This window comes from Vidua chalybeata, chromosome 16 (genome assembly GCF_026979565.1).
Source record: "Vidua chalybeata isolate OUT-0048 chromosome 16, bVidCha1 merged haplotype, whole genome shotgun sequence".
NCBI lineage: Eukaryota > Metazoa > Chordata > Aves > Passeriformes > Viduidae > Vidua > Vidua chalybeata.
In genome coordinates, this window is record NC_071545.1 from 15,149,107 (window position 1) to 15,210,054 (window position 60,948).

The following is a 60,948-nucleotide window of genomic DNA, read 5'->3' on the forward strand; positions in this document are numbered from 1 at the left end:
GTTGTTGTTTCATGCTCTCTGCACAGGTCTCAGATCTCCTCAAATGTTCCATGGAAAGTCTGGACAGGATTTATTTTACAGTGAAGTGTCCAAGGTTTTCCTGGCTGTCAGCACCACGAGCCACACGTGTGCAGCCACAGGAGCTTGCCCTGGCCTCAGCCAAGCAACCTAAATTTCTACAGGTGCCTCTCTCTTGCTATCTTTCAACTGGCTCCAAGGGAGCTGAGGCAAGGAGCTTTTCTGTTGATTCAGACCAAAACCAATCTTATTCTGCTTTGCTAAACCTGTGTCTATTATGTAAAAACATCCTGTTCTCAATTGTCAAACACAACTACTGGGAGCAAACACACACATGTAGCTATAGATATATTACCCATCTATCTATAATACAACATAACAGCTGTGTGGTGGGTTGTTGTTGTTTTTTAGGTGGTCCTTGGTGTCAGAGAAGAGTTTTGAAGTGCTTGTTTGGGATTTAAAAGGTCAGCAAGGAAAGTCAGAGTGAGACAAGGGCTTGGAAGAACAGACTGACAGTGCAATACTGCCAGGATCCTTCAAAACATGAAGCATCCCTCATCAATTCCACTTCACAGAATCCTGGACTGGTTTGGCTTGGAGGGACCTTAAAGCCCATCCAGTGCCACCCCCTGCCATGGGCAGGGACACCTTCCACTATCCCAGGGGGCTCCAAGCCCTGTCCAGCCTGGCCTGGGACCCTCCCAGGGATGTGGCAGCCACAGCTCCTTCACAGAGCCCTTCTGGCAGTCCTGAGTGTCCCATTCCAGCAGAATTCCAGAGCCAGCTGGGAAGGGCAGGACTACATTTCAATAACCCAGCCAGGATTCATTTTGTCCAAGCGTGACCTGCTTGACTTCACTGCAACGACATTGACACGTGCTAAAAAATCAGCTCTCCGATTTCCTTGGGAGCACTAGAGGGAGCACGGGAACTGCCTTATCCTGCACGGATGGACACACTCAGGAAGAGGCCACATGTGTACAGCACTTCCACACTGAATGCTTTATGTCCACTGCATGCAGTGGGTCTGATTAGGATTTTTTTATTTGTTTTGTTTTGTTTCTTAATTTAAAAAAAATCTATTAAATCAGAGGGCAACATTCCCTGTGTCTCACCACCAAATGTCAAAAGAACTGACATTTAGGACGAGTGCCTGCAGAAATTAGGCTGATTGTGCCTAATTTCTGGTGTAAATATCCAATTTCACAAAGAAATCTGCCCTGGTCCTGCTGTAAATGTGTTCACCTCTGTGTCTCCAACACTGAGCTTACACGGGGAGCTGGCAGAAGGAATTGATCTGGCTGGAAATTGTTTTGGACTGAGGAAGGGAGAAAAACTTCCAGAGATCATTTCCTTGATCAGCTCATTGTGCAACTGCCCAAGCACTCGTTTCCCCAAAAGAGGAGGGGAACACCCCCCCACGGTGCCTGTTTTGGCAGAGCACTGCTTGAGGCTGCTCAACCAACTCGTGAACACGCTGCAAGTGTTTACACTTGAATCTCTTTCACTTTTTAAAATAAACAGCAAACTCATAAACCGTGCCATTTTGATACGTGTTCAGCTGCTTTAACGTCCTAACACAACACACACTGATCATTCTATCATTAATTATTATTTTATAAAAATACTTTCATTGCCGTGTGCTGCTAACTGCAATACTCAAGTTTTATTTGTAAAATAAAAGCTTTTACCTGGGTTAGTGGATCAATATTTGGGAGGAACTGTGAATGACAGGTTAGATTAGCATTGCTGAAGATCAGTTTGGATCAGTATGGCTCTAAGGGGATAGAAAACTTCTCTTACATCATCCCTTTTCTGTGATTCCTCTTTCATTTGTTAAAAGTAAATGAGAAAATAAATTGTGCCATCCCCAATAAAAAGCGGTGGGAATGGGAAAACTCCATGTTTTCACTCTTTTCAGGAACACCAGGACTTCCCTGGGGCAGGGGAGGGGGGATTCTGCCTCTGCTCAGGTGAGACCCCACCTGCAGAGCTGCCTCCAGCCCTGGGGTCCCAGCACAGGGAGGACGTGGAGCTGTTGGGGTGAGTCCAGAAGAGGCTCCAGGATGATTGGAAAGGCTGAAAGAATTGGGATTGCTCAGCCTGGAAAAGAGAAGCTTTGGGGTCACCTAATTGTGGCCTTCCAGGGGCTGAAGGAGCTGACAAGAAACATGGAGAGAGACTTTACAAGGGACGGAGTGACAGGACAAGGGACAATGAGAGAGAGTGGGCTTAGGATATTGGGGAGAAATCCTTTTCTGGCAGGGTGGGCAGGCCCTGGCACAGATTCCCAGAGCAGCTGTGGCTGCCCCTGGATCCCTGGCAGTGTCCAAAGCCAGGCTGGACAGGGCTTGGAGCACCCTGGGATGGTGGAAGGTGTCCCTGCCCATGGCAGGGGTGGCACTGGATGGGCTTTAAGCTCCTTTCCAACACAAACCAATCTGTGATCCTATGCAGACCCGTTTTTCATCCCAAAGAAACAGAACCAACCCTGCCATGGAACTGTGAGATTTTCACCCTGCCTCCCTAGCGTGCCGTGAGAGACTGCTGAGGTCACAGATGACTGTGGCTGCATAATGCTGACTCTGTAATGTCTTGAATAATGTCTTCACTAATTCAGCATCCATTTAAAGTGCTACAAAGGGGCCTCTGATACATGGAATTGTCCAGTCAATATCTGTGCCTGTGGTACCCACAGGCTGCGGACAACAACAGCATCAATTTTCATTTTGCTGCTTTGCACACAAAGAAGGGAAGGTCCTTTCTACCCAACAATTGCACTAATGCTATCAGTGCCTAAATACACATCAATTACATAATTTTGCAGTAACATAAGACAGTCAGATACAATTTCATCTGGGAACAAAAGGACCATGACTGTGAGACTTACAGGACGAGCGAGGTTTGGATGCAGATCTGAAAGTGCAACGAAGTCCCGTGCTGAACGAGAATGAGCCATTCTTTATCTGAAACTGGAGGAAACTGACTTAGATTTTGTAAAAATCCAAACAAATCACTTAAGACCATTCACAGTGAGAATAACAAGTTATTTTTTAACATAAATGTTTTGACCTAATAGCATCTGTTTTCAATAAGAAGCATTTCAAGCCATCTGAAGTAGACAATTCTTTATTGTTTGGATTTGGCGATGGAAGTTATGAATTTTACTGTGACAGCTCTACCTAAGCATCTCAAATAAAGGCCTGTAATTTTTATTTATTATTCATCATTAAATGACTCCATTAGCACCAGGCTCTGAAAAATATTTACTCTCCTTCTCTCTGGGAAGTCCAACTGAATTTAATGAGGCAGCTCATATTTAAAAGGCAATTTATATGTGAGGAAAGAGAAGTGTTGGGTTCCAAAGCACCTTTAATTGAGGTTTTGGACTAAAGATTAAACTACTTTAAAATGTGAGTTTATTCCTTCTTCAAAATAGAAAAGTTGGGAATTTATTAAAATAAAATTTGTGAAAACCAGTTCTTTTCAGGCTGCCAACATGGCATTTACTGCCCAGCCCTGAGAGCACCCAGGTTCTCTCTAGAGATGCTGAAGGGGGGCCATGGGTGCTTTTTTAGACCTTCTGAATGCCTTTTGTTATCTCATGGGTTCCTCAGAGAGATTTAGATACTTAATAAATGGTTGTCAGATTCTATTTTCTGTTGTAAAAGGAACCATGGCATTGTCCAAATCTTAATAACCTTTAATAGGAGACATTTTTCAGAGGATGCCTGTTCAATCTTTAGAACAAAATCCTGAATGGCTTTCACAGTCTTTATACCTGGAACCTCGTGTGAGAACTGTTAACCATTTCATCAGATATTAGGATAAAGATCTGTTGAACTAGAGAACAAATAATCCTACATTTTAAAGAAAAATAAGCAGTTCTCTGAGAACCAAGTGATTTCTCTAAAAGAGCATTTCAAATTACACTCTCACACAGAGACAGCCCAAATTTGCCTTACAGAAACCAATGAACAATGGGGCCCTCAAACCTGTTCCCATCCCATTAGATGGAAGAATTTATGTTTCCTCCTGTAGGAAAATTACCTCAGCATCCCTCCAAGACAGGGTAATATTCTCACCTCAGAAGCTGTTAAATATTGTTACCTGCTGTACCTCACACCAGCTGGGCCGTGTCAAAGGAGCCAGCACCAGAGCACCTGTATCAGAGCAAGATTAAAATGGTCATTTAGGATTTTAAATGCTCTGGGTTCTGAGAGCTGGAGCAGAGCTGCCCCACTCAGGGACCCCTCAACCTCCTCAGGTGCTCCTCAACCCATCGTGGACCCCTCAGCCTTCCTCACACACCCACCATTTCCCTCAAGTGCCCCTCACTGACACTTCAACCTCCTCCTGGACCCTTCAGCCCCTCACTGACCCTTTAGCCCCCTCAGGTGCCCCTCACTGACCCTTCAACCTCCTCCTGGACCTTTCAGCCCCTCAGGTGCCCCTCACTGACCCTTCAGCCCCCTCAGGTGCCTTTCACTGACCCTTCACCTCCTCGTGGACCCTTCAGCCCCTCAGGTTCCCCTCATGGACCCTTCAGCCCCTCAGGTGCCTTTCACTGACACTTCACCTCCTCCTGGACTCTTCAGTCCCTCAGGTGCCCCTCACTGACCCTTCAACTTCCTCCTGGACCTTTCAGCCCCTCAGGTGCCCCTCACTGACCCTTCAGCCCCTCAGGTTCCCCTCATGGACCCTTCAGCCCCTCACTGACCCTTCAGCCCCTCAGGTTCCCCTCATGGACTCTTCAGCCCCTCACTGACCCTTCAGCCCCTCAGGTTCCCCTCATGGACTCTTCAGCCCCTCACTGACCCTTCAGCCCCTCAGGTTCCCCTCATGGACCCTTCAACCCCTCACTGACCCTTTAGTCCCCTCAGGTGCCTTTCACTGACCCTTCACCTCCTCCTGGACTCTTCAGCCCCTCAGGTTCCCTTCATGGACCCTTCAGCCCCTCACTGACCCTTCAGCCCCTCAGGTGCCCCTCACAGACCCTCAGTTCATGAAGGAGACAAGATGGCGCCGGCGCAGTGGCGGGAAAAGGCCCCGCGCCCCCTCCTCCCTCAGGGCTGAGGGGGAACGTTCTCCCATCCCAGCTCGTTCAGCGGGATCTCCTGCAGGCCTGGAATCCCCGGTTCGAGGAGCTGACAACAGGGTTAGATGGGATTTTGGGCTGGAATTGCTCCCTGGCAGGGTGGGCAGGCCCTGGCACAGGCGCCCAGAGCAGCTGTGGCTGCCCCCGGATCCCTGCAGTGCCCAAGGCCAGGCTGGAGCAGCCTGGGCTAATGGAAGGGTCCCTGCCCATGGAACTCGATGGTTTTTAAGGTCCCTCCCAACCCAAAGAATCCTGTGATTCTGTGACTTACCAGCTCAGGAATTTAAAGTCAGGTTCATTCGACAAATACAAACACACCAGCAAGACAAAGCAAGTCACAGAAATCTCTGGAGAAACCATTCCCTCCTTCCTTTTTTTTTTTTTTTTCTTTTATGTTGGCTATGTTTTATTCCCTACTTCCGTTTTTTTTTTTTATGTTGGAAAAAAAGTTGCAGCCGGTATTTTATAAATTAATCAAAATTTCTGGTTTAAAGATATTATTTGTATTGATTCGCACCCAGTAGTCCTATACTTTCAGGCTCTGCAGAAAGCTGGCTTGAGCCGTTTTCTCCATTTATATTGAATATGAAATTATATTTTATAAAATCAATACCCTTCACTCCTGCATCATAAAAAACTTTACTCCTGATGAGTAATTTTATAACCCCAAGGTCTCGCCTATTGGAAGTTTTCAGCGTAGCCTGACAAATTCTGTGTGTTGACTCTGTATTACAGGATCTTTCATTTCTTCAATTAAACAGCTGAAAATGGATCCCACCTGTGCTCTCGTATTTATTGTGTCACAAAAATCCACAATAATTATCCCGTGCTGCTGACAAACAGGATGCCAGGGAACTGACAGCCTGGGTGGGTTTTTTTTTTTTTCTTTTTAGTTCACCTTTTATACAGTATGATCCATGGATGTAATTTTGTTTTGTAGGTTTGATGTCTCCACTGAACGTAACATGGCATTTTTTTCTGTCAGTTCTGTTGTTTTCATTATCTCAAGCTAATGAACAAGCAGAGGGTAATGAGCCTGGTGATGAGATCCTCATGGAACGGGAACGAGAACCTGGACACTGGCAAAGGTACAAGTCTCATTCTTACAGCCACGGCTGCAATGCAAAACAAGGAAAAAAAAAAACAACAATCCCTGAAATGAGACCTGGGGGGTGTCCACTGCTGCAGAAGGTGACAAATCAACAGCACAGCCCAGGGGCTCGCAGGAGCTGAGCTGGTCCAGTATCTCAGCAAGGTTTTGGTGGGACGCCTGCTGCAGTGGAGCCTTGCAGAAGCCACTGGCATCCTGAGCGTGGGTAGGTCCCCACTTGCAGCGGGTTTTGTCCAGGTGGAGCTGCTTTTCTGCCACAGGCACAAAGGGCAGGTGAAACCCGACCCTGCCATGTCCCCTCCAGGCCTTTGTTGCGTTTCAAAGCCACCAGAACAAGGGTGCTGTTGTGCCTCTCCTCGGCTCCCCGTAATCACCGGGAGGGTTTGCTTTGTGGGCTGCTTCCACTCCTATTTTCAATGTACATTTGGGAAAAAAAAAAAAAAAAAAAAAAAAAAAAAAAAAAAAAAAAAAAAAAAAAAAAAAGCTGCTTTTTACTTTCCCAGGATAGCTCCTGCTGGGAAGACGTTATCAGGGCCATCGTGACAGGATGCACAAAGGCAGGGGACAAAGTGAGGCCGGGTTCTTTCCCTCGGAGATGTCTGATTAGATGCTGAATTTCTGCCTTGCAGATACTGAGCCAAGGACTCGTTTGATGGGTGTACCTGTCTCAGGTGACACGGAGAATTCTGCCGTTCACACAGCACCTCAGGGACAGCCAGGGACTTCTGTGGTTACTGCAAACAAATAACACCTTTTTTTGGTGCTTATAACCAGCAAATGTCTAACCTGCCTTTATCCCGCTGATTTACAAAGCCAGCTGATTCTCCCAGCCAGGAATTTTCAATACAAACACTGAAGAGCATCTGCAAAAACAAATGTTATTCAACTTGTGTCCCGCTTTACTCAACCTTTCCTCCTCAGCTGACCTCAAAGTGGTCTCAAAAAGAAATCAGCATCGTTATCTTCCTTTGACAGCTGGGAAAACAGAGGCCAGAGAAAGGCCAGAGGAGGTTTCCTAAAATCCATGTGCCACACAGAACCAGCTCCCCTCTCCAGCACCAGCCCCCGAGGGAGAGCAACAGTGTTAATTCAGTGTTTTTCTGATCTAGTGCTTGATCCCTGAAAGCTCCAAGTGATTTTAACTCTCCAGCACTTCAGTGGCACTCAGCACTCTGCCGATCCCGCCTGTGACTGGCAGAGCCTTCCCGTCCTCGGCTGCAAATTGCCCAGTCCCTGCTAATTAGGCCTTCATGAATAGATTTATTTAAATTACACTCATTGGCATGGCCAAGGAGTGCAAATGCCATTTCATAATTCACTTCAGCAATTTGTTACGTGACCATCGGTACACTTTGCGTTCAGGGGAAGAAAGTCCAGCACTAGCAGGGACATTTCAGAAATCATTTCCAAAACCAGAGCAATATAAAAATATTTGCTCTGTGCATTTTCTGCTGCCCACAGCATTTACTGAGAGGGCTCGTTGAATATTTATACATCCTTAGGACCAAAAGAACTGGTAAAATGGAGAGGGGAGACATGTAATTTTATGTAATTGGCCTGACTGAATGCATTAAAAGCAGCAAATTATTAAAGGTGCTCAGTGGTTTTGGCTGATACCTGAACTGGCAGAGCCTCGGGAGTGCTGATGGAGTAATGATGGACATCTTCAGCAGCAGCAATGCAGGTGCTGATGCAGCCAACAGGTGCTCAGTGTGTGTTTAGGGATATTTAATCTAAATTTCTCCGAGTCTTTGTTGAGCTCTCACCCCAGCCTGGTTCTCCCCCATCCTGGTCCCCAGCGCTGGAACCATCCCAGTGCTGTTTCATTGGGAGCAGCAGCACCACCACCCGCAGCATGGAAAAACACAACAACCCAGAGCCTTGTTGTAAAATTTACACGACCCATGGCTGGTTCCCACCTCATCTGGGCTAATTCTGCCTTCCTGGGGCCAGGGAAGGTGCCAAGACCTGAGGCTGGTGCATGCACGTGGCAGCAGCAGGAGCCTGCAGGGAGCTCAGACCCCAATATAGGCATGAGCAAACAGAACCACATGCCAGGGGCTCTGCTGGGAATGCCAAGAAAAGCTCCATTTCTGGCAAAGTCAAAAAAAAAAACCAAAAAAAGCTTTTTTTTCAGGTGTAAATCTCTGTGGGCCATGTAGCTGCTGTGCCCGCGGGCAGGGAGGGAATGGCACTGTCAGGGCTGGAGCCTGGCATGGCATCGCTCCTGTCCCTCCCAGGCTCGTGATGTCTGCTCATCAGCGAGCCCAGCTCCTCATTATTCCATCACTAATTAATCCCTTCTGCGGCAGTGGTGGAGCAGGAATGTCACGGAAAGGATGTGGCACATCCCGGGGAGGAACAGCAGCCATCAGCACCAGGGCCTGCACCAAAATCATCTCCCCTCAGGTGCTGGGGCAGAGTGACAGCCCGATAGAAACACCACAGCTGACATCTGAGACCTTCTGGATCATCTCTAAGCCGTCAGCTTATTTTCAGTGTATAATTAGCAAATAAACTTATCCCAGAACTAACCTGTGTAGTTTCCCTACCAAAAAGGCAGAATAAGATGCCCATATAGGAACTCACTGCTTAAAAGCACTGACACAAAGCTTTTTTTCTTCAATTTTCTCCCTATTTTGAAGCTCAGGCTTTGATTGCCCAAGATTTAAAGCCCTCAGTCTGCTGTTGAACTTGACTGAGACTATAGAAATTCAAAATTCTTCTTTTAAGAGCCTTCAGGCTATTAGAGAATAACTTTTCCTGCACATAATTCCAAAATAATGTGAGCTCAGTGAAATGACTTGGATTTTCATCACTTTCCCCAAGACCAGAATTTCCTCCTCCCTCTCTGAGCAAACAAGTGATGAATATTTTCCAACAAAACATCATGAATTAAAACACACAACAATTAAAAATAGTTGTAGTGACAGCTCCCTGACACAGAGGAAGAATGCGTTGAGGGGGGAAGAAAAGAAGATTTTTAGCATTGTTGGCTGCTATTCAGACACTTCCAGCCATTCAAATCCATGAAATCAAACCCAAATTATATCTGGATTTCAGCTGGAGACACATGAGACTGAGCAGTACCAATTAGGACACACGGGATGAGCATCTCCCAGTGACAATACTGGGAAAAACCCTTCCAACCTCCAGTTGCTCCAGTTTCCAACCAAGCCTAAAACTTGATCCCTGCAGTTCACAAGGAGGAAACCTTAGGATATAATTCCCAAGGACATATGGGGGTGGCCGTAAAAGAAAACTGGGATCTTAGAATAAATCAAATTTTTCCCCTCACCACAGAATCCAGTGAAGGGAACACCAGAGAAATCCAAAGGGCCCATCCAAGCTAAACTTTCCAGCACAAATCCACCTTTGATCTCCTGGCTGAGCGTTTGGCCCCGGCCTGGTGGTGGCAGGGCTCCCACCGCCTCCGAGAGCCAGGACTGCATCCAGCCCTTCCGAGGGAATCGTGTGTCAACATTTCCACAGCCCTCCTGGCTGCCTGTCAGGCAGCTCATTAGAAAACTCCTGCAGACCCACACTGACATTTGGAGGGTTTATCCATTAGAAAAACAAAACCTCCCCTCAAAGCCTGTTCAAAGTGCAAAGGTACGAGTCTTGATCAAACCAGGACTGGATCACAGAGCTCTCCCTTAAGAAAATGAACACTAGAGGTCAATCTAACAACTTGTCCCGGAAATATATATCCCTGGAATAAAATATTACAGACTGCTGTGCTCTGTGCAGCTCTAACTACCTCCAGACCCACTGGCTCGGCCCTGATCTAACAAGGGTTTCCTCTGTTCTTTTGGATTTGCTCTTGTCTTGCTCTCAATTAGCGTTTCCTTTCTGGAGCTCTCCTCTATGGTCGCTGTCCTGGGTCAGGGGCTCCCTGATGCACTGAACTCCCTGTTTGTGGGAGGAAAGGGGGAACTGGCCTTGTGTGAGGAGGCTGGAGGCCAAATGTGTCCCTGATGGAGCTCCACTGCAGCTCGAGCTCGATTAGGGATCAGGGCAGGAGCAGAGGAGCAGCCAGTGCCATGCAGGTGAAAACCCTGAACAGGTCAGGATCCCATCTCATGGGTAAATCCTGGAATGGGTTGGGTTGGAAGGGATCTTAAAGCTCACAAAGTCCCAGCCCTCCTACCATGGGCAGGGTCACCTTCCACTATCCCAGGCTGCTCCAAGCCCTGTCCAGCCTGGCCTGGGACATTTCCAGGGATCCAGGGGCAGCCACAAACCCATGGTTTGAAAGAGGCAGCAGGGAAGGGCTGGGATGCAGGGGGTGGGTTTGGGACTTGCAGACTTCAGGTCTGATTGCCTTCCAATGCATCTCCCATCTCACAGCCCTGCACCACGTGCTTTCCTCATCTCATCTCCCATGCTCAGATTCTGTAGGACCTTGAGACTACAAACTCCCACAGACTTTTTCTGCTTAAAATCAGTTTTGGTTGGGCTTTTTTTACTTTACCATTCTGAAATGCCCAGTATTCCAATTCCAGTGAGTTACTTCCTCCCCCTTCCCTGCTCTTATCACCAGAAATAACACACAGCCCTGCCAGCCTGTTTCAGCCTCCCCATTGCCACCTTCCTCAGCAGATCCCAAATCCCCTCCACAAACCTCCTGCCTCAGACAGACTCGATGGAGCACAGGAGGCCGCCTCCACTGGGAAGGCCAAGGGTGATCCAAGGCACAAAAGCCAAGCCAGATGAAAGCTCACACCCAGCAGAGAGCGAGTTTCAGCACAAGATTTCTGCTGGGGAGTCACTCGAGCGCTGCTCCCCCAGCTCAGCCCTGCTGAAGCGGGGCCAAATCTCGGCTCTTTCTGCCTGCAGCGGGATCCTGCAACCCCGAGTAACACCGAGGAGTAACATTTATTCCCACCCAGGGCTCTGTGTGGCGGGGCTGCCAAGCCCTGGCTGAGCTTTCCGTGAGCGAGCAGCTCCATATGGCAGCGCCGGCTCCTCACTCAGCAGCTCTCCTGCTGCCAGCTCCTCTCGCTGCAAAGGGCCCAAGCGCAGCAGAAATGTTCCAGCTCCACCTTCGCATTGCCCTTACCTTTCCAAACCTGCCAGATGAATTCCTGAAAATTCCTGCCGGCAGTTTCTCACTGCCGGGATGAGCGCAGAGGTTCTGGCTGCAGGCAGCCACGCTCCCCCGGGGCAGCAGCTGGGTCATTCCCAGGTGGAAGTGCCTGCCAGGCCACATCCAGAGGGTGTCCAGCTCCTCAGAGCCCAGGCACACCCAGAGGCTGACACAGAGGTGATGAAAATGCCTCATTTTAAAGCAAGGTGGCCCTAACACAGAGCTGAAGTTTCTTCAGGGACACGTCTCTGAGCCCTTCCCAGATAACAGAGGCACAGGAGAGATTTGGGAGGGATATGAGGATGGCTGGCACAGCAATGGATGCCTTGTGCCACTGGTGTACATCAACACCTTCTCTTCAAGGCATAAAGACTGGGCAGAAGTGAACAGGAAGCCTCCATTTTTGGGGCACTCAATGCCTCACCTTGGCAGTTTTTCATCTATTAAAATGCACAAGATGCAATTCCTTGGCCACGGGAGCTGCCCTTCCCAGTACCCCCATTCATCCCCATGCCCTGGGACGTGGCTCCACCAAAGGCTGACTGCCAGAGGCCCTTCCCAAGGACCAAGAGCAGCACAGCCCTCAGTGCCACCCCGCGATGGCTCTGGGCACACGGCAAAGCCAGCAGTGACAGCAGAGGGGTGAAAGCCACAGCGGTGCCTCAAGTGGTGTGGCCTTAGCCCAGGCAGGCTCACACTCAACCCCAGGCTAGCAGGGAGCCCACTTTCAGTTTATGGATCCCTTCAGCCTCAGCCCTGCCATGGCACGTGCAGTTCCTGCCAAATCCATATCTGCGTTTTCCTGGTGAATAATTGTGTCAGTGGGACGTTAATGGAGCACAGTGCTCATGGTGTTGAGCTTTTTTAAATTTTTTTTTGTCAACGAAGCAAAGTCATTCGTTTGCCTCCCCCTTCCCCCCCTGCCAGCCTTCCCAAATGCACAAAATGGGCTCCAGACCCACCTCCTACAAGGAAATGAGAACCAGCCCTAGAGGATCACCCAGCAAGAAGCCTCTGTTCGGAGATCTGACGCCTCTTCAAAGCCAGGGGAGCAAATGTGCTCCTACCTCCGCTGATTTATGAGGAACGGCTGCGTCACCCATGCGGGGGAAACGCTTAAACGCTACCAGAGGGGAGGCAACAGAGCCCTGGCTGCCTGCTCCGAGTAACCCCGCTCTTCAGGAGGGTTTGTTTTCATCTAATTAGCTCTCTATTGCATTTTAAAGGAAAACAAACAACCTGGAGACTGCAGCACATGCTGCTGGATGTTCTCCTCCTCCTCGCTAGGAACACAAACACCGGGGTGGCACCGCGATGGCAGGCGGGATGTGCCAAGGGGGGCTCTCGAACGGCACGTGGCACCAGCCAGCCTGGGACCGTGTCCCCACACACGAGGGGATGTGGGCAAAGCAGGTGGCTTCCCAGAAACAGCCAAAATCCCCTCAGCTGGAGGCAGGAGCAAAGCCAGAGGCACAGGCACCCCAGGAAAGGCGGGAGCAAGGTTTAAGTGAGGGGCACAGCCCAGGGGTGTTTTTTTCCTTCCTTTCTGTGTTGAAAAATTCTGGGAGTAAATCCTTCTGTGTGTTTGGTTTTAATTTCTGCTGCTGCCCCACTGTTATTTATGCTCTTGAAATATAACAGCAGGCACATGGAGAGTGTGGTGTTCATGAAATACAGCCCAGTGCCCAGAGTGTTTATCGACCAATGCAGTAAATAATTCCAACAAGCACAACTCATCCAAGAGAGCAGGGCCATGGATGAAGGCTGCCCATCTGCCAGGGCCCTTCCAGCGCTGCCAGATCTGCCCCAGGAATGCTCTTTTCCATCTCAAATGAAGCCAAGAAAGCCAAGTGCAGCTCCCGGGTGGGTCCTGGTGGCAGCTGTGCCCTGGGCTGGCAGGATGGCCAGTGCTGCAGGGACATCCCTCAGGACACCTTTGCCCACCATGGCATGCTCCCAGTTCCTGCCAGGAGGATTTTAACAGAAAGCAACTGCTCACCTGCATCCAAGCTGGAGCAGAGGCACCCAAGGGACACAGCCACACCAGGAGCTGGACCTCCACAGCAGCCTCAGTGCTCCAGGACAGCCAGGAGGTCACTGCTTGAAATAAAGCTCTCTGCAAGGACCTGACTTGGGTTGATGCTTGGGGAGAAGGCAGCAGTAACATCTCTGTGTAAGCACTTGCTCATTTAGCATAGGTAATGCCTGTGGAATTTATTCAGCATCTGAATTCTGGCTTTTTTTCCAGGGGAAAGGCCAGAGGGGACTCTACATGCTGCTTCCATACAGAGCTCAGCCGTCCCAAGGATTTCCCTGGATGCTTTTCCCTGTCCTGGAAAGCCCAGCACAAGGCCAAACAGATTTAGTGCTGCTACACTGGGACTCATTTATCTTCCCTCCGAGGTGAACCCACACTGTCCTCATGGACAGGAGCTTAACAAGCACAGAGGAAGATCTGAACCAGATCTTGACCTGATCTCAATCACACAGCTGCTCTGAACTAAACTGATTTATGCCAACCTGTCCTGGCTCCAGCTCATTCCCATCTCCCTGTGCCCCCAGCAGTGCTGCAGCACCCCAGGCAGAGCTCATCCCACCAGCACCAGCTCTCCCAGCAGCCCAGTGCAGAGCCATGAAGGGACATCAACACTCGGATTCCATCCTGGGACACTCACACCAGGCATTGCACCACTGACATCGACAGCAAGAATACCCTCAGGGTAAAATAAAGCCCCTCAGACAGGGCTGTGCTGCAGCAAACCCTGCCCTGGGTGTCTCAGGGCTGCCCATCCCTGCAGGGCACCAGTGCCCGGGTTTAGGGGAGAGCTCAGCACCACAGGGTACCTGTGGGACTGACTGGAACTCGCAGCCAGCTCCTCTGGGCTTTGCTGCCAAAATATCACTGCCCAGAGGGCATCAAACTCATGTGTCAGCCACGAAGCCAGGCTGGGAGAAGGCTCCTGACCAGGGATCCTGACAGATGCTGCAGTAACACCCCCCCAGTGCTGCTGGGAGCTCTGGCCCTGCTGGTCCCAGTTCATCTCAGAGCAGCATTTCCCAGCAGGGTGGTGCCTAGCACGGCACAAAGGACACTTTCAGCACTTTTACCCGTGGGCAATCCTGATATCCCGAGGGCTTCTCAGCAGGGAACAGCTCCTTCAGTTTAGCTGAGAGTCTGAGACACCCTGGAAACCCAGAATCCCCAGGCTGGGATTCCCAAATCCGGGCAGCATGAGGTGCCAGAGGCTCTGCTCCAGCCAAGCCCCTCACTTTGCAGCACTGCCTGCACACACCAGGGCCTTTTACCTTCTCTTGCTCCACAGGGAGACAGCAGCAGACACCCACTGACCCCATGTCCAGCTCAGCACCTGCTCCAAAGGGTTCCAGTCCCTGCAGCACATCCCAGCTCAGCCCCGGGGCTGGGAGCACAAGTCACCCCACACAGCTGGAGCTGGCAGGATGGGGGAGCAGCACTGCAGCACTCCCCAGCCCCACGGATCCCAGCACAGCCACTCCACCTTGGCTCACTCCCCGCGCAGGAGCCGCTTGCCAAGTCCACATTTGGATCTAGCAACAGACTTTTGTGCTTTGGCTCATGGATCCTGCAAACAAGAGCTTTAATCACTGCTTGCTTTTATGCGCCGAGAGCCAAAATTGTCTTGTTAAGTACAGTAAGTGATCAGTACTCACAGCACAGAACGCTTCAATGGCTGCTTGTGTGGGTAATTATTCCAGGCTTGCCTCTCTTCCCCTCCTGAGAAAAATTACGGAATGTGGAAATTATTGCGAAGCCTCTCCGGACTTGGAATGTTTTCCACTGGTTACTTCAGCCTGTGCCTGGACTTTGCTGCCTGCTTGTGCCCCTTGCTGAGGGATGCCCATCCCTGGGCAGGCTGCTCCAGGATCTCACCTTCCACAGGCAGGTTCACAGCTGGGCTTCCCTCAGAATAACCCCAATACCTGTCCTAAAGGTAACAGGAGGCTCAGCCTTGGCTCCCCCTCCCTGTCCTCCCCTGCCTGAGCACAGCCAAGCCTAGCAAACATTGATTTAATTTGGTTTTCCCCCCATTTTCACCATGCATCCCTAAATGGAAGCGTGGATCCGTGCTTGGGACCCCAGCTGTGCCATGGCCCCAGGCAGGAGCCTTTCCCTCCCAGCCCTCTCTAATATTACACTATTAAAGTTGCCTTTTGGCTTTTATTAGGATTTTTTTTTTTCCAGAGATAAAAGCAGGCTGTGGGAGCAGAGGGAGCCCCAGCAATATCCGTGTCCTTGGAGCTGACAGAGTGGGGAACCTCAAGCTAGGAATGCTGTGGTGAGGCAGGGACACGCAGAGGATGAGGAGAGGAGGAGGAGGGTGCTCAGCTGTGCATCCCTCAGCCCCAGCTTGGATGAAGGGAGCAGGAGAGCAAACTGCAGGGAATGCTCCCTGCTCCAGTGGCCAGGGGATGCTTTTCTGGAAAAGGGGGAGCAAAACACTCTCCGCACACTTGCAGCTGGCTTTGCATCACCACCTGCTCTGCAAATGCAGCTGGAGGCTGGAACCTCAGCAGGAGTTTCAGGCACCCACAAACCTCCTGCTGAAACAGGGACAGGACCCCAGAGTCCCCAGCCCACTCTCACAGCCCATGGGCAGCTCTGCTCTTGCCCCCAAGAGGATTTTGTACAGGGCAGTTCCAGCGTGGGCTGCAGGAAGGAAAGGCTCTGGGAGGATTGGGATGAGCAGACAAAGCCCAAAGGGATGGAATAAATCCCCAGGAAGTTTCAGCAGGTTTATGTGCACGGCAAAGCCTGGCCCCAGCTGGCAGGAGGGCAGTGCTGTCACTCCAGAGCTCCTTTCTGCAGCTTCATTGCAGCAGGAGAAGCAGGACAGAGGCAGCAGCTCCAGGGAGGTCTGGGTGCCCCATGGCACCCCCAGCACCCCACAGGGCTCCTGCACTTCAGGTGGAGCTTTGCCCTCAGGGCTGGCTCCTGTCACCAGTGTCCACCCCAGGGCTGGCTCAGGCATTCCCAAACCAGCCTTTGGGTGCTGGGTGGCACACGCTGTGCCCCGTGCTGGGTGGCACACGCTGTGCCCCGTGCTGGGTGGCACACGCTGTGCCCTCCAGCCCCAGGTGGTGCCACTGGCACACACCCCCCTCCAGCTGCTGAGCTGCTTTAAAGACATTTGGGTGTAGCAAGCAGCAGAGAAAACAGAGCTTCTCCCTGGGAGGGTGGAGGGCTCTCCTTGTCCTCTCCAGCCAGGCATGGACTCATTTTTCTCTGTGCCATTTTTCCGGAGGGGTGAGGGACCAGGACTCCTCACACACACACAGGGCTGACAGGAAGGGAATCACTCCAAAGGAGCATTGCTTCTAAACCACTCCAGTATGGCAAGGCAATGTTAACCAGCTGGGAAAGCTCTTTAAAGACCCTTAATTAAAGGCTGACTGTTGCACAGGCCCCTTTCCCATCCCCACCAGGAGTGTTTCCCAGTTTCCCGGCCTCTCTCCCGCTGCCCTCCATCCCTCACACTTTCCTTCCCTCTGGCATCTGCCAGCAGCGTGCTGCAGCTGCCAGGGGGGGGTCTTCAGCAATCAGCCCTCAGATGGAAGTTTAAACTCAGAGTAAAAGGGGAAAAAAGGGGGAAATTCCCTCACTGTTGATTTCCAGGTGTGGCTGCCAGCCTGGATGGCAGTGCTGGCACAGAGCTGGCTGTGCCAGCCTGACCCTTCCCCTCACTAGCTTAGTGATCTGCACCAGCATTCCCAGCCACATAAACTGGGAAAAAAATGGGGCTGGATCAGCCCTTTCAGCTCTATTCTCTCCTGTGGCATCACCATGAGCCAGCCCCAAAGGCTCCAGCCGTGCCCCTCCTCCTGCCCATTCCATGTGTGCCCATTCCCTGGGAGAGGAGCAGTGGTGGCAGTGCCCCATCCACCCCACAGCCATGAGGGTTCACAGTTAGGGCCTGGGGGGAATCCTGCCAGAAAGGCATCAATTTGTTCTCTCGAGTGATAGAAATTCACTAAGCGAGGCAATGCCTTGCTCTCTCAAATCAGAGCAGAAATGTGGCATTTGCACGTGATGGCTGCACACAGCCACGCTGCTGCAGCCCCCAAAAGCAGCAGGAAGGATGCCCAACACCCCTGGCAGCACCCCCCATTTACCAGGCAGTGCCAGCTCCTGCTCCCTGAGCCAGGACAGCCTCTGCACCCTGCAGAGCCAGGAGAAATCCTGCAGGGAGGCCCCAGGGCCCCCTCACAGCTTTTATAGCCCACAGGTGCCTGGCAGCACCAGCCTCATCTGGGCAATGTGGTGTGGGAATGGGAATTGATGGGCATTTCCAGGGGAGAGCAGGAGTTTCCCTGTTACAAGATGAAATGTGGGCCTGAAAATCAGCCCTGCTGCTCTCCTCATCTCCAGACCCACGCAAAAGCAGGGAAGTTTTAACTTCTTGCTTTTGGAGCTTTTTTTTTTTTTTCTTTCTTTCTTCCCTATTTTTGTTCTTTCCCTTCTGTCCTCCTAAATCTGGTATAACAGAAAAAGGAGCAAATAAAAACTTTTGGAATGCTCTTCCAGCCCTGCTCTTCCTGGCTCATCGAGTGGAATGGAGAGGGAGGCCCAGAGCACAGGAACCACAAAACTTTGGATAGCTGGATTTTCAAAACAAAATTGGGTCTAGAAATGGAAACTTTGGTTTACTGAGACAGGGATGAAAACTTCATTTCATACTTGGCTGCAAAGCTGGATCTTCATCATCCTCTTGTTCTGGCACTTCCCCAATTAACCTGGTGCTCCAGAGACGTTTTTGCAGCTCCACGAGCACGGGGTTTTTGCCATCATCCCCTGAGCAAGCAGCTGCCCCAACTCCTTCTGTCCCAGAAAACACCAGCACAGCTCAGCATCTTCTCATTATAACTTTTATTCCCAGAGGTTTTGAGCAGGGAGATCCAGCAGTGACACCTGTCCCTGAGCCTCTGTGGGAGTTTCAGAGCAATTCCTCCCGGAGAAGCTGGGGCTGCCCCTGGATCCCTGCAATGTCCCAGGCCAGGTTGGACAAGGCTTGGAGCACCCTGGGACAGTGGAAGGTGTCCCTGCCATGGCAGGGGTGGCACAGGGTGGGCTTTAGGGTCCCTCCAACACAAACCATTCCAGGATTCCATGACCCTGGAGAATGAAACGTCCCAGTGGAGAAGTGCTCAGTGAGCACTCGGAATTCCAAGGAATCTCTGCTCAAGCCGAACCCTCCACGACAGCACAAGCGGGACAAGGCTGCTGCCACCGTCCCCAGTGAAACACTTTTTTTGGGAAGCACATCGCTCCACTGGAGCTCTTGAAAACACCACAAACTCCGCCGAGGTGGACTTAAGCCTGTGCTTGGCTCAGAGCAGGAGCCGGGAGATTTCATCCCCTTCCTACCAAAGCTGCTTTTATTGTCTTGATCTAATGAAGTGCAGACTTCACCTGGACAGAGCCGTAAGTGGCTCCTCTCGGAGGCAATGAATACAAATACTTGACCTCGTGAGCTGCGGGGCAGCAATTAGTTTAAGCAGGGGGTTTGTGTAACACTTCAAAAGTCTTAATCCGTGCGGTCAGCCCTGGCACGGTATTTGCCAGAGCGCATTGAGTAGTCTTAATGAGTCTGCAAAGCGAGCTTTCAATACATTTTGGGTCGCTTCAGATGCTTTAAATGGCATAGTCTATATGGTATTGTGCGGCTTTAGAAAGGGCCGGGCTTTAAAAAAGTATGGTTCCCTTTCACAGGGCAGACAGAAACCATCTTTAGAGCCGCGGCCCTTAACGTTTTGCATATCAATATGGCTGGGGCTGAATGCAGTCACTCAGCTGAGAAATAGGATCACTATCAGCGTTTCCAGGCTTTCACAGGCACTTGGGAAACTTTAAAGCCCTTCGCGGAGAATAATTTGGTCGAATGTCGTCGCTTGAAACAAAACCTAAACAAGCAGAGCGCAGTCCATCATGCGGAGCTGCCAGCGAGGCTGACAAGGGGCTCCAGCCGCTCCGACATCCCACCCCCGGCGGGGCGGCGGCCGGGGGTCACAGCCTGGGGGGGACACAGCCGGGGCAGGGGGTGCTGAGTCCATCCCACTGTTAAAAATAGGTTAGAAACTGTTGTAAAATAGTTGAGAGTTGTTAAGCGTGTGCTGTTAGTTTGGTTATGGCCAAAGGGGTTTAAAGGGGTGGCTGTCACAAATACGGTTCTCTACGTACTGGGGGGGCTGGTCGACAGCCGGCTGGACGTGAGCCAGCAGCGTGCCCTGGTGGCCAAAAAGGCCAACGGCTCCTGGCCTGGATGAGGAATGGTGTGGCCAGCAGGAGCAGGGAGGTCACTGTCCCCCTGTACTCAGCACTGCTGAGGGCACACCTCGAGTGCCGTGCCCAGCTCTGGCCCCTCAGGTTGGGAAGGACGTTGGGATGCTCGAGCGCATCCAGAGGAGGCAACGAGGCTGGAGAGGGGCTGGGAACACAATCCCTGTGAGGAACGTTTGAGGGAGCTGGGGTTGTTCAGCCTGGAGAAGAGGAGGCTCAGAGGTGACCTCATTGCTCTCCACAACTCCCTGAAGGGAGGTGCAGACAGGTGGGGTCGGTCTCTTCCACCGGGCAGCGCTGACAGAACAAGAGGACACAGCCTCAAGCTACGTCAGGGAAGGCACAGGATGGATATTAGGAAAAAATTCTTCACCAGAGGAATAATAAAGCACTGGAATTGTCTTCCCAGGGAGGTGGTGGAATCACCATCTCTGGATGTGTTTAAAAAAAGACTGGACGTGGCACTTGGTGCTATAGTCTAGTTGAGGTGTTAGGGCACAGGTTGGACTGGATGATCTTGGAGGTCTCTTCCATCCTCATTATTCTGTGATCCTGTGATTCTGTTTTACACCTAGGTAAAGTGCACCACCCCCCAGCAAAACGAGCCAGCCTGGACAGAACTGTCATGGGCCAATCAAGCACCTTAAACCTTCATGCAAATGAAGGATCCAAACAGAAACCGATCCAAAGGGACAAAAAACAGGATAAAAAGGGGCATGTGACCCACTGAACTTGTGCTGCTCCACCTGGAACGTCAGGGACATTGCTGGCACCGCAGCATCCTCGAGGGCAACGCTCCTGCTCAGCCCGTGGGCCCTTTGCTTTAGCCCTTTCTTTTTGTTATAATAAATGCTGAAATCACTTCTAGTGCCGGGAGTGATGTCCCGTTCCTGACACCACCTCTGCTGGGTGGTGGCCGGGGCTCACAGCCTGGGGGGACACAGCCGGGGCAGGGGGTGCTGAGTCCATCCCACCTCTCTTGGGTGATGGCCAGGGGTCACAGGCCTGGGGGGACACAGCCAGGGGACCCCGCACTGGGCATGGGGTGCTGAGCCCACCCCAGAACAGCTGCACCACCCTGAGGACTTTGGGATTTCAACCAGTCCTGGTTTCATCTCCTCTCCCTCTGCCTTGGCAATATCCCGATTTATGCCGGGCACAAAGCCCCTGGGGGCTGTCACCTCGATGGCCTCTCTCCACACAGAAACTGGCAGCTGCTTGCTTTTCCCTCCAGCGTCACCTTAAGCCTGTCCCTGCACGTGTCACTTGTCCTGGGAACGAAGAGGAACGTGCCCAACCTCACCTGCAGCCCGGAGCATGGGACAGGAGACGATCCTCACCTCCAGGGACACAAGGGAGGTGCCAGGACCCGGGACAGGGAGAGCTGTGCGGGATGAAACACCAGGGGTGGGTGTGAGACCACCCCGGAGCTGGGAGGAGAAGGGATGAGGCTCGTTGCACATCCCAGAAGTGGTACCTGCTTCCCTGATCGTGCCCAGGCAGCAGCAGCAGCGAGGAGAGGAGGCACCTGAGCAGCACGGGCAGCTCTGGGATGCAGGTTTGGGATGTGCTGCATGGTGGAAGAAACCACAGCCAAAGCAGATTTGCAAACAATGCAGGGCCTCAGGGCCCTCCAAAACTCATAATTAGCTCATTAAAGAGACAAATACAAGTCACTAATAAGATCTTAGAGGTTAATTAAATGTTTTCCCCATCTTTAATTAAGGGAAAACTAGTTAATAGAGATTAAAGTAATTTCTGCAGCCTCCTGTGATGACCCTCGATGGCTGCAGATTTGAAAAACTATTGAGATTATTGAACTGAAAGGGCAGAGATGGGTAAATTGTGGAGAAGCTGGAATTTTCCTGGGCCACTCAATGAACATGGGAAGGTGACCCACAGCTCACTCTCCCTAAGCCAGGACCTGGCATTTATTCAGGACTGCTGCTGTTCGTTGTTTTGCTCAGCTGGGAAATTCCTACGGACTCTTTTCCACCTCCAAAACATCTCCCAGGACTGGGGTTTGCTGCCCAGCCCTCCCCTGCCCGCCAGGGACTGTGTCACCCCCAGAATCTGGTCCAGCAAAACCCCTCTGCCTGCGTGGCCCAGAGGTTTCCAAAGGTCTCATTCAGGGTGGTGGATCCATGATCCCCGGGCACACAAACCCACCCTCCCGCCCAGAGCGCTCCCAGTTCATGGAGATCAGCAAGGTTTATATGGAAGAATATTTAATCTGCTCAGGGAGGGGAGAGGGCTCATCTGTGCTTTTATTAAATATTTCTCTCTACTCCAGAAAAGTCCGTTTCTTGCCAGAAAAGGTCCGATATAAATTAGAACAAAGGGAGGAGGGTGCTGGTGGGGTGGTCACAGGCATCCCTGGGCCACGATGACCATGGGCATCTCTGGACCACACTGACCATGAGGATCCCTTGACCACACTGACCACGGGCATCCCTTGACCATGATGACCATGAGGATCCCTTGACCACAATGACCATGGGCATCCTTGGACAATGATGACCACGGGCATCCCTTGACCACAATGACCATGAGGATCCCTTGACCACAGTGACCATGAGGATCCCTTGACCACAGTGACCATGAGGATCCCTTGACCACACTGACCACGGGCATCCCTTGACCATGATGACCATGAGGATCCCTTGACCACAATGACCATGGGCATCCTTGGACAATGATGACCACGGGCATCCCTTGACCACAATGACCATGAGGATCCCTTGACCACAGTGACCATGAGGATCCCTTGACCACAATGACCATGAGGATCCCTTGACCATGATGACCATGAGGATCCCTTGACCACACTGACCACGGGCATCCCTGGACAATGATGACCACGGGCATCCCAGGGCCTGGCAGCCCAGGTGCCAGCCCGGCAGCGTGCCCTGGGGATGGGCTCAGTCCCACCCAAAATCCTGCCCTGTCATCTGGTAAAACTTCATGTTGAAGGGTCTGTAGAACTCCCGCAGGCGCTGCACCACCTGCCCGTCGATTTTGGGGTGCGGCCGCCCCTTGGATTTCCCCAGGCAGCGGGGTTTGCTCCCCCCCTCCGGCTTCTTCAGGCAGGGAAAGCCCTTGGTCTCGTTAAAATAGAAATGTCTGTCTGTCACCACCCTCTGGAGCCCCAGGAAGTCCTGGACACGGCCCATCTCCCCGGCGGGGTCGCTGACCAGCCTCTCCCCGCTGACAAAGAGGAATTTGGAGAGGGGGAAGTACTGCAGCCAGTTGTCCAGGTGCTTGGCGTAGATGCCGATCCTGACCGCGCTCCAGCTCGTGTCGATCAGTCCCGTGCTGAGGTTTTTGAAGGCCAGGGCCTGGAAGCTGGGGATGGAGGGGTTTTTGGAGAGGGTCTGTGTGTAGTCCGAGATGGCGCGGGTGACGGGGTTGCGCACCACCACGATCAGCTTCGTGTCCCGGGACATGTTGTGGATGCGCCGCGGGGCCTCCTTGGTGACAAAGTAGCTGGGGGTCTTCTCCATGGTGATCTGTCCCTCCAGGGTCCGTGGCATCAGGCTCCTGAGGAGAGAGGGACACGGTCAGGGCTCAGCTGCTCCCACCTGGTGTCACAAGGGGTGGGAACAGGACCCAAAACCCATCCAGAAATGTTCAAGGGCTTCCCAGCCACAGCCACATCTCTCCTTTCCCTCCTGCCCCACCTTGTCACACGCCTCGGTCACCTCCTCATCTTCAAAGCCCTTCCCAGGAGCCCCCGAGCTCCAGGCTCTCTGCCCACCTCAGCATTCCCTTTGTCCCCTCCGGAGTCTGGGAAGGAGCTCCCTGTCACCCTGCCCCACCAGCAGCATCCACAGGGCTGCTGCTCCTCCTTGGAATTCCTTCCCAGCCCTGGAAATCCCCCCTGCCCCCAGCTGCAGTGGGTGATGGGCATCTCAACACAAACATTTTGGGACGGGGCTGGCGTTCATCCCTGCCTCCAGTCAGATTTCACATCCTAGAGGTTTCAGCTCGCCCCGTGGGATTGCAGAGGAAAATCCCATCATCACTGGGGGTGATGCCCAAGCACCAGCTGGGAATGGAGATGCCCACCAAGGCTCCCTCCTCCTCTGCCTCCAGACAGCGAGCAGTTAAAGCCAGAAAAAAGACTGTTTCCTTTTCAAAAGAAAGGCAGAAAAACCCTGAGGGCCCAGCCATTGTGCCGGGTAAAATTCGCTGCTCTGATTGTTCCCTCGTGCACTTTAATGAGGCATTAATTGCCGCAGAAATTACCCAGCCACGTCACCCCGTGTGACAGATCGGGTCCTGCCTGCCACCAGCACAGGCACCTGCCCCGCTGCCCTCCCCTTCCACCTCCGAGGAGAATCACAACACCCTGGAATGTTTGGGAAGGGACCTCACCGCTCACCCAGTGCCACCCCTGCCAGGGCAGGGACACCTTCCACTGTCCCAGGCTGCTCCAAGCCCGTCCTGGCCTGGGACAGTGCCAGGGGCAGCCGCGGATTCTCCGGGAATTGCATCCCGGAATTGCATCCCACTGCTCTGGCAGTGCCTGCCAGGTCCCCTCGGCGGCTGGGGACAGGGACAGGGCTGTGCTGGGCCACTCACGGCTCTGCCCAGCAGCATCTGCTCCTTATGTCACGGGAAAAGCTTGAGGTTTCTGGGATTTTTCCCCCGGCCTCAGGAAAGAACACTTTATTAAAAGCATTTGCGAGCGACGCTGGGCCCCCACAGCTCCCTCCCCCATACAAGAGGCAGAAGCCGTTTGTGGCTTTCACCCCCCCGCTTTTATTTTAATTTTTGCACAGTGCCAGCGTTTTTAGAGCCGCTTCCTGTCCCTGGTGCCCTCACCTGGCAGCACAGCCCCTCTGTTTGGCACCAGCGGGATGCCCTTCAAGGAGCCATGAATCCCAGGGCAGCCACGGCTGCTTTTCCCATCCTTTCCAGCGCTTTTCCCCCAAATAACTGCACTTACCAGAGACTGACTGACAGAAGCACCTTCCCGAGCAGGGATTAGACCCATCCCTGCCCCCTCCCTGGGCTGGTCCAGAGCCAAGGAAATCCCAGGGGATGGGGATTCACTGGGAGCACAGCACGGCTCCACCCAGCCTCCTGCTGGGGCTTCCCGGCCAGCCAAGCATCCTGAACTTTAATTCCGTTCAGAAAATGCCGCAGGGCTTTCCAGGCTGCTTCAGCAGCCTCTCCTGGCAGCTTCCTGAGGCATCCCTGCCGTGGTTCCCTGGGATTTCCGAACGGCTCCATCCTCATCCTCACCCGACCCCAACCCTCGCAGCAAACCCGAGCCAGTCCCGCTCCTCAGCGGGCAATAAATTGTTTATTACCCAATTATTATTAATTGTTTATTACCCACAGCAAACTCGGGGCGTGGGGGACCCGGAGAGTCCAGGCTAAAGCACAGCCCGGCCCTGGAAAACCCCTCTTACCCCTCCCTTCCTCCTGCAGGGGGACATCGAGGCCAGGCTGAGCCCCCCAGGGCCATCCGCACCATCCACAGCTTAATCACAGCGTAATTAACAGAAGTTTTAATGAAAGCCCGGGTTGGGAGGGGCCTCCCAGCGGCTCCCGTGGTGGGACCTTCAGTCGCTGAACTGCCCCGGCCCGGGGACATCCCGGGATCCCCTCGGGAACAGCAATTAATTGTGCAACACCTCCTCTTCCTCAGCAGCCCAAGCACTCCCGGCTCCTCGCACAATAATTAAACATTTCACATTTTCATTAACGCCCTAATACTTCCCCTAAATTAGCCCGGTTAATTATTGATGACACCCAGCTCCCTCCAGCTCTGGCTTAAACCGGCAAAGAGCAGAGCCGGCTTTGTTATGCTCCACTTTAGCCCAAACATTAGGAAGTTTAATTAAATTTACAGTTAATTCTTATTGACCCTAAGAGAGCAGCGTGGGAATGCCAAGCAGTGCCTGCAGGTACGGGACGCGGCAGTGGGGGAGCCTTGGAAGGAACTGGGATTTCCAGAGGAGACTGTGTGCCCAGGAGGAGGGATAAAACCCTTTTGCCTCTCTGTTAAGCTGATAAATGTTTGTTTTGAATTAATAAAACAACTGGCACTTGAGAGGCATCAGAGCAGAGGCTTCCTACACGGAGACATTCAACACATGAAAATGCTTCCTCGGTTGAGGTAACACACAATAAATTACAGCAGATAAAATGATGATAAAAATGCAGAAAGCTGCATTAAATAGTGATTAACAGCCACAGCAGGCAGGGAATCAAAGCAGACTTCAAAAACTGGGCCAACATAACTTTCCAGAGTTAATTGGTTCACGATTCCTGATGAGTTTTGGAGCAGAACTCCTCCCAGCACCGAGCTGAGAGATCAGGGGATGCACTCTGAGGAGATAAATAAGTCTCCAGCCCAAAGCATCCCTGAGTTATCACCCAGGGCAGCTCCAGGAGGAAAATTAACTCTATCCCGGCCCCAAGCAGGAGAGCAGGACAGGCTCTGCCTGCAGCTCATCCCCTGGCAATGCCAGGCAGAGACTTCCACAGGGATCCAGCTCCAGCCTGAGCTGGGAGAGCCCAAATCCCCAGATCAGCCACACGTGGGAATGATGGGTGCTGTGGGCTCAGGGGGTGGGTGACACAGGGCCAGGGCTTGCAGGTTCTATGTTATCACCAAAACGAGGAAAAAAGGTGGGGGGGAAATCCCCCCTCCATCACTATTTTTAAAAAATGAGCCCTGACAAAAAAAAAGGCCGGCCAAAAAGGGGTGAAAGGCAGGGGTTTCTGCCAGAGGGGGGACGCGGCTGAGAGCTGTCTGCAGGGCAAAGTGGCTCCTTGCAGGCACCGGGATGGGGCAGGGCACGCCGGGGACAAACCCAGCGGTGACGGGCAGGGGACAGGGGACACCCCCCGCGGGCAGGGTGACAGGCAGCGGGAGGGGACAGAACCGTTTTTGTGTAAATGTAAAATAGTTTGGAAGGCGGAGGGGGGGGGTCCGGGCTCGGGACAGATTTATCCCGCGGCGGCAGACACCCGGTACCGGCCGGATCTGCATATGAATCGTGGCCCGGGCTTATCGCGGCCGGGACAAGGCTGCCTTTGTGGCCCCACTCTCCGGTTGTCAGGCTGGGACCCGCGCTGGGAAGTGGCAGATAGCGACCTTTTCCTTCGGGCAGCTCAAACAGCAGCACCTCCGCTGGGGAAAGGGTGCGAGGCGGCAGCCAGGGGACACCCAGCCCCAAATCCGCGCTTGCCGCTGCTGCGGGACCTGGCAGAGCCCTGCTCCCCAAAAACGGGAGGGCAGCACTGCTGGCCCCATCCCATCCATGGGCCTCTCTCCATGTCCTCTCCTTCCCGCAGGATCCGCGCAGGGCACGAGGGGTGAACTGGGAGGGGTGAACTGGGAAAAGATGAACTGGAGAGGCTGAAATGGGAAAGGATGAACTGGGAAAGGATGAACTGGGAAAGGATGAACTGGGAAAGGATGAACTGGAGAGGCTGAAATGGGAAAGGATGAACTGGGAAAGGATGAACTGGGAAAGGATGAACTGGGAAAGGATGAACTGGGAAAGGATGAACTGGAGAGGCTGAAATGGGAAAGGATGAACTGGGAAAGGATGAACTGGGAGAGGGAAGAACTGGAGAGGCTGAAATGGGAAAGGATGAACTGGGAGGGGATGAGCTGGGAGAGGGATGAACTATGAGGGGGTGAACTGGGAAAGGATAGAACTGGGAAAGGATAGAACTGGGAAAGGATTGAACTGGGGAGGCTGAACTGGGAAAGGATGAGCTGGGAGAGGGAAGAACTGGAGAGGCTGAAATGGGGAGGGGTGAACTGTGAGGGGATGAGCTGGGAGAGGGATGAACTATGAGGGGGTGAACTGGGAAAGGATAGAACTGGGAAAGGATGAACTGGGAGAGGGAAGAACTGGGGAGGCTGAACTGGGAAGGGGATGAGCTGGGAGAGGGAAGAGCTGGGAGAGGGAAATGGGAAAGGGATGAACTGGGACGGGTGAACTGGGAATGGATGAGCTAGGAAGGGGTGAACTGGGAAGAATTAACTGGGAAGTGATGAACCAGGAGGGAAGAACTGGGACGGGATGAGCTAGGAGGGATGAACTGGGAAGGGAAGAACCGGGAGGGATGAGCTCCCCAAGCCGCCCGGGACCAAATTAGCCCTCGTTCCTTTTTATCCTAATTACCGAGCCGCTCCCCCTCGCCTTCCCCAGCAGGTCCTGGCAGTGCCCCCCAGCCGGCAGAGCCCCCCCAGCGCTCCCCATCCCCGAGCCGCCTCCATTATTTTTGATTCTTTCACCAATTCAAAAATGTGCAAATGAGGCCGCGGCTTCCCAATCAGGCCTGGCCGGGAGCTAATTGGCTTTAAGCAGGGAGACCTGAATATGCTAATGAGGGCAGTAACAAGGCTGTGATGCGCCTGGAAGGGGAGCCAAGCCCTGGGCTCCACCACGGGCTGACTGAGACACGTCAATTAACAAGCAGGCAGATAATTTATTAATGCTCCTTTGCACCCCTCTGCCCTTTGCTCCTAATTACCGTTTGATACACGAAATCAGCGAGGGGGTTTGGCGGGTCGTGCTCCCAGCTGGAGCATCCCCAGGGGCTCCTTCTGCCCCCCAGAAGCTCCAAATTCCCCCCTCACCCCGCAGAGGACCACGGCTGGGGGGTCTCTGGCCCACACAAAGGACCCCAGAGCTCTCCCAGTGCCACCCCACGGAGTCCCTGGGCTGGATAAAGAGTCCCAGAGGAGGAGGAAAGGGCGGTGGGTTGTGCCACGGCTGCTCCCCGGAGGGTCTGAGCCCCCCAGCCCTCCCCGAGGGGCTGCAGAGCAGGGGGGGAGGCTGCCCTGGGGTCTGCGGGGGGGCTCTGAGAGGTTTGGGCTGGACGTGGCACCCAGATCTGGAGATGCGCAGCGAAGGCAAGGGGAGAAGGAAGCCGGAGCCAACATTTGCATCTCTAATGGGCGGCTGCTCTCAGCAGTCACCCGACACCCGGTTATTAACCCCCACAAGAACCGGGGCTGCCGAACACGGCTGCTTTTCCCACGGAGAAAAGTCTCCTAAACCCCCTGGGATCCCAGGATTCCCGGGAGGAAGGTGTGGAAAAGGCCGTGTCCCCCCAACCCTCACTTCAGTTCCCAAAACCCAGAATTTCCATCGCGTTTCCTGCCCATGTGGAAGGTCAGAGGCTGCAATTCTGGGCAGCTCCAGGCCCTGGAGGGCGTTTTCCTTGCATGGTTATTCCAGCCGGGTCGTTAGGGTGACAGGTGGATTATGGAGAGCAGGAATCAGCCTCAATCAGGGCACAGCTCCTTCCCCGCACTGGAGAAGAGGCTCTTTGGTCTCTTAATGGGGTTTGGGATGACCCCTCCTCACCCTTCTCCACTGTGCAGCAGCTACAAGATATGGGGTCACCCCAAAAATGCCACCTGAACTCCCCAGTGACACTGGCAGGAACCCCTCACAGCCAGCACCGCTGGGTCTGTCCCTGATGGGGTCCAAAAAGAACCCCCAGGGACTCTTCCTCCCTGATGGAGCCCAAAAAGAGCCCCCAGGGGCTCCTCCCTGGTGGGGTTTGAATAACTGTGAGTGAAAACGCAGCTGAAGCCACTGCCTGGGTGAAAACAGGTGGGAAACAGAACAGCTCCATGAATTCCCAAAAACCCCTGAGAAAACGGGGGCTGGAAGGTGCCCAGCCTGGTGGGGCACTGAATGCCCAAAAACCCCTCAGAAAATGGGGGCTGGAAGGTGCCCAGCTGTGATGGGGCACTGAATGCCCAAAAACTCAGAACAGGGGGGCTGGAAGGTGCCCAGCTGTGATGAGGCACTGAATGCCCAAAAACCCCTCAGAAAATGGGGGCTGGAAGGTGCCCAGATGTGATGAGGCACTGAATGCCCAAAAACCCCTCAGAACAGGGGGGCTGGAAGGTGCCCAGATGTGATGAGGCACTGAATGCCCAAAAACCCCTCAGAAGAGGGGGACTGGAAGGTGCCCAGCTGTGATGAGGCACTGAATGCCCAAAAACCCCTCAGAAGAGGGGGACTGGAAGGTGCCCAGCTGTGATGAGGCACTGAATGCCCAAAAACCCCTCAGAAGAGGGGGACTGGAAGGTGCCCAGCTGTGATGAGGCACTGAATGCCCAAAAACCCCTCAGAAAATGGGGGCTGGAAGGTGCCCAGCTGTGATGAGGCACTGAATGCCCAAAAACCCCTCAGAACAGGGGGGCTGGAAGGTGCCCAGCCTGGTGGGGCACTGAATGCCCAAAAACCCCTCAGAAGAGGGGGACTGGAAGGTGCCCAGCTGTGATGAGGCACTGAATGCCCAAAAACCCCTCAGAAGAGGGGGACTGGAAGGTGCCCAGCTGTGATGAGGCACTGAATGCCCAAAAACCCCTCAGAAAATGGGGGCTGGAAGGTGCCCAGCTGTGATGAGGCACTGAATGCCCAAAAACCCCTCAGAACAGGGGGGCTGGAAGGTGCCCAGCCTGGTGGGGCACTGAATGCCCAAAAACCCCTCAGAAGAGGGGGGCTGGAAGGTGCCCAGCCTGGTGGGGCACTGAATGCCCAAAAACCCCTCAGAACATGGGGCGTGGGGGCTGGCACATCCCAGGTGTGACCCTGGGCTGGGGCTGTGTCCAGGGCTGCTCTCCATCCCTCTGGAATGAAGCCCCTCAGCGTGGCAGCAATCAGGAATCTGCTCTCCTGGGCGGCTCCCCGGTGTCCCTTTGATTCCCGGAGGGGACAGGCTGTGGCAGGTGTCCTGCCTGTGACCCGGGCCAGCCCAGGGCTCTGATCTCCAAATGACCCTTCCCAGCAGTGCCCGTGTGTCCCGCTCAAACAGCTTGCAGATGAAGGAGCAACAGACTGGAGATGATTTATTCAGGAATTAAAGGTTCAGTACCCCTTTTTAAGGGCTGTGCCTCGGCACTGTCAGCCTTCATTGCACACAATTAAAGGGCTTGGCTGCCCCAGCCCCCCCTGCTCCTGCCTTCCAGGGGAAGGAAATCAAACAAAACCAACGCCCCCGCTGAGCCCCGGCCCCGGGGGGCTCTGCTGAAGGACTCGGGAGCTCAGGAGTGGCCCTGAGCTCCAGCCTGGGAAGCTGCTCCAGCTCCATTCTCTGCTCGGGATGGGGGATGGAGCTCTTGGGTTTGCTCCCTGTTTGCAGGAGGGGATGCTCGGGGTTGGAGTCCTCAGAGGAAAGCAAAGGCTGTTCCTGCAGCTGGAGCTGCACTGGAGAGGATTTATCCCTGCTCCTGGTTATCCCTTCTCATCCTGGTCATCCCTCATCCTGGTCATCCCTTCTCCTGGTCATCCCTTCTTCTCTTTATTCCTCCTCTTGTTATCCCTTCTTCTTTTTATCCCTTCCCCCCCTTTATCCCTTCTCCTCATTATCCCTTCTCCTCTTTATTTCTTCTCCTGGTTGTTCCTCATCCTGGTTATCCCTCCTCCTGGTTATCCCTTCTTCTTGTTATCCCTCATCCTGGTTATTCCTCATCCTGGTTATCCCTTCTCCTTGTTATCCCTCCTCCTGGTTATCCCTCCTCCTGGTTATTCCTTCTCCTTGTTATCCCTCCTCCTGGTTATTCCTTCTCCTTGTTATCCCTCCTCCTGGTTATCCCTCCTCCTGGTTATTCCTTCTCCTTGTTATCCCTCCTCCTGGTTATTCCTCATCCTAGTTATCCCTTCTCCTGGTTATCCCTCCTCCTGGTTGTTCCTCATCCTGGTTATCCCTCCTCCTGGTTATTCCTTCTCCTTGTTATCCCTCCTCCTGGTTATCCCTCCTCCTGGTTATTCCTTCTCCTTGTTATCCCTCCTCCTGGTTATTCCTCATCCTGGTTATCCCTTCTCCTGGTTATCCCTCCTCCTGGTTGTTCCTCATCCTGGTTATCCCTTTTCCTCTTTATCCCTCATCCTGGTTATTCCCCCTCCTGTTTTATCCCTCTGCAGCAAACTCGACCCCTCCAGCAGCTCAGTTCTGTGCAGTGAAGGCGCTGCAAACTCCACCCGAATCCCAGCCCAGGCTCCAGTTTCCCTCTCCCACCTGGGCGGGGAGATCGGGATAAAACCCGGCAGGGCCGGGATGGATTCCTCCCTTCCAAGCCCCGAGAGCTGCGGTGCCTGCGGGGAGCAGCTCCCGCGGGCTCGAGCAGCAGGAATCCAATGAAAAGCTTCCTTCCTCTTAGGAAAGAAAGGGAAGAAACCCGCTGGCAGCAGCGCTGGGATAATCCCTTTGCAAGGCAGTAAATTTCCCTGCAGCTCCCCCGGCAAGTAATCCGGCGGATTATTGCACCTTTCAGCACAGGCAGCCTTTAAAGAGCCTCTGCCCTCCCCGTGGATCGGGTGCTTTATGACCTGACCTGCTGTCTGAGCGGGGGGGAAACACAAATTACCCTCCTCTGAACCTGCAGCACAGACACTGGTGACAGATTTTATCCCCCTGGTGACTGGGGTCCTTGGGAGCGCCAATAAATAAGGAAAAATTGCCCTTGGAGCTGCTGGGGAGGGAAGGGGACATCACTAACCCTGAACCCTGACTATGCCAAGGTTTCTTAAAAAAAAAAAAAAAAAAAAAAAACAGAAAAAAACCCCAAGACCACTCTGTCTACAGATCTTGGTTTCAATTACAGATTTAAGAATTACACTCATTAGCTCTCACTAAATTATCCCCTCACAGCAACAGGCTGGTCCTGCCTGGTTTCCCACCTTGATGGAGGAGAGCACAGGGAAGGCATAAAAAGGTCACAAAAATCATTGGGGTTTCCAGGTTTGCAGTTACACAGAAATAGGAAATAGGAATTCTTCCACTTCCTGATGCTTGGCTGAGCAGAAGGAAAAGGAAGGGAGGGACCCTTTCCACTCTCTCAGGTTCCTTCAGCCTGGCCTGGGACACTTCCAGGGATCCAGGGGCAGCCACAGCTTCTCTGGGCACCCTGTGCCAGGGCCGGCCCATCCTCCAGGGAGGGATTTATTCCCAAAATCCCTCCCATCCATCCATCATCCATCCATCCATCCATCCATCCCTCATCCATCCATCCATCCATCCATCCATCCATCCATCCATCCATCCTCATCCATCCATCCATCCATCCATCCATCCATCCATCCATCCATCCATCCATCATCCATCCATCCATCCATCATCCATCCATCATCCATCATCCATCCATCCATCCATTATCCATCCATCCATCCATCATCCATCCATCCATCCATCCATCCATCATCCATCCATTATCCATCCATCCATCCATCATCCATCCATCCATCCATCCATCCATCATCTATCCATCATCCATCATCCATCCATCCCTCATCCATCCATCCATCCATCCATCCATCCATCCATCCATCATCCATCCATCCATCCATCCATCCATCCATCCATCCATCATCCATCCATCCATCCATCCATCCATCCATCCATCCATCCATCCATCCATCCTCATCCATCCATCCATCATCCATCCATCCATCCATTCTTTATCCATCCCCCATCCATCCATCCATCATCCATCCATCCGTCATCCATCCATCCATCCATCCATCCATCATCCATCCATCCTTTATCCATCCATCCATCCATCATCCATCCATCCATCCATCAATCATCCATCCATCCATCATCCATCCATCCATCCATCCATCCATCCATCCATCCATCCATCCATCATCCATCCATCATCCATCCATCCATCATCCATCCATCATCCATCCATCCATCCATCAATCATCCATCCATCCATCCATCCATCCATCCATCATCCATCCATCATCCATCCATCCATCATCCGTCCATCATCCATCCATCATCCATCCATCATCCATCCATCCATCCATCCATCCATCATCCATCCATCCATCCATCATCCATCCATCCATCCCTCCATCCATCCATCCATCCATCCATCCATCCATCCATCCATCCCTCATCCATCCATCCATCCATCCATCCATCCATCCATCCATCCATCCATCATCCATCCATCCATCCCCCATCCATCCATCCATCATCCATCCATCCATCCATCATCCATCCATCATCCATCCATCCATCCATCCATCCATCCATCCATCCATCCATCATCCATCCATCCATCCATCCATCATCCATCCATCATCCATCCATCCATCCATCCATCATCCATCCATCCATCATCCATCCATCCATCCATCCATCATCCATCCATCCATCCATCCATCCATCCATCCATCCATCCATCCATCCTTTATCCATCCATCCATCCATCATCCATCCATCATCCATCCATCCATCCATCCATCATCCATCCATCCATCCATCCATCCATCATCCATCCATCCATCCATTCTTTATCCATCCCCCATCCATCCATCCATCATCCATCCATCCATCCATCCGTCATCCATCCATCCATCCATCCATCCATCCATCCATCCATCCATCATCCATCCATCCATCCATCCATCCATCATCCATCCATCATCCATCCATCCATCCATCAATCATCCATCCATCCATCCATCCATCATCCATCCATCATCCATCCATCCATCATCCATCCATCCATCCATCCATCATCCATCCATCCATCCATCCATCCATCCATCCATCCATCCATCCTTTATCCATCCATCCCTCCCTCCCTCCCTCCCTCCGTCCATCCCAGCCTGTCCCTCTGGAGCCGTTTGTCCTTGTCCTGTCACCACCATTCCCAGTGCATCCATCCCATCGCTGCCACACCCCGGGGGACTGGCCGGAGGCACTCCCAGCCCACGGCCACTGCTCCGAGCCACAGCTCCCAGCTAATTAGCCCAGCCTAATTAACCAGGGCACAGCGCAGGCCCCACGTCCCCCCTCTGCGGGTCCCTCCGTGTCCCAATCCCGGGGTGCAGCGAGGGGCACCCCCAGAATCCCTGCCTGTCCCGGGCCCGCAGGTGCGGGAGCAGCGGGAGCGCGGCGGGGAGGAAGGAAGGAAGGAGAGGAAGAGGAGGAGGAGGAATTATCCACACATGTCTGCCAGAGGCCGCCCCTCCCGCTGCCGGCCAATTGACAGCTGCCCTGATTTGATCAGCAGCTGCTGACGAGGCATCAGACAAGTCCCCAGAGCCATGAATAATTTCAGGCTATTTGTGGTTATTTGATCTCAGTATGGGGCGGCCGCGCAAGCCCCGACCCTGGCGGGGGCAGCCGGGCTCTCCAGATGGCTCCAAGGCCACCGTGGGCAGAGCTGGCTGTCCCCTGGCTGTCCCCTCCCTCCTGCACAGCCAGGGGAAGGAGGAAGGGACTCCCCAACAACTTTCAGGGAATAGAAAAGATCCCCTCCAACCCCATGATTCCTAACAGGACTCATTCCAACGGTTCCAAGTCATTTATCCAGTTTCTCCTCTTGCCAAAGGACAAAGAGGAGCACTTGGTGCCTTCTGGGCTCCGATGCCACGTGCCAGGGCCACCAGGTCCCGCTGGCATCACCGAGGCTCAGATGTTGGGATGGAATTCATCATGGTTGGATCTGATGCTCGGAAATCAGAGATGTGAGGGGTGAGCCCCTGCCCTCAGAGCAGCACCTCTCCCATCTCCACGGGCTGATCCATGGCTACATCTCATGGAAGCCTCTGCAGAAACACTTTCCCTGGCTCTGCCCTGCTGAGCAAGCACCAAGCGCTGCTTGAAATCCTGAGTGAAACTTCAGCTCCAAACCAAGCAGCAGCTGCTCTGAAGCGCTTCCAGACCGGCCTCATTTCCACCTCAGCACACATCCCCAGTCCTGCCCGGGGAGCTGCAGCCAGGGCTGGCCCTGCAGCCCTGGGCATCCAGCAGCACCAGCTCCAGGCACGCTTTCCAACCCTCTTGGCCAGATCCACAAAGGAATTTGGGAGCACCGAGATCAGCAGTGACTCTGCACCTCAATCCTCCGTGAAGGGATCCCCCTCACTGCCCAGCCCAGCCCCCAAACTGAGCCAGAGCCTCGCTCTGCCCTGGTCCCCTCCCTCCACCCACCCTGCCAGGAGCACCCCCTGCTTGGGGACACCTGTGACCCCAGCACCAAACCCTGTTTGGGGACACTCCTCTGTCCCCCAGCACCAAACCCTGTTTGGGGACACTCCTCTGTCCCCCAGCACCAAATCCATGTTTTGGGACATCTGTGACCCCAGCACCAAACCCTGTTTGGGGACCCCCAGCAATGGGGTGTGAGCAGGAGGTGCCCTGGGGGACAGGAGAGGGGACAGAGCCAGCAGTGCCCTCCCCAGGTGGCAGCTCCGTGTGGCCCTCAGCAGCTCCAGGAAGATCCCAAAGCCTGCCGGGGCTGTGGGGTTTGGCCCGAGGGAGGGGAAGCTCAGAACCAACCCCCGTGGGCACCTGGGCCGGGTTCCAGGGCTGGCACACGAGTGGCACCATCTGCACCCCGCTCCTGGCTGGGCACAGCCACCCTGGGGGGCTGCGGGGTCCAGGGCAGGTGTCGGAACCCAGCACATCCCTCTGGCTGCCCTGGCTGGCTCCACACCCTGGCAGGGGCTCGGGGACCTTGGCACAAAGTCAAAAACACCCGTGGCTTCCATTTTAGTGGGAAAAAGCTGCCAACTCTGTGTGAGGAATCACAATCCACAAGGGTTTGAGTGGTGTGGTAGTTGGATTAACACAGGGTGGAAAAGTGGAATTTTGGGGCTTTTTTAAAATGAGGTTCGAGGGGACAAGATGTTGGGATTTGGGCGTGTCCTGACCTTCTTCTCCTTCTCCTTGCCCTCCATGTCCTGCTGTGCTGGTGACACTTTTCTGTTGGTTTAAGGCAGAGACACACTGCCCAACATCAATGACAGACATTGGCACGTTATTGTAACCATGGCACACGGAGGTTTGGGTATAAAATGTGAACACTGCCCTAGAGAGCAGACAGAATGCTCTGGACAGAGCTCAGCAGGTCAGAGAAAGAATGTTCTAGATAAGGGAAAATAAACGACCTTGAGAAGCTGATCCTACACATTCAGACTTCTTTGGCTGCCTGGGCTGGGAAATGAGGATTTTGACACTCTCGGGGTCACCTCAACACCCAGACCTCGAGAGGCAGGGAGCAAATGCCCCACAGACCCCGCTGGGCACTCAGGTGTGGGACAGGGCAGGACAGGAGGAGGGTGGGCACAGCACAGCGATGCCACAGCTGCACGTGGGCACTCAGGGCTGGAATGTGCTGAGGCAGCAGTGGCAGAGCCCTGGTGGCTGGGCACAGGGCACCCAGAAATTCCCATTCTCCCGGGGTTCTGTGATGCCTTTCACAGGGGACAGAGGGGCTGCTGCTGCCTGGCCCTGGCATGAACCCGATGGCCTGGAAGGGGCAGCAGCTCTGTGTCGCCCTGTTCTTTTGAGAGTTTTAAAGTTCTTCTAAAAGTTCCTATGCCTTCTGATATTTACATACTTCAACTGAATTTTCTCACACACTGTTCATGTCAATAATGATTGTTTCACATTCTTCTTTATGAGCAGAGAGAATTGATGGGCTGTTGGTTTGACCAGTGTGGTTGGAGAGGTGGCAGTTTCACCCTCCAATCCACTGCCACTTTTACTATGGAGTCAAAAAATAAAGTTTGCTGTTTAAAGTTCTTTTTCTTTCCTTTTACCTTCAGCCTACTTCTGTGAGTTATTTCGTGTCCCAATGCCACAGCTCTGCAGAGCCCCAGCCTGGCCCCAGGTTAATCCATCTGCAGGTGACAGCCCCCCTGAGCCCTGCATTCACCTGCAGGGACACAGGGACAGAGCCAGGAGTGCCCAGCCCTCACCTCATGGCCCTTTCCAGGCTGAGCAAGGCAAGGAGCCACAAGTGAATCTCAAAGGAGGGAGGCTTTGGGTCCCCCCAAAAGCTCCCAGGTGAGGACAAACCACGCCCTTGTCCCCCTCCCCAGCATCCCTCAGCCAAACCCCTGCACCCCACAGCTCAGAGCCTCCTCCTCGCCTTCGGGGGCTCACAGGGGAAATGTCACCCCAAACCCCCTGAGTGCCACCAGCTCCACCCTCGGCTGCTGTGCCCCCCCCCAGAGCAGGTTCTGCCTCTCCACAGCCACGTCCCACAGCTCAGGATGGCTCCAGGCTGGAGGAGCTCATGTGTCCCCCCTGCTCCAAAGCCCAGGACTGGTTTTTGTGGTGTTTGTCTTGGGTCTGATGCTGTCACGCTGCTCTCGTTGGGATGGAAAAGAAAATGCATCCAGTTTTCCACAGGAACAACAAAGATTCCCCATCTGTGTCAAATTTGTAATCCAGCCTGAGGGAAGATGGGAAACAAATTTAGCTTTTTTTTTTTTTTTTTTAACTATCAGAAAAAGCCTCATTTCCTGGCGAGGAGCTTCACCCACAGCATGGCAGGGGTGGGAGCCACCATTCCCAAACTTCTCTGTGCCATCCCATCCAGCAAAAGGGAATTGGGAGAGGAGCCCCAGCATGGAGCGAACAGTTCTGGTCTCCTTAACCTGCTCAGCCCCTCCCAGTGTGTGTGCAGGGCTCCCCTGCAGCCCCTCACACTGACCCCACAGCTGCTGCCTGCACAGGTAAGGGACAAGCCCCACAAATCCAGCCAAGCCTGGACCACTTGGGAGGCTTGGGAATGTGGGGGTGCTGCTGGGAGCCCCCTCCCCCTGCTCAGCTGGTCCCCAGGTGAAGGAAATCCCCCACTGAGGGGGGAGCTGGGGTGGATTATGAACTTTGCTGCAAAAAAAAGAAAAAAAAAAAAGGAAAGCTGTTCCTCCAGCCATGGCTAAAGGGGCTGTGGAGATGTTGGGAAGGCTCAGGAATGTCCCAGGAGAGGCTGGACAGGGCTTGGAGAACCTACAACAGTGGAAGGTGTCCCTGCCCTTGGCAGGGATGGCTCTGGATGGGCTTTAAGGTCCCTCCAATCCAAACCACTCTGGAATTCCAGGATATCCTGAATTTTCTGCAGCTCCCGGAGCTCTGGGTGAGCCCCAGGTGATGGAGATGGGGGCTCCATCTGTCCTGGCAGTGCTCCCTCCCTCCCTCCCTCCCTCCCTCCAGCAGGAGGAATTCTCTAACTGGGAATTCTCTAACAAAAACACTTCTTTTCACTGGAAAAGCTTCAGCTTGTGGCAACTGGAGCTATTTGTGGGAGAGAACTGGATTTTGCTTATTTTTAGCCTGGTTTCCTAAGGAAGTGTGGCTGGAGCAATCACACGCTCTGTCTGTCTGTCTGTCCAGCTGTCTGCCCTGTCAGATCCCACCGGCCCATTCCAGACGGATTTGAGGGAGGACAAGGATCAAAAATAGGAATTTTTGCACATTTCCATGGAAAGCTGCAGCTGAGTGGTGGCCAGGACCCCGAGCACTGCCACGGCTCAGGAGGAGGCAGCTCCAGACAGCCCAGAGCCAGCAGCCCCAGCCACACCAGTCCACACCAGTCCCACCAGTTCAGGCTCCCCAGTTCCCACTCAGCACCAGGTGTCTGTGCAGGAATCCTTGTGCAGGGAACACAAATCCACCCTCTGCACCTAAATCTGCTCTGGAGGAGTTGGACACACCTCAGTGCCCTTCCCAAAAAGCCCCTTTGGGGTGTCCCTGTCCCCAGCCCCGGGCAGAGCCTGTTCCCAAGCAGGAGGATCCATCCCAAATCCTGCCCCACACCCCAGGGAAGTGCCAGTCTCCAGGTACTCTGCTGGTTTCTCCCCACTCTGCCTTTTCCATAGGGAACACAATGAGGAAGTGTCCCAGCACATCCCAGCCTCAGGTGTGAGCTCTTCCCAGTGAGGAGAACACCCCGGGATCAGGAAATCCATGTTCCCAGTGAGGAAAACACCCTGGGATCAGGAAATCCATGTTCCCAATGAGGAAAACACCCTGGGATTGGGCAAATCCATGTTCCCAATGAGGAAAACACCCTGGGATTGGGCAAATCCATGTTCCCAATGAGGAAAACACCCTGAGAGCAGACAAATCCATGTTCCCAATGAGGAAAACACCCTGGGATTGGGCAAATCCATGTTCCCAATGAGGAAAACACCCTGAGAGCAGACAAACCATGTTCCCAATGAAAAAAATACCCTGGGATCAGGAAATCCATATTCCCAGTGAGGAAAACCCTGGGATCAAGAAATCCATGTTCTCAGTGAGGAAAACAACCCAGGATTACCCAAATCCATATTCCCAAGAGCTCCTCACTCCCCCTGAGCCCAGCACAGGACCATGGACACTCACTTCCCTACTTCTACAGCACTGGGAGTGGTTTGGTGAACCAAAATTCCAGCAATTCCAGGAGGCTGAACCCATCTCCCAGCTCCCACAGCAACTCCACCCTTAACTCAGCACAGGAGGCTCTGGAGCTGAGGGATGAGCAGGGGGATGAAGGATGGGAACATCCCTGGGCAGTTCCTGTGGGCAGCAGAGCCTGAGGAATCAGGGAGCCAGGACAATTCCTTCATGGAAATGCTGCCCAGGGCAGGGGTGGATCCCCATCCCTGCAGGGAGTGAAAAGTTCTGTGGATGTGGCACTTGGGGACACGGGTGTGATGCCTTTTTTAAAAGGTTTTAGCTTTTGTATTTTCAGTTTCTGTGCTGCTTCAGTGGGTGGGTCTGGGCTTCATGTCAGGGGATGCTGAGCTCTGTGCACAGAGCAGGGAGACAAAACAATTCCTGCTCCAGCTGGGCACCAAGGACAAATGATCCAAATCTCAGCCCAGGAGCACAAACAGCGTGGGCTGGAGAGAGAAAAACAAGGATGGGAGTGCAGGGGCTAAAGCTGGAATGGGACAATGAACTGCAAGGTGCAAATGGAGCAGAGCTGATCCCAGTGAGAGACCTTGAGTCCATTTTGGGACCATTTTGGTTCATCTTGGGTGCATCTCTTGTGCTGCCCAAGGTGGATCCATGGAGGAGATCCTTTTCATAAATCCCTATTTATTCTTTAACTCTCTAGCCTCTGCTCTAGCTCAGCCTTCCCAAGGCATCAGGTGGCTGTGGCAGTGCTGGGGAATGGTTGCACTCTGATCTCAGGGGGCTTTTCCAGCCTCAGTGATTCCAAGGGATTTAAAGGAGTGGAAGGAGCAAGGCTGCAGCAGCTCGGGAGCAGCCTCAGGTGAGGAAAGGCTCAGACAGCACAGCCATGGCTTCAGGAACAGCAGCACACTTTGGGTCTGGTAACACCCAGCCCAAAAACATCCCCAGGCAGCAGCCAGCAGAGCAGCAGCTCCTGGGGCTGCCCCTGCATCCCTGCAGTGCCCCAGGCCAGGCTGGACAGGGCTTGGAGCAGCCTGGCACAGTGGGAGGTGTCCCTGCCATGGCAGGGGTGGCACTGGGTGGGCTTTGAGGTCCCTTCCACCCCAAACCTTTCCATGATTCCATGGAGCATAGAATAGGAGCAAGGCAATGATCCCACACTTCTGTGGGATTGCCCACCCCACAGGAAGCCCAGGCAGTGCCCAAGCAGGACCCTGGTGTGCTCTGTGTCCCTGGGACGTGAGGGGCAGGGATCTTCCCAAGCCCAGGGCCCGGCAGCTGCTGCAGGGCCACGATTTTCCTTTTTTTTCCCCCTTTTTGAATGCCAGGGAGGGAAAATGCGGGGCTGTGTGGAGCTCTGGGGGCGGCAGGGGGCCAGGAGGCGTTCCTGCCACGGCGCCACCGGGACAGGCAGGACACTGGGGGCTTGTTTGCTGCTGGAGCCCCGCAGGGTGGGATGTTCTGGAGCCTTTCCCAAATCCTCCCCGCGCTGGTGACAGCCCCCCAGGCGTGGGACATCTCCTGCCAGTGTCCCCTGCTCACCCCCGGGGATGGGGACGTGGCACTGCAGGGATTGTCCCCCGACCCTCCCGGCTCTGGGCTCTGCTGCCCCATCCCAGGGGAAGGGAGGGAAGCTGGGAGCTGCACTCGGGTGTAAAGTGGCTCCAAATTCCTCCCTGAAAATGCTCCAGGAAAGCCTCGGGATCGGAGGGGCTGGTGCAGGGCATTCACTGGAATCACAGCTGAGGGGGGGAAAAGCCCCAAATCACTCCAGCCCTTCCCCAGCACTGCCAAGGTCACTGCCCCATGTCCCCAAGTGCCACATCCGCAGAGCTTTACCTCCCTGCAGGGGTGGTGACCCCACCCCTGCCCTGGGCAGCATTTCCAGGACGGAATTTTTCCTAAAATCCCACCTAAACCTCCCCTGGCCCAGCCTGAGCCTTGTCACTCAGGCTTGGCACACACCCTGTGCCAGTGGGCACCGGGATAATCCTCCCGTGGATCCCCCCATGGAATGCCAGGCAGCCAGCAGGAATCCTGCTCCAGGACTCAATTTAAATATTGGGGAATTAAAGTAGCTCTGAAAAGTGACCTTGCAGCAAATTGGCTTTTCCCTGCACAGCAGCAGCAGCTTTAGAGTAAAACAACACAACCCCAACCCTTCTTTAGGCATTCCCAAATAGTTTTTTTCCCCCCAGTTATTGTGAAAATTTTAGATCAGAAAACGCGTTGGGTAAAAATATTCAATTCCCCACAGCCTGCAGAGCCTCATCAAAAATCCATTTGAAGTATTACTCTCAAATCCCTCATGGCAATGGGATATTTTAAGGTCAGTTAAACTTATTATTCACTCAAGATTTGCTTTCAGGTCCCTGCATATTTCAAACAGATTTTCCCTCATCTCTAACCCCAGTGTGTTACAAAAAGCCCTTTCCTCCTCCTCCTCCCTCCTTTTTTTTTTTTTTTTTCCTGAAAAGAAAAAAAAAAAGTTGTCAAAAGAAAAGATCCTAATCAAAAACAGTTTCTGAAGCCTTAAAAGCTGCTACAGTTTGTACTTGTAACCCAAAAACACTGACGCTATCTCCAGATCCCTAAATCCCCTGACTCCCAGAACACTGAATGAAGCCATGCTCGGGAAAGAGGAATTAACTCAAATTTGTTTTCCTTATTTGCAATTCATTTCCTTGCAACAGGCTTCAGGCACAGGTTTAATTTTTTTCTCCTTTTCCTCAAACAAGGAAAGCAAGCAACTTCCAAACCTGCAGCCTGGGTTATTTATGGATTATTTAGGATTTCCAGCTTGATGGAGCTGCACTTTCTGCTTCTACCATGCCTTCACCCTCACAGGTACTTTTGGTTGGGCTTTTTTACATAAAGGTCACCTAAAAAATGCAATTTTAAAATTTCCTCTGAAGCACAAATCTCCTTTTTCAGCCTGGAGAGGAGAAGGCTCCAGCGAGAGCTCAGAGCCCTTCCAGGGCCTGAAGGGGCTCCAGGAGAGCTGGAGAGGGACTGGGGACAAGGCAGGGAGGGACAGGACACAGGGAATGGCTTCAGACTGGGGAAGGGGAGATTTGGGTGGGATCTTGGGAAGGAATTCCTGGCTGTGAGGGTGGGGAGGGACTGGGATGCATCTCCCAGAGAAGCTGTGGCTGCCCCTGGATCCCTGGGATGTCCAAGGCCAGGGCTTGGAGCAGCCTGGGACAGTGGAAGGCCTTGGGATTGGAGCTGGATGAGCTTTAAGGTCCCTTCCAACCAATCCAGTCTGGAATTCCCTGATTCCATGACCAGGACCCGTGTGAGCTCCTGGTCAGACCCTGTAACACACACGGGGTGGGGCCACTCCCAAATCCCCCCTTCCCTGGGCCGGAGGGGATTTGGGAGAACGAGAACCATCCTTACAAACCTCGCTGTGCTCTCTGTTTGCTGCTCAGCGTTTACACCCCAGAGAACAATTCCCCAAATCCCCGGAGGTCACAAACAGCCTTTGGAGCCCTGCCCAAAGCCACCACGGGAGGCAGATGGAGAGGAAGGGATTGCAAGTGCCCTCATCTTGCTGCGGAGAGCAAAGACTTCGGGGATGATTCCCCATGGCAAGCACATTCTTCTCCCTCTCAGGATTTTTTCATCGAGGAGCACAGAGAGAAGAAAGAGAAAACAATTTCTATTTCTGCTCCTTGTTTTTCCCATGTGGAATGTGTTTGGAGAATTGTTTACCTGGGGTGATTGCTTGGTTGGATTCTGGTGAGGATTGTTTGAGCCTGGTGGCCAATCCAATCCAATCCAATCCAATCCAATCCAACCCAGTCCAATCCAATCCAATCCAACCCAACCCAACCCAATCCAACCCAACCCAACCCAACCCAACCCAATCCAACCCAATCCAATCCAACCCAATCCAATCCAATTCAATCCAATCCAATCCAATCCAATCCAATCCAACCCAACCCAACCCAATCCAACCCAATCCAACCCACTGTGGCTGGACTCTCAGAGAGGGACACGAGTTGTTAGTAGTTAGATATGGTAGTTAGAAAAGTAGGTTTGTACTTTTAGTATCTCCTTTATATAGTATATTAACGTATTATAGTACAGGGCTATGAAGAAATCATTCAGCCTAATAAAGAAATCATTCAGGGCTAATAAGGAAATCATTCAGGGCTAATAAGGAAATCATTCAGCCTTCTGAGCTGGAGTCAGACACCAGCATTTCTTCCCATCAGGTTCACCTGTATTTACAATGATTCTGTCCCTGCTTTTCTGGCCTGCATTTCTCCACTGGCTCCATCAGTGCTGCTTTCATCCCCAGCCCTGCCAGCTCTGCCCTGCTCCCTGCAAACACGTGCACCCTCCATCCCTGCTCCTTCCCAGTGAGACAGAATGAAAATCTAACAGGGTAGAAACCCATTTGGGTTTAGGTGAAATGTGCCACTGTGAGCTTGCTAGTATGAGTAAAAGATGCTGTTTAGTTTGGTAACTCTGCAGCACTAGTAAAGCTGCCCCAGCTGAGGAGATGAGAGATAAAAAAGACTCCTCAGACCTCGAAACAGACAGGGCAGAGTGACCCAGGAGTTCTTTCTGTACTTTCTGACAAAAATCTGGGTACAAGTGTAACTAGCTGTAGGTGTAACGTGAAATCAGCACAGTGAATATGCATGAGCCTATTGTGAAATTCTATGCATATGTAAATTAGTAAGGAGCAATAAAAAAGGATCGGGAGTCCTCAGGGGTTCACATGTCCTTTGAAGGGGAATGATCCCTCACATGTGCCCAGCGCTGTAATAAACATACCGTCCCTACAAATCTTTATGGGAATTGTGGGGTTTTGATTTTTCGAGCCAACCAGGCCCTCAGAGCTGCTCCCACCCACGGATTTCTCCCTGAAAATCCCTGTTTGCCCAAAACACGGCAGGGTGAGGTGTAATCCCGAGCTGGAACCCAGAGCCAGGAGGATCCTGGCGGATCCTGCCAGGAGGGGCTGGGAGGGGAGAGCTCCTGCCTGAGCAGAGCCCCCAAAAAGAGGTTTTCCCTCAGATCCCACACTGCTCTCCAGCCTGACACCACCCAGGCTCTGCTGGGCACTGCCACATGGGATAACACATGGGATAGCATGGGATAAAAACACATGGATAACATGTGGGATAGCATGGGATAAAACATGGGATAACACATGGGATAGCATGGGATAAAACATGGGATAACACATGGGATAAAACATGGGATAGCATGGGATAGCATGGGATAACACATGGATAACATGTGGGATAGCATGGGATAAAACATGGGATAAAGCATGGGATAACACATGGCATAGCATGGGATAAAACATGGGATAACACATGGATAACATGTGGGCTAGCATGGGATAACACATGGGATAAAACATGGGATAGCATGGGATAACACATGGGATAGAACATGGGATAAAGCATGGATTAAAGCATGGGATAAAACATGGGATAAAGCATGGATTAAAGCATGGGATAAAGCATGGGATAACATGTGGGATAGCATGGGATAAAACATGGGATAACACATGGATAACATGTGGGATAACATGGGATAAAGCATGGGATAACACATGGGATGAAACATGGGATAACATGAGATAACACACAGGACAGAACATGGGATAAGACCTCCAGGCTGTCCCAGTCAAGGTGTGGGATCTCAAACCACCTTCTCCCATCAGCCCACTCCTCCACCTCTCACTCCCAGCCAGGATTTGGGATTTCTTCCCTCTAACAAGCAGAACATCCAAAGGGGGACCAGAAGCCAGAACTGCAAATACCGGGATGGAGCAGGAGAAATGGGAACGTTGCACTGCTCCAGCAGCAAAGGCTCCCACCACCTGCACCTCTGCAGCCTGCCAAGGGCTAGAGGAGGATCCCCAGTCTGTCCCAAGCTGTCACCCCCACGCTGGCCACGGGAACTGACCCACGAGCCATGAAGCTCCTTCAGAGCTGCTCTTTGGGATCAGGCTGAGCTTCCCCCAAGCAGGAAGATCCCAGCCCTGGCTCTCTCCCCGCTGGAGATGATTTCCTCTCCCAGCCCACGCAGCCAAAGAAGAAGTCGGAATGCGTAGGGTCGGCTTCTCAAGGTTATTTTCTCTTATCTAGAACACGCTCTCTCAAGGAGCTGGGTCTGTCCAGCAGGTCAGTCTGTGACAGACTCCCTCCCCTTGGGCAGTGTTCACATTTTATACCCAAACCTCCGTGTGCCATGGTTACAATAACGTGCCAATATCTGTCATTGATGTTGGACAGTGTGTCTGTGCCTGAAACCAACAGAAAAGTGTCACCAGCACAGCAGGACATGGAGGGCAAGGAGAAGGAGGTCAGGACACGCCCAAATCCCTCCATCTTGTCCCCTGGAACCCCTTCTTTTAAAACCCTAAAATTCCCACTTTTTGTCCCCACACCACTCAAAACTTTGTGGCTTGTAATTCCTCACACAAAGTTGGCATTTTTTTCCCACTAAAATCGAACCAGGTGTTTTTGACTCCGTGCCAAGGTCTCTGAGCCCCCTGCCAGGGTCTGGAGCCAGCCAGAGGGATGTGCTGGGCTCCCACAATTTCCCTTCCCAGCAAAGCCCATCTCCACCTTCACCTCCACTTTGGCTGCACCTTCTTGTCCCACGAGGCCGTGGCCACCGCAGGAGGAGCCTCAGCAGGGCAAGGAGGGAATTCCATTTCCTTACACCCGGCCCAGGGCCTTCGGTGTCAGCCCAAGCATTACCAGATGTGCAGGGCTCTCCCTCAAAGCCTCCTTGGATATTTAATCTCTCGCTATCTGGGGTGTGAGGGTCAGGGCCGGGGTTTCCATGCAGATGCTACAAATCTTCCCAGCTTTTAGCATCACCTTTTAACGAGGCTGTAAATCACCAGGCACTTCTCAGGTGACCCCCGTAATTGCCCATTTGTGTCTCTGAGCAGAGCTCAGCTCTATTCCTCCTCCTCTCTGCAGCAAAGGAGACCTGCTGGGAGCAAACCCCGGGGGTCTGCGTGCCCCTTCCTCCTCCAGCAAAGCCATCTCTTGGCATCTGTGCTTCAGCTGCAGCGTGGCAGCACGAGGAGAGGGCCAGGAGCTGATACAGGAAGATTAAAAAAAGGTTGGATGGGTCTGTTCCTAATGTGAGCCTCGCTGCTCGCAGCCTTTGATTGCCACACAAATAAAAGATGGAAATTCACTGCAGGCAAAGGAATTAATTAACGGGAGAAGAAAGGAGCATCAGTCTGCTGGAGGCCTGGCATCAATTCCGAGCCGAGTTTTGAAGTGGCAGCAGTTCTCCTTGTTCTTTTAAAGTTGCTCTCCTCTGTCCTGCGCGGTGACTGGGGGAGCTGACAGCACATGTGGGGCCTCATTCTGGTCACCCTGGGCTGAGGTGACCCAGCTGGCACAGGACAAACCTGCCTGGCTGTGGGGGCACCCCCCCAGCACCTTCCACCTCCTGCTGCTCCCCCCTGCCTTCGTCTGATCCGCTGAGGTCCTCAAAGCAGAGGGAGCCACCACTCCTCACTGGTGCCAGCATGCTTTGGGGTTTTCATGGCCTGGGAGGTGGTTTGGGGATTTTTATGGCTTGGGAGGTGTTTTGGGAGATGTTTACCTCTCCAAAAGGTTTCCTAACCTCTGCTGCTGAGGTTTTGCTGCAGGTGAGATCATGAACCACCTCCAGCCCACTTCCAGCTCAAACTGGGATTGTGTTCAAGCACAGCTGTGCATGTTCACATGGGCTGTGGTTCTCCTCTTCCTGGGGCAGTTCTCTTGTCTTCAGGACATGCTGGCTTTGAGCAAGAACTGAAATTCCCCCTGTGCCAAGGCTCCATGACTCAAAAGTCATCAAATCCCTGGGGATTCTGAATAAAATCAGAGGAGTTCCCACCCTCTCCTCCACCCAGATCGTGCTTTCATTTCTGTTCAGCTGTATGCAAAGAGTGAGATCTGTCCCCGAGAGCTTCCCAGCTGAGCCCAGGGGGGTCTCACAGCCAGATTTCTTTCCAAAGAACACTGCTCACCCCCTCTCTGTATCCATCAACTCGGCCCCAAGCTCAGCCAGCAGCAGTGGGGCTTTGGGGCTGCTTTTGGGGTCAGAGCTGGGTACATCACACACACACAGCTGAGCGTGGAAGTCATCAGCCCTCGGTGTCATGAAACCAGAAACCCCCAACAACCAGGTGTGTGTTGACACTTGCAGCAACTTGTTTGGTTGTGGCGCTGACATGAGGCTCACACAGCTGGACACAGCTGGAGTTAGGTGCTCACTGGACCTGTGAGCCTTTATTTAAAGGCATTTTGCCCAGAAAAAGATGTTTAGAAGAGGTCCTGCACCACCAGAGTGATTAATGCTGAAAGGAATCTCCCCTTCCCAGTGTCTGTTCAGTAATTCAAGTTTTATGAGCCTCTAGCATGACCGAGGCCTGGGTGTGATCCCTGCTCAGCCCCGTGGATGCAGGACACCCTCAAACGCTTCCTGAAGCTCCTCAAAGCAGCCAAATATGAATTTTTCATATTCACACCAAGAGCAGCACTGAACAAGGCTGTGCCTCATTATCTGCCTTGTAACGAGACGGGGATCAAACGCGGTGGCAGAGTGACACCAAGCCCACACGTCCCTTCTGATGGCACAGAGGGTAATTAGCTGGCATGTCACACTCAGGCTAACGAGGGTGACCTGCTGGGGGTCCCAGCCCCATCCCCTGCCCAGGGCTGGGGGCTCTGAGGCCACCTCTGCTCCCCTCTGGGCTGGACTCGTCACCAGGGATGAGTTGGATCAATGGGACTGTCCCAGTTTGGGATATTCTGTGACTCTGAGCTCAGCACAGCAATGTCCCTGCTGCCATCACACCCCAGGGGCTGGGGGAGGTTGGGGTGATTGTCCCTGGTGTCCCTAAACCAGCCCGGGGGTTTGGGGGGGCTGGGGACACCTTCATCACCGACTGGGAGAACGTGAGGGATGTGACCCAAACACCCAGAGGGGCACAGGCACAGCCCAGGGGGACACGAGTGACCTGGAGCCACCTGCCAGGGGTGACAGCAGCCTGGAACAGCGACAGAACGAGAACCCAGCGTGCTTCCATCCATCCCACACCACCCAAACTGAGCTCTGAGCTCCCCAAACTCCCTGCAAACCTCCTGCCTCGCACCAGCTCCAAACACCAGAGGCAGCCAGGATCCCAAAAACCCTGGAAGGCCAGGGCAGGATGGTGCCTGAGCACAGCAGCTGAAATCCCTGACCCTAACCCAAAATACCACTCAAACCTGGGAAGAAGAAGGATTGGTTATCGTCTTAAAGGTTTTATCTTAGCTCTCTATATATTGCTATATTCTAAAACTTTACACTTCTCTTTTTGACTCTCTGACACGACACACTTCTAATCGACTACACACTTGTAATCCCAGTGTTATCCATCAATTTTGGGAGCTTTCTCCACAGCCTCAGGACAAGTGCAGTGTTCTCCTGGGAGTCAGAGTCTGCCAGCACAGAAAACTCTCAGTCTGCAGAGCTCCAGCGCCAGTCCTGCCCAGCCCTTCCTGGGGGGCTCCCAGCCCTTCCTGGGGGGCTCCCAGCCCTTCCTGGGGGGCTCCCAGCCCCTCGTGTCCCACCCCACGCACCAGGACGGGCCCTCGGGGACGCCTCTGTCCCTTGTCCCGCTGGCAGCAGCCCAGCCCTGCCCGCCGGCTCCTTTGTGCGGGAGCGGCTCCGGCGGCCCGGGCGGATGCGGGTTTGTCACGCTCGGGGCTCTGACACCGCGGGGGGACGTTCCGCCCGGCCCTCCCCCCAAAAACCGCCTTTTCATGCAGACAAACGATGCCTTCCCTCAACAAAACCGAAATTCTCGGCTGAAAGTACTTGGCAGCGGCCCCTCGAAATTTTTCTCAGGCTTGTGTGGCTTCGGAAGATGACTTTGGGAAGCGGAGGAAGCGGCCGATGGCTCTCGGGGAAGAATAAACCCCCCGTGCCGCCGGGCTGGCGCTCGCAGGAAAAGCGGGGACAGCCCTGGAGAGGGCTGGGGACCGCGGGGACATCAGTGTCCCCCCGGGACATCAGTGTCCCCCCGCCCCGGCTGCGGGGACGGGCGATGAGCGATGGCGCTGACGAGCGGCCGATCGATGGCTCCGATCGAGCCCCTCCGCGCTGCCGGTAATTGGAGGATTTCTTTCGCTTCCACTTCATCGACATTTCCTCCCTGGCAGGGTGGCCCTGGAGGAGGGGATTTGTCACTTGGAATTACCGGGGAGCTGGGGGCACAGGCGGGTGGGGCAGGTGGAGACAGGGAGACACTCGGGCACAAACAGCACCTACCGAAGCCTCCAGAGAGGGGGAAAATAAAATCCGATGAAATAATCTGATGTAGGGCTGTGGAGATGGCAGAGGCATTTTGGGATCCTGCCCTGATGGGGGATTGATTTGACCCCCAGAAGGAATTATGGAGTTGAGGAATCATGGTTGGAAAAGCCCTCTAAGATCATCCAGCCCAACAATCCACATCCCCAAGTGCCACATCCACAGGGATTTTAACTCCCTCCAGGGATGGGGACTCCACCCCTGCCCTGGGCAGCCCTGCCAGGGCTGGGCAGTCCCTCCAGGAGGAAATTCTCCCAAATATCCACCCTGAGCTCCCCTGGCCCAGCCTGAGGCCGCTCCCTCTCCTCCTGTCCCTGTTTCCTGGAGCACAGCCCGACCCCCCCGGCTGTCCCCTCCTGTCAGGAGCTGTGCAGAGCCACAAGGTCCCCCCTGATCCCCTTTTCTCCAGGCTGAGCCCCTTCCCAGCTCCCTCAGCCCCTCCTGGGGCTCCAGCCCCTCCATGTCCTTCCTGCCATGCCCAAAAGTGCCCCCAGGGCTGAGCCAAGTCCTCCTGCACCCCCAGCGGCTCCATCCTGCCCTGGCCCGGGGGCTGCTGTGGCGAGCAGAGGGGGGCGAGGGGCGGCTCCCCCATCCCGGGGGTTTGGGATGGCTTTGGGACAGCTTTGGGGTGGCTTTGGGTTGGGTTTGGGATGTCTTTGGGACGCCGCGGCTCAGGAGCAGCTGGGAAGTTGCACAAGGCAGGAGGCCCCGGCAGCCCCCGCCGAGCAGAGCCGGGATGTGGCCCCCGGGGACGGGATCTGTCACTTGCCTTGGCCCTTCCCATCAATCACCGCCGCGTCCTGTCATTTATTTATTTTATTTTTATTTGCATAACGCGGCTGCGAATTCCCGGCTGAATCAGCCTGCAGGGCGTGGGCAGGGCAGGGAAGGGGATGCCAATTCTTCACTCCAGCTACAGAAAGCCCTCCAGGTGTGCCCACGGAAACGGCTCGGGGGGCCGAGTGATAAATCAGTAGCAAAGTGGTCAATCAGCCTTTCCCTGCCCAAGGACGTTAACAAGGTCACAGCCTTGTTCTCTCCACACTAATGAGTGGAGATTCCTAATAAGACCTCAGTGACAAGTGACTATATTAATGTAATTCTCTCCTGCTCCTGATCAATTTTGTGTGTTAAGATGCAGAGCAGCCCCGGGGGCGTGGGAGGCTCCTGCCACCCTCGCTGTGAGCTGCTGGCTGGGATAGAGGAGTTTATTCCCCTCTTGTCCCTGCCTGTCACGAGATTTCCTTGGTGGAACACACCAAAAGCACTCCCAGGAGGAGCCCAGCAGCTCATCCCACTCCCAAAGTGCTGCTGTTATCCCAGGCTGCCTAAAACATTCTGTGCTGGGGCTTTAACAGCCCAAATAGTGATTTTTTTCTGAATTTCAGCCATTCCCTCCCACGTTTCAGCCTGGGACCAGCACTCCAGGTCAGGGCAGTCCGTGCCACCACAGCCCGTGGCGGAACAGGGATGCTCTCTTTGGTCCGTGGCTCTGGACCATCTCAGCAGTGCAAACCCTGCCTCATCCCTGCTCTCCAGGAGCCCTGGAACCACAGGGAGCTGGACACTGACCCCGAGCCCTGGGGTGACCTGCAGGACCCCACTCAGGGGGCACAGCTGCCCCTGTGCCCCCTCCCCGTCCCAGTGCCCTGCCTGCCACATCCACATTTGCATCTCAAACGAGTCTTCAGCTCAGAGTGACTCACTTCAGGGATGCATGAGTAATTCTGAGGATTCCTGTGATCTCCGAGCTGTCTCTGAACAGAGGGAGAAGGAGGGGAAATCCAAGGAGCTGCTGTGAATTTTCCACCCAGAAGTGTCACCACAAAAAGGTGAGTGTGTAAAACCTGAGCCGAGATCTCAACCCTGCCTCGGGGAAAGCTCAGGGCTGCAACCACCACGAGTTTGTCATGGTGGGATTGGGGGGCCTGGGCTGCTCTTTGCATGGGGTGAATTTGGGCAGGCCCTGGCGCAGGGTGCCCAGAGCAGCTGTGGCTGCCCCTGGATCCCTGGCAGTGCCAAGGCCAGGCTGGACAGGGCTTGGACAGCCTGGGATAGTGGGAGGTGTCCCTGCCATGGCAGGGGTGGGATGAGAGGATCTTTGAGGTGCCTTCCAGCACAAACCGTTCCATGATTCCATGAATTCCCACAGGAGAGCAAAGACTCATCTTAAACCACTGCCCTGACGTGCCCAGCATGGACCAGCCCTTGCTGCCTTCACCCCTCAGGCCAGACTTCCAACCAAGTCCCACAGAAGCCTCTCAGAACATCCTCGTGCTCCTCACTTTAATATTTTGGCCATCCCAAGAGTCGGGATGTGGGGAGGGAGCTGCCAGGCTCAGGTCCCACCCTGTCCCCAGAGCCCTGTCCTGCAGACAAGGAGCATCCATCCATCTGTCCGTCCATCCATCCATCCATCCATCAATCTTTTATCCATCCTTTATCCATCCATCTATCCCCCATCCATCCATCATCCATCCCTCCATCATCCATCCATCCAGCAATCTTTTATCCATCCTTTATCCATCCATCCCTCATCCATCCATCCATCCATCCATCCGTCCATCCATCCATCATCCATCCATCCAGCATCCATCCATCCATCCGTCCATCCATCCATCATCCATCCATCCAGCATCCATCCATCATCCATCCATCCATCCATCATCCATCCATCCATCCATCCATCCATCCATCCATCCATCCATCCATCCATCCCTCATCCATCCATCCAGCAATCTTTTATCCATCCATCTATCCCCCATCCATCCATCATCCATCCCTCCATCATCCATCCATCCAGCAATCTTTTATCCATCCTTTATCCATCCATCCCTCATCCATCCATCCATCCATCCATCCGTCCATCCATCCATCATCCATCCATCCAGCATCCATCCATCATCCATCCATCCATCCATCATCCATCCATCCATCCATCCATCCCTCATCCATCCATCCAGCAATCTTTTATCCATCCATCTATCCCCCATCCATCCATCATCCATCCCTCCATCCATCCCCCATTTGTCTCTCCATCCATCCGTCCATCCATCCATCCATCCATCCCCCATCCCTCATCTGTCTCTCCATCCATCCATCAATCCCCCATCCATCCAGCAATCTTTTATCCATCCTTTATCCATCCATCCCTCATCCATCCATCCATCCATCCACCCATCCATCCATCCATCCATCCATCCATCCATCCATCCATCCCTCATCCATCCATCCATCCATCCATCCATCCATCCATCCATCATCCATCCATCATCCATCCATCCATCCATCATCCATCCACCCATCCATCCATCCACCCATCCATCCATCCATCCATCCATCCATCCATCCATCCATCCCTCATCCATCCATCCAGCAATCTTTTATCCATCCTTTATCCATCCATCCCTCATCCATCCATCCATCCATCCACCCATCCATCCATCCATCCATCCATCCATCCATCCATCCCTCATCCATCCATCCATCATCCATCCATCCATCCATCATCCATCCACCCATCCATCCATCCACCCATCCATCCATCCATCCATCCATCCATCCATCCATCCATCCATCCCTCATCCATCCATCCAGCAATCTTTTATCCATCCTTTATCCATCCATCCCTCATCTATCCATCCATCCATCCCTCATCCATCCATCATCCATCCATCCATCCATCCATCCATCCATCCATCCATCCATCCATCCCTCATCCCTCCCTCCCTCCCAGCTCCCTAAGCAGGAGGATTTCCACAGCCCTTTGAAAAGCCATTTAGAGCTAAGTCTCGGTATTAAGCCTGGCCTTTCCTCGGGCAGGTTTTCAATCTCTGCCCGAGCCTGTTGCAGCAGAAAGTTTTTGAAAAGGTCAGGAGGAAGCTTTTAAGCATCTTTGCCAATTAAGTGCTGTAACCCCCTCCCCGCCGCCAGAGCTGCCCGTCTCCCTCCCAGGGGAAGGTAATTACTGTTTTATAAATAAGCTTTGAACTCTCTTAAGTAATTGTCTCTCCTTGCATGAAAGCACCCTCTAAATCCACCGGCCTTTTCCACCTTCTGTCACTATCTAGCAAAAATCCAGGGGAAAAAAATCCACCTAATACCTTTAAGGAGAAACTCTCAAACTTTCCTTTACACTGCAGTGATTATTTCTCCAGGCTTTCAATAATTTCACTAACAGAAGCCTTGAGGCTTTCCCGGCTCTTGGTGAATTTTTTGGGCAATATTTGACATATTTTCAAAACTTCTCTTGAGTTACATGGACCAAAAAAAAAAAAAAAAAAAGCCATGTTTCAATATTTCAATTCCTACCCCTTGAGGTTACAACGGAGAGCACAAGAGAAAGGAATAAAGAAGCCTTTTCCAAAGGTATTAATTCCCATAATATTATTTTTTTTAACAACCCTGTGATTTCTGGGCGTATTTAAGCAGCCTGGGATAGAAATCCTGGCAGATCTGAAGCCCTTTAGGAACTCAGGTTACTCCTGCACACCCCCTGCCCAGCCCGGCTGTAATCCCCCCATTTATTTAACAGAGCCGGAGACAGGGAAAGCATTCCTGAGCCGGGAAGAGCACCTTCCACCCTGCAAGTCGCAGCTTTTATCCCCGAAATCCCAGCCAACATTAACACGCAGCTCCAATCGCTCGAGCCTGACACGATCTGAGCGACAGCAGAAGGAACAGCCCGACTTCATTTCGCCTGGAGGCTGAGCCAGGCTCAAATTCAGGCTCCCAAACCTGCTTGGGTCAGCAAGAAGCACTTGACGGGATGGGGAAGAAAACCCGGCCGCGTGGAAATAAGGCAATAACAGCATGAAAATGGGGGCAGGAGGGTTGAGCTGTGCTCCTCACCCCATCGCCGATCCCCCAAAACAGGACAGGCACAGCCCCTCTCTCTCCCCACCCGCAGCAATCGCGGCTGGGAGCCCTTTAAATGGTTTCGAATGTTAATTCCTCATCGTGGCAGTAAAAGCTATTTTTAATCCCACGTGAAAGCAGTTTGCAGAAACCCAAACTTTGCACGAATTATGGATTGCATCCCAAGAGCGGGCAGTGCTGGGCGTGTGATGGGGAGCAGGAAACAGGGGCACATCGTCAGGGAGACCCAGCGCTTAAGCGTGGTCCTAAGAGTAGGGCTGGCGCTAAAACCGTGCATAAAAGCCAATCCAAAACACTACACCTTAATAAAAGCTTTCATGTATCTTATTCTTAGTTAAAATCAGCTTTTTCTCAGGTTTCCCGCATGTTTTCTTTGTACTCGAGGTTTCACTTCCCAAACACGGGGGTGAGGATCCGGGAAGCCGAGACAGAAAGGTCTCACTTGTGAATGGAAGCGAAAAAAAAAAAAAAAGAGAAAAGATTGCAAAGTCATAAAGGCGAGAAGCTGCAGGGCTGAGTGTCTGCGAATGCCCCGGGAAAACAAGGGCCGCTCTGAGGCGGCAGCGCTGAAATCGAGCCCATCAGGAGGAGAGATTAGCGGTGCCAATGAATAAAGATAACGTCCCGGAGCAGCTCCGGGCATCGCCGTCCCGCTCCGGCCGGGTTCCTTTGTCTCTCCCCACCTTTGCGCTTCCTGAGGAAAGCTCGCCCTGGAAGGGGCCACGAGAGCGGTGCCAAAACGCAGCCTGGCGACTCCGGAGGAGCTGATTTCATTCAGCAGCTCGCGCTATAGAGTGTCTTGATCTGTCTGTACAATCACAACACACACAAAAACCCCTCAAGGCACCTACTTAGCTCTACTTTTCAGCTGCCAATAACACTCCCGGCAAAAGTCAAAAGAGCAGCGCCGCAGCCGCGTCCTTCCCCTGTCGCTCAAAGGCGTCGGGGTTGCGAGGTTCCGAGATAACAAAGTCTGGCTCAAGAAATCCTGGATGCCTTTCAAGAGCGTTATTAGCTCCTGTGAATGGGGTCGGGGAAGGGGAGGGGGCAAACCCCACATGCCAGGGAGCGGCTCTCTGCTCCCCCTCCACCTTCCCGGAGGTTCTCCCGAGCTGGGACACTCCAGCAGGAGCACAGAGGGATGAGGAACCCCACGGGGAGTTCCTCCCCCCTCATGCCAGCTTTCGTGTTGGATGGGACGGGAAAAAGAGGATGAAAAAAGTTAAATTTGGCCTCCGAGAGTCTCGGAGCTCTGGGCTGGCTCTGCAGGGCCAGAGGATGCTCGGTGGGGATTGCAGCTCCTCGGGTCCCTCTGGCTGCAGAGGGACAATCACTAGACATCCCATAGTACTTTTTAATACTTCTGGTGCAAACGGTATGAAAATAGGGGATTCTTTACAATTCCTACAAATCCGGTGAGCACACTGCCAGAGCCGGTGGGGTGGAGGCAGCCTTGGCCCGGCACCATTCCTGCCTAAAGCCCTCCTTTGGCTCTTGGGAAAAGCAGGAAAACAGGATGGAGGAGAGGGACAGGGATCCCAGATCACACAGGGAAACCAGAGACAGGGGAAAAGCCCATGGACACCGAGCCGATGTTGCCACCAAGTTTTGGCAGATGGGGACGAGGAGACCTCTTTGGGTGAGCTGTGTGGGGCTCAGAGCTTTCCACACGACTCCCTGCGAGCTGAATTCCCCTGAACTCCCTTTCATGCGACCCAGGCCCCTCTCCCAGCACTGCCACGCTCCCCAGAGCTGCCGCTCCCCTTCTCTCCTGCCCCGTTCCCCCCCAGAAGCCCCGAGGCTGTGCCAAACGCAGCCGGGACCTCTGCGTGGGAACCAAAGCAGCTCTGGCATCCCAAAAGGGAACAATCCCATGCAAGGATTCTCCTACGCCCCCAAAACGTCCCCAGTGGAGCAGAGCAGTGACACTGGAGAGCCCCAGCCCCACCATACAAGGGGTGAACACGTCCCAGACGTCCCCTGTGACCCCCAAACCTGCTCCCCTCACACCGAGGGGGTTCCAGCCCTCAAACCCCTTCACCCCACAAAAGTTGTTTTCCTCCATCCCCACAGGCAAAGGCAGGACCTGGCCCCACACCTTCCTTCACAGTCACTCCAAGTTTTGCAGTGGATTTCTGAATATCACCCCAAACTGCTCGGATTCAGTTCAGCTTTTTCCATTTGTCCTCACCTACATTCCCAAATATCAGACACAGACAGTCCCAGGCTCCCAAAGGGGACCCCCACACCCCAAACTGGCAGCAGACACGCCAGCATCGCCTCTTCTTTTTATTCAGGTTTCCTTCAAGCAGCACTGAGTGCCAAAAAGATTAAAATTGTGTTTTGCTTGAGGAGAAAACATCCCATCATGCTTGGATCAGCCATTAAATCATTTATGCTGCAGCCTCAAAAAGGTGTTTAATCTTCTTAGAATTAGCTAAAGCTGTAGTAACTCAAGGAATTCTGTAGGAGATGCTTTTGCAGAACATTTTCCTTCCACTACTACTCCCAAAAAAAAAAAAAAAAAAAAAAAAAAGTGGGGGCTTTGGGCCATTTCAAATTTAAATTAAATAAAACAATCCAGTAAGAATAAATTATTTCAGTCAGTAACTTAAAACAAACTACTCATCACCCACGAGGAGATGCTCCTGCCAGAGCAGGGAAATCACTACGGGATGGAGCTATTAAGAAAGAACAAAATAATTCTGGACTGATATTTCCAAGGGAATTCTTTTTCCACAATTTACTCAAAACAAGCAACAACCTACAGGTGCCTTCGGGCCAAATATGTTGGCGTGAGAAGCAGTTGGTGTAATTTCGGTTTCCTAGCAAGTTCAAATATTTTAAAAATGTTTACACCACTTTTGAGATATCCATAGGAAAAACCCCATTTTCTGTCCAACTTCTCTTTCCCTCCACTCCAGCACATCCCAGCTTTAAACACTTAGCTCTGTCTGGCTTTGCCGAGGATAAAATCCCTCGGTACTGCGAGGTCTTGTTAGAAGACAAAACAAGAGGCAGAGTGGAGAGGAAGCGAAGGGAAATAGTTGTGTGTGTGTGTGTGTGTGTGTGTGATTAAAACCACACTTTTTGCAGAGTTAAACATCTCCTGATTTTTGCCTCGCCCTGAAGGATGCGGATTCTCCTCAGCTCAGAAAACCTTCCCCGCTCCATTTCTCCAAATTTACCACAACCACATGCGGGATCATCTCGAAACTGGTGTCAGGCCAAGCTCCCTGCAAGCACTTCCAGCACTAAAAACCCGCAGCAGAGCCACCCAAACTAAGATTTATTTCTGCTCCTCTCTGCGGTCCGTCCTGCGAGCCTCGCCGGGCTCCGCCGAGCGATATGAAAGCGTTCGATCTTCCCCGCTTTAATGAGGTGCTCGCAGTCATTAAAGTCCCATTCTGCCAAGCGAGAGGCAGGTCCTCGCAGTCCTCACCCCAAAAAGATTAGTGCTCATCATTATTGCTCCTCGGGCAGCGCGGACCCGAACGGAGCGGAGGAATGAGCTCATAAATCACGGGCATATTAATGCAGCCGTAAAAATAAGCGCCGCTACTCACTGGGTTTTGAAGGTGTGTTAAGTCGTAACTTTACAGCCCAGATGTGGGCTCAGAGAGCTGAAACTCTGCGGGTAAAATTACCACTAAAATTACTCTTTCCATTAAACACGCTGATTTTTCCCAGGTTGTTACATTGGCGAGGGCTTTGGAAGCTGCAGCCTCCCCCCAAAACATCGAGAGAAACGCGGTATTCCCGCGGGGCTCGGGGAGAAGGGGATGGCGAGGCAGGAAGGACAGGGAGAGCTACTCCTTTTATTATTTTCAGATGTTTCCCCGGGAACACCACGGCGCTTTCATACATCGACACATTTGGATTGCCTTCAGAACAACGGAGCAGATTCCATCCCCGGCTTCAAGGGACTTATCGCTCCCGACTCCGCTTGGCCCAGCCGCTCTGGAGCTGGCCAGGAGACGCGAGTTTAATGCACTCCACATGCACAGTAGCTGCTCTTCCGAATGCTTTATCGCCTGAACGGCTCAATCCCATCGAAACCATCAAAAAACAAAACCCCCTTGGATCACTGCAGCTCTGCCCTCTGCCACAAACCCACCGAGGATCCCACGGATTCGCCCCTCGCCCGCTCAGGATCCAGCCAGGATCAAGCCCGAGGTCCTCGCTCACTTCTGTTTTTTTTAAGAAACCACACGAATAAAAGAATTCCTAAAGGAACCCGGTGGGCAAAAGGGGGGCACGGCTGGAGATGAGGCGCTAAAGGTTAAAATCGCAACGCCTGGGGAGTGAAACGAGCACATTTTTGCTGCCGGCTTCGTCCCTGGCCGGGCGGGATGCGGGATGGGAGGCGCGGGGACAGGGGCGACACGGGGACAAGGGGACCGCTTTCCACACCGCAGCAGCCCCGCAACAGCAGCCGCCAGCCCCTTCCCCAGCCCAGGCGAGGGTCGGAGCCGCCGCCCCCCGCTCGTCCCGCCGGGGACCCGCACCCTCCCCCGCTCCCTCTTCCCCCGGACCCCCTTTTTTTCTGCCGGGACCCGCCTGTTGCGGAGCCGCCGCATCCCGGCCCGGGCAGCAATTAACACAGCTCTGCGCTAATTACCGAGCCCCTCAGGCACCCCCCCCCACCCCCGCCGCCGCCGCCTTACCTGTACCAGCGCAGCCCCTTCTCGTAGCACCTGTCGAAGAAGTGGGGTTCGGCGCCCACCGCCCGCACCCCGGGGTGCGCCCGCAGGAACTCGAGCAGCGCCCGCGTCCCGCCCTTCTTCACGCCCACGATGATGGCCTGGGGGAAGCGGCGGCTGCCGCCCCCCGCGCCCCCCGAGCCCCCCGGCCCCGCGGGCAGCGCGGCGGGCGGCGGCAGCAGCAGCGCGGGCGGCAGCGGCTCGCAGGGCCCGGGCAGGCAGGAGAAGAAGTAGGTGAAGAAGAGGATCATGGTGAGGAGCAGCGAGGCGCGGCGGCGGCCCCCGGCGGGTCCCAGCAGCCGCCCGCTACATCCCATCGGGGGCCGCGCATCCCGCACCGCCGCCGCGCCCCCCGGCGCTCCCCGCCCGGCCCCGGAGCCCCCCCCCCCCCCCCCGAGCTCCCCCCGGCCCGGCCGCGCCGCCCCCACGCCCACCCGCGGGGCGGGGGAGGGCGAGGACACGCGCGTGGGGCGGTGACGCCCCGAGGAAGAGGAGGGAGGGGAAGGGAGGGGAAGGGGAGGGAGAGGATTGGGAGGGGGCGCGGCACACGCGGGATCCCCGCGGGGACAGGGCCCCCCCCGTCTCCACGCGTGGCTGTCACCCCGACGGGGCAGCCCCTGCCCGGGGCAGCGCTGCCGGCCCTGCCGCGCACGGGACCCCTGTGCCCACATTTCCCCATGTTCTCACGTGTTTTCCCTGTATTTTCCATTTTTCCCCCCCCCCCCCACCTTTCTGCTTGGTTTTCCATGTTACCCCACATTTCCCTGTGTTACTCCATGTTTTCACTTTTTCCCCCCACATTTCCCCCTTTTTCCCCACATTTCCCCCTTTTTTTCCCAAATTTCTCCCTATTTTCCCACATTTCCCCTATTTTCCCACATTTCCACACGTTTTCCCATGTTTTTCCATATTTTTACCACGCTTCCCCGGACTTCCCCATGTTTTCACACGCTTCCCACATTTCCCTGTGTTTTCACGCGTTTTCCCATGATTTCCCACATTTCTCCATACCTCACCACATTTTCCCATCAATTTTTCTTCTTCCCTGTATTCCCTCCCCTTCTCACCATTCCCGGGGCTCCCGGGTGGTTTTTTTTTTTTTTTTTTGGGAAGGGTCTCACTCCAGCAGCAGAGCAGGATCCCAGGAAGGCGTCTTAATTAGCCCATTAATGTAATTAACTCTTTTTAGGATTGGAACCCCCAGGTTTTCCAAGAGCTGGAGGACGGTGGGGACGG

At 53.6% G+C, this 60,948-nt stretch overlaps 2 protein-coding genes and 1 long non-coding RNA gene across 14 annotated transcripts in view; 1 reads left to right on the top strand and 2 right to left on the bottom strand.

Moving 5' to 3' along the window:
- MEIOB (meiosis specific with OB-fold) overlaps positions 1–5,102 on the bottom strand; it is a 14,717-nt gene extending 9,615 nt beyond the window's left edge. For 3 of the 10 annotated variants that reach the window (XM_053957346.1, XM_053957347.1, XM_053957337.1), the window contains exons 1-3: positions 5,015–5,102; positions 4,104–4,181; positions 2,909–2,990 (exon numbers count right to left, since the gene is read on the bottom strand). In XM_053957346.1, coding sequence (XP_053813321.1) covers positions 2,909–2,977 — 69 coding nt within the window. In that variant the 5' untranslated portion in view covers positions 2,978–2,990; positions 4,104–4,181; positions 5,015–5,102. The other 7 variants (XM_053957344.1, XM_053957342.1, XM_053957338.1 and 4 more) reach the window with 7 other exon arrangements.
- LOC128796068 (uncharacterized) lies at positions 5,090–8,750 on the top strand. 3 transcript variants are annotated; one of them, XR_008433714.1, is made up of 4 exons: positions 5,093–5,176; positions 5,852–5,983; positions 6,057–6,204; positions 6,857–8,750. It is a non-coding gene; the product is annotated as an uncharacterized LOC128796068 (long non-coding RNA). The 3 variants fall into 3 exon arrangements; XR_008433716.1 differs by having other exon boundaries at positions 5,096–5,176; positions 5,878–5,983; XR_008433715.1 differs by lacking the exon at positions 5,852–5,983 and having other exon boundaries at positions 5,090–5,176.
- Positions 8,751–21,841: 13,091 nt separating this feature from the next.
- HS3ST6 (heparan sulfate-glucosamine 3-sulfotransferase 6) lies at positions 21,842–60,029 on the bottom strand. Its single transcript, XM_053957707.1, has 2 exons — positions 59,677–60,029; positions 21,842–23,170 (listed from the first exon to the last, which is right to left on the bottom strand). The coding sequence occupies exons 1-2, from the start codon at positions 60,027–60,029 to the stop codon at positions 22,552–22,554; spliced, it is 972 nt and encodes a 323-aa protein (XP_053813682.1). The 3' UTR covers positions 21,842–22,551.
- Between the last annotated feature and the right edge of the window lie 919 nt (positions 60,030–60,948).

Coding starts and splice junctions, on each gene's coding strand:
- HS3ST6 (XM_053957707.1), bottom strand. CDS start 60,029: ATGGGATGTAGCGGGCGGCTGCTGGGACCCGCCGGGGGCCGCCGCCGC. Junction 23,171..59,676: donor AAGGGGCTGCGCTGGTACAG/GTAAGGCGGCGG, acceptor CTCTCTCCTCAG/GAGCCTGATGCCACGGACCC.